At 31.9% G+C, this 72,089-nt stretch overlaps 4 protein-coding genes and 4 long non-coding RNA genes across 17 annotated transcripts in view; 5 read left to right on the top strand and 3 right to left on the bottom strand.

The window, feature by feature from the left end:
* Positions 1 to 1,715, bottom strand: part of LOC107953510 (protein EARLY FLOWERING 5) — a 4,673-nt gene extending 2,958 nt beyond the window's left edge. The window contains exons 1-4 of the mRNA XM_016888835.2: positions 1,493 to 1,715; positions 981 to 1,074; positions 123 to 208; positions 1 to 38 (exon numbers count right to left, since the gene is read on the bottom strand). The exon at positions 1 to 38 is cut by the window's left edge and continues 12 nt beyond it. Coding sequence (XP_016744324.1) covers positions 1 to 38; positions 123 to 208; positions 981 to 1,074; positions 1,493 to 1,573 — 299 coding nt within the window. The 5' untranslated portion in view covers positions 1,574 to 1,715. The remainder of the gene's footprint in view (positions 39 to 122; positions 209 to 980; positions 1,075 to 1,492) is intronic.
* A 1,403-nt stretch (positions 1,716 to 3,118) lies between these two features.
* Positions 3,119 to 5,688, top strand: LOC107953511 (uncharacterized). 4 transcript variants are annotated; one of them, XR_001699240.2, is made up of 5 exons: positions 3,127 to 3,622; positions 3,796 to 3,890; positions 3,989 to 4,061; positions 4,317 to 4,642; positions 4,747 to 5,688. It is a non-coding gene; the product is annotated as an uncharacterized lncRNA (long non-coding RNA). The 4 variants fall into 4 exon arrangements; XR_005916048.1 differs by having other exon boundaries at positions 3,119 to 3,622; positions 3,740 to 3,890; positions 3,989 to 4,642; XR_001699239.2 differs by having other exon boundaries at positions 3,124 to 3,622; positions 3,989 to 4,642.
* A 12,554-nt stretch (positions 5,689 to 18,242) lies between these two features.
* On the top strand, positions 18,243 to 22,093 carry LOC107953512 (LRR receptor-like serine/threonine-protein kinase FEI 1). 5 transcript variants are annotated; one of them, XM_016888837.2, is made up of 13 exons: positions 18,243 to 18,530; positions 18,719 to 18,854; positions 18,937 to 19,008; positions 19,111 to 19,182; positions 19,270 to 19,341; positions 19,440 to 19,511; positions 19,637 to 19,708; positions 20,017 to 20,123; positions 20,218 to 20,391; positions 20,464 to 20,796; positions 20,888 to 21,142; positions 21,378 to 21,511; positions 21,616 to 22,093. In XM_016888837.2, exons 1-13 carry the CDS (start codon positions 18,446 to 18,448, stop codon positions 21,835 to 21,837), a joined length of 1,806 nt encoding a protein of 601 aa, XP_016744326.1. In that variant the 5' UTR covers positions 18,243 to 18,445; the 3' UTR covers positions 21,838 to 22,093. The 5 variants fall into 5 exon arrangements, with proteins under 5 accessions (XP_016744326.1, XP_040953260.1, XP_016744327.1 ...); XM_016888838.2 differs by having other exon boundaries at positions 18,255 to 18,530; positions 20,017 to 20,108; XM_016888836.2 differs by having other exon boundaries at positions 18,315 to 18,530; positions 20,017 to 20,135.
* Positions 22,094 to 33,079: 10,986 nt separating this feature from the next.
* On the top strand, positions 33,080 to 34,135 carry LOC107953514 ((-)-isopiperitenol/(-)-carveol dehydrogenase, mitochondrial). The gene has a single exon (XM_016888839.2). It carries the CDS (start codon positions 33,227 to 33,229, stop codon positions 34,004 to 34,006), a length of 780 nt encoding a protein of 259 aa, XP_016744328.1. The 5' UTR covers positions 33,080 to 33,226; the 3' UTR covers positions 34,007 to 34,135.
* Positions 34,136 to 44,501: 10,366 nt separating this feature from the next.
* Positions 44,502 to 47,594, top strand: LOC107953515 (uncharacterized). 2 transcript variants are annotated; one of them, XM_016888841.2, is made up of 5 exons: positions 44,502 to 45,014; positions 45,097 to 45,230; positions 46,295 to 46,418; positions 46,496 to 46,602; positions 47,295 to 47,594. In XM_016888841.2, the coding sequence occupies exons 1-5, from the start codon at positions 44,717 to 44,719 to the stop codon at positions 47,334 to 47,336; spliced, it is 705 nt and encodes a 234-aa protein (XP_016744330.1). In that variant the 5' UTR covers positions 44,502 to 44,716; the 3' UTR covers positions 47,337 to 47,594. The 2 variants fall into 2 exon arrangements, with proteins under 2 accessions (XP_016744330.1, XP_016744329.1); XM_016888840.2 differs by having other exon boundaries at positions 44,550 to 45,014; positions 46,271 to 46,418.
* A 3,070-nt stretch (positions 47,595 to 50,664) lies between these two features.
* On the bottom strand, positions 50,665 to 56,638 carry LOC107953516 (uncharacterized). 2 transcript variants are annotated; one of them, XR_005916045.1, is made up of 3 exons: positions 56,378 to 56,638; positions 55,825 to 55,910; positions 50,665 to 50,901 (listed from the first exon to the last, which is right to left on the bottom strand). It is a non-coding gene; the product is annotated as an uncharacterized lncRNA (long non-coding RNA). The 2 variants fall into 2 exon arrangements; XR_005916046.1 differs by lacking the exon at positions 50,665 to 50,901 and adding an exon at positions 52,020 to 52,493.
* Positions 56,639 to 57,824: 1,186 nt separating this feature from the next.
* LOC121219350 (uncharacterized) lies at positions 57,825 to 59,100 on the bottom strand. Its single transcript, XR_005916044.1, has 2 exons — positions 58,090 to 59,100; positions 57,825 to 58,007 (listed from the first exon to the last, which is right to left on the bottom strand). It is a non-coding gene; the product is annotated as an uncharacterized lncRNA (long non-coding RNA).
* A 5,191-nt stretch (positions 59,101 to 64,291) lies between these two features.
* LOC107956555 (uncharacterized) lies at positions 64,292 to 66,087 on the top strand. Its single transcript, XR_001700154.2, has 4 exons — positions 64,292 to 64,588; positions 65,498 to 65,592; positions 65,683 to 65,750; positions 65,838 to 66,087. It is a non-coding gene; the product is annotated as an uncharacterized lncRNA (long non-coding RNA).
* Positions 66,088 to 72,089: the final 6,002 nt, after the last annotated feature.

Here is a 72,089-nt window from a genome sequence, read left to right as displayed (position 1 = left end):
GGGGTCTCACCCTTCTCCTTCATTTTGTCTTCGAATTCCTGACCAAGGGAGTAATGAAAACTGTAGTTATCTCATACAGACATGTAATTCTAATAAATGTCAGAAAAACCATAAATTATTACCTTCCTCTTCTTTAAGACAAGATTAAGTGTGTCTTCGAGTTGTCTCTTCTTGTGTTTTCTTGCTTTGTCTAATGCACCTTCAGCCTCTGCAGTAACTCAACAAAGTTATTGATCAGATTCTAAAATTAAAATCAGCAAAGAAATAATCAAATGTATTAGTAGAGAGAATAAGGTGAACAGAGGACACAACAAAATGAAGCAATAAACATTCAATAGGAATCACTGCTACATTGTACAAACCTACTTATAATACCTCTATGATACCCCCTGTCAACCTTTCTTCACATAAGAAAGAAAGAAGGAATTGGGAAAAGATAACTTATCTAGGTAGTTAATATCTATTTTTTCGTTAAGATCGCCATCTTACACTAGGAAAAAGTCAATTCATTTCCATCTTTATGCCGTATTTGATCAAACAAATACTTCACAGAAGGAAGACATATAGCCAAACATCCTAGTATTGACTTAAAAAAAATCAAATCATTGCTTAAAGGAAATACTGATTTTCTTCCATTTGTTTAGAAATTATTATGTTTCTCCCGCTAGTAAAAACTCAGCTAATGCCATGTTCAAGGAAATGTCCAAACACCACAAAAGATAATAACCAAAACCTACTCCAGATGAAGTAAAAATAAAGCAAAAAAAAACCAATCAGTAACGAAGGCTTGTTCAGTCCCTTCATTAAAAGTACAGTCCTAAATTTTTTACCACTATAGGTAAAAAAGGATAAAATCCAATGCTTTAAAATTTTGCAATTAAAGCATAACCACCACCATAAGCTCTACTCTTATTCGAGTTCAGTAAACAGAGATATTTACTCATTAATCAATCATGAAACATCTAAAAAGAACGACTTACTCATCACTTCTAACTTCTCAATCTGCTCCATGATTGCCTGAGGATCCTTCTTCAAAATCCCCACCTCCCTCACCTTCTTTCTTTCCTTCTTGTTCTGTTATAACATATAAAACACCAACCACGATTTAAACATTCAAATGTACGTGAATGCTAAAACCGAGACAAGACTTATATTTATAAATTATGCAATCCTCTACTATGTTTTTTTTTTCCAATTTTGAATAAATAAAATTCAACAGCTTATTTAAGGCGAATATTAAATTTAAAGAAAATAATTTCCCCAGGGTTCTTCGGAAATTCACCTTTTTTAAGTAAATATTAAAACAACCGAAAAAAAAATCAATTTAGATGACATCTTTTTTCCTTACCCTTTCAAACCGAAACAAAGAAAAAAAAGCCAACAGGAAGATCGAATTGAATCCGAAACAATTAAAACCAAGAATTGAGTATCATTGAAGTAAAAAAAAAAAGCAGAAAACCATGAAAAGAAACGGAAAGAAGTAGGATTGTACCCGTTTAAGTTCTTTCTTACGAAGCTCCTTACGGTAGGCATCCGTAGGGTTCATAACTTTGCCCCCTTTCGTCGTCTTCATCTTCTATTTCTCTTTGAAGCTCTGTCTTCTTCACAAATTTTCTTAAATCTTTTAGGGCTTCTTTCTCCTCCTGCTCGTTATTATTCCGATTTCAAATTAGGGGAAAGAAAATCGATCGGCCTACGATGTTTCGGATATACACATTATTTTTACTGTCAAAATTACGGTTTTCTCCTTATCTTACTGAAGCTTGGGTTGGGCTTAAACTTTTTCAATGGCCGGGCATTTTCATATTTACGCCTATCCTTCCTTCAGGCCCAAATAATTATTTTTTGGATTAAATATTAATTTGGCCCCTGAGCTATACCTCATCCAACAATATGATATCTCAAGATTTTTTTATCAATTTGGCACCTATACTATTTCGCCATCTCCCAAAGTTGTCCATTTCGTTACAGAATTATGACATGGCCAGACTGTGTTAGTGACACGTGTCTAAGTCTTAGAAATAGAAAAAGCATAAATGACATGAATTTTATACGTCAAATAAATGGAGGAATTTAAAAGAAATAATTGTGGCTTTTATTTTTTCAATTTCCTGTTAGAATATTCATTCAAAAACATAAATTCCTTTGACGTTCAACAACGTTAACTTGAATGGTTAATTACTAATTTGGTATCTAAACTATAGTTAAAATATAATTTAATTTTTTTAAATTTTTCTTAATAATATTCTAAACAAATTTAAAAAACTTAAAATTAAATATAAAATATTAAAAGTATATTAAAAAAAGCTTATATATAAAAAAAACCCTTAATAAAATATAAAAAAATCAATTAAACCCCTGTATACCACACGATCCTATGCCACACATGGTTGCATGACATGGCAATGTGGCCTATTGGTTTTTTGTGCAAGTTTGTCCACACAGTCATAGTGAGTTACACGGCCTGGCGTCACGGTCGTGTGTCCCTGAATTACACGGGCATAGTTTGATACACGATTTGACCGCACGGTCATGTCCTTGAGCCACACGAGCTGAGCTCTATCGCACAGCCTGGTCACACAGCCGTGTGACCCATATTTTCACTTTTTATCTGAATTTTTGTAAAAACTTCAGTTTAGTCCAGAACTATTCCTGATTTGTTTTAAATGCTTCGCATGCTCGATTCAAGTCTGAATATAATTGAATAACATGGAAATGGTTGTAATTCAATTATGAAATGAATTATTTGGTTATCTATGACTAGGTAGTGAACAATGTTAATGTTTTACCATTATAATACCTTATAGCTAAGGTCGGCCGACCGGATCGAGTATAAGGTGTTAAATTCGCACTCAATTAAGCTCCTGCTGTTAATTAAAATAATCAATTAAGCTTATCCGTTAACAGTTTTCATTATTGACCATGTTGACCGTTAAAATAAATTGGTAGACCAATAAAATAGTGACACGTGACAGCTTCAGGATTAATATAATACTTTTACATTAAAATGATTAAAAAATTATAAAGAAAAACATAAATATTATTTTTTTAAGGGAAAGTGGGTTATTTTTTATTAATAAAACAATAAAACACAAAACAGCCTACTAACTAAAGCAACAAAGGAAACAAAACAAATAAAACAAAGTAACTCATCAATGAGTTGGCCGCCATTCAATGAACTGAGACCTTTTCAAATTCCCAAAGCCATCTTATCTTCCCAATTCCATGACCATCTTAGCAGAACATGGAACACTATCCTCTTCAGCAAAACCTTACGTCGTTCCCCTCCCATTATCCCAAGTCCAGCAACCCAAAAACATCTGAATCTCCAAACCAATAGCACGACCTTCCCCCAAGAAACCTACCCTTTCACCAATCCCACTCAACCTCATTCCCCATCCCTGCTCCTCCACCACGACGACACCATCATTCAACCGACGCCTAAATACGATCCCTATCCCTTCCGACCCTCCAAATTCTTCAAGATCCCACTCAAGGGACTTAGCTTAACACCTTCGATCAGAACTTTTAGGTGCTACATTCACCATTTCTCCTCCCAACTCCCCCGTGCCGACCATGTCTCCACCACGGCCCTAACAAAATCAGGCACATTCCCCACCAAGTAAGCACTCCCACTCCTCATCAACCCCTCTTTTTGCTAATATACGAGCAACTGTATTTGCATATCTGGAAACATGTCTATATGAACACCTGCTAAACATCTCTACTTTAATCTTAGGCCCCTATAACCGAAGCATCATTTATGCATGATCTCATTTTTTTAATCATCGACAGCGCATTACCTTCCAGAATCACCTCTCGAAATCCTAAATCAACCCCCAAGCTCATCGCTTGAAGACAAACGAGGGCATCCGTTGCAAACCCCGTAGGTATGTGGCAATTAACAATTTCTCTCGAACCCACCACTTGACCCCCTCCATTTCTGACAACAATCCCTGTACATGACCTCATTTCTTTTCCATTGAAGGCAACATCATAATTTATTTTAAGAAAAGGAGAATCCGGGGGCCTCCACCTCTCATACTCTATCCTTCCGACAGGTAACTTATTCTGCATTGCGTCATTTTCATTATATCATTCTCAACCTTTTTTAAATACATCCTGTGGTAGAAGAATCACCTTGTCATGGATCAGCCTATTCCTCGCAGACCAAATAAACCAGAGGGTACAAACCACAATTCTGCATGTAGTACTTGGGACCATGGAAAAAATATAAGTAAATCATTCTTGTAAAGATGCATTAGCTATGTTTTCAGGCCATCTCAAATCTAAAATTCTCCATATTTCCTCTACAGAAGAACAATCTCTAAATATATGTTCAACAGTCTCTGCGCCACCTGTACATTTTGGAGACATAGTTGAATTCCTCAGCCTCTTATTGTACAAACTATGATATCTAGAAATGTAATTTTTAAAGATGCACCAACTGTAATCTTTATTTTCTCTGGTAAATTAAGTACCAAGCACCTCAGGTGAAATATCCTCGTGAAGGAGGATCTTGTAAGCACTCTGCACTGCAAATTCACCCGATGGTTCATCACCCCCAAACCACCATATCGTCCAGTAGATTCCTAGCAAGAGGAATATATCTCTCTTCGCAACCTCATCAGTCAAATGCGAGGTGAGTTTCTGTTCAATCCACTGCCTCGTTTGAGGATTAATCAAATTCGATACTAGCCTTACTAACGTATTACTTTCTGGAACTGGTATTCCCTTTTCTGGCAGGCTAGGGACCCACATATCTTCCCAAATCCTTATATTTGTGCCCGACCCCACACGCCAGCACAAACCTAAATTGAGCAATCCTCGCGCAGCCCAAATGCTTTTGCAGGTATATGAAGGGTAAGCACCAAATTAGCATTCAAAAATTCATTGACGGATATTATTTTGCTTTGAGTGACCTCGTTAAAAGGGAATTCGAAATCTTAATCAAACGCCATCCATGTTTTGCAAGTAAGGCAATATTAAATTTTGCCAAATTACGAAAGCCTAACCCACGTCCTCTTTTAGTTGACACATTTTTAACCACTCGCACCAATGGATACCTCTTTTTCCCCATGTTTTTGCCACCAAAATTGACTAATAATCTGTTCTAACTCCAAACAAAATGGTGTCAATAATAAGAAACATGACATAGCAAAGGTAGGAATAGCTTGCAACAAACTAACAATACGACTTCTTAAACGGTCCTTTAATACCTGAAAAGCCCATTTTTTATTTCTACCACCATGTTGGGTAAACCCAAATAATGCTCTGGATCAGTAAAAGAACAGACCCTTAAACACACAACTATAGCCTCACTGTTCTGGTCATCCACATTAGTGTTAAAGTAACAACATATTTGTTGAAATTAACACATTGACCCAATGAATTCTCATACTCAACCAAAATTTAATTCAGATATTGTAACATTTTTAATCTGTATTCGTCACTGGAATAGGGTTACAAAGCATTATTGGGGTTTACGGATCAATCAGACAAAAATTTTAAATGTTTCATTACATATTAATACTCATAATAAAATCAATCAAAATCATATATACCATCCCTTAAACGAGCCCTTAAGACTTGAAATACATATTAGAAATAAGTCGAGACTAAATCAGAAACTCAGAGAATTTTAGAAATATTTAAAATTTTCAATACTGCAGGGGTCACACGGTCGTGTGGCCAGGCCGTGTGACTCATACGGTTAGGAGACATGCCCATGTCTCAGGTTGTGTGGGCATTCGAAATATGGACACACGGTCGTGTCTAGCTCGTGTTCGTACCCATGTAACTCTCTGACTTAGGTCACACGGCTAAGTCACGCGCCCTTGTGCTAAGCCGTGTTAGCATACTAGCTTGCATTTCTTAAGAAGATACAGGGGACACACGGTCGTATCACTTAGTCGTGTGTCATATACGGCTAAGACACACGCTTGTGTCTCTACCCGTGTGGACAAAAATAGATCATTTTCTAAGTTACATTTCTCACCCAAATTAACATCAATCTAGCCATAACAAGGCATTCAATACAAGCTAAAATCAAGTCTTAAACATTTATTATGACTACATACAACCAATATACCCTTAGGTACCTCAAATGATAACTTAAAAATTTGTCCACCAAATATCTAAACTTACCTAAGTAATTTACCTAACCAAGTTACTAAAGTTCAATTTAACTCAATTATATACATACATATACTATACTAATATTACAATCATACCTTAATTTCATACCAATAATATGTATGTTGGTTATATAAACAAAATATTATTCTTAATATTTACATAAGCTAAACTTTGATTAAGACCATACAAAAAGCCTATACATGCCATATAAATTGTATTTAACGTTTCAAAAACTATCGAGATAAGCTGGATAGTGTGACTTGAGTGTTGATTCGATCGTCCAACCTTCCGAAAATCTACAAAGACATTAAACTATATAAATAAGCTTAATGAAGCTTAGTAAATTCGATGGGTTAAAAAATATCTTACCAAACCTACTATAACAAGTCAAATAGATAAAATCATTCATGTCAATTCCTTGTCATTCACAACTTCAATTGAAAAATACATTCGTATTCAAATCAATACAAAAATAAATAACATGTCTTTCAAATTCATTAAATAAATTACTTTACCGAAATCTTTTCATTTGAAGAATGGCTTACAGATAATAATACATCGTCAACAGAAGCTCATAAGATCTAGTCCTCCTGAATACGCCAACAAAAGCTCGAAAGCTAAATAGAAACTCGTAAGAGCTGAACAGGAAGTAAAACAGAATAGTTCGCAACAAATGCTGAACCTCGACTTACTTGTGAAAAATGTCGTTGTCTCCTTCCAATACCATCATACACCAAAATACGAATGTACTAAAATCTCACGTTTCATTCAAACCGAATATCCAATTTAATATTATAATTTCAACAATAATTCATTTTTTTAACAATAGAATAAATGCATAACACCATTCATTAAATTTATAGAAATATTAAATTTTAACCATACGAACTTACCTAGATTGAATTGTAGTAATTGTAGAAGTTCAGTGACTATTCCACTATTTTTTCTTTTTCACAAGTATCTACGGGATCTTGATTTAAAATATAAAATTATTTATTTATTAGCATATATTTCATTTACAATTCATTTTACAATTAATACTCTTTTATTTTTTAAATTTACATAATTACCTCAAACTTTTACAATTTTTGCAATTTAATCCATTAATTAGTTAATCTATCAAATTAACTAATTTTATTAATCAATAATCTATCCAAATATTTAGGTTTCATAAAGCCCCTAATAAATCTAAAATTTACTATCAAACCCTAATATTTTAACCTTTTCAAAATTTAATCCTAAAATTAATATTTAACAAAATCACTTTATAAAATCATCATACAACATGATCAAAGCTCTAAATTCATGTTATTCATCAAAAACATCTAATATTTATCAATGGAAACTTCTAAAATTTTTAATAAAATAAAAAAAGGTATGATTTAGTTGGACCTAATTGTAACAATCTCAAAAATATAAAAATTACAAGAAACAGGTAAGAATTAAACTCACATGAAGTAAAAATATAAAAAACCAGCTTAAGCTCTCTCTCATATGGCTGTTTTGGCTGAAAATTGAAGAAGAAATGTTTAGGAAACCTTTAAATTCAATTTGTTTTATTTTTAATTTCATCAAAATTACCATTTTGCCATTGAATCATTTTATTTTATTATTTTCTCATCATATGCCGCATCATCTATTAATTTAGGTTTATTTATTACTTAAGTCATTCCTCTTTTATTAATCAAGCCATTTGATTACTTAATTATTATAATTAGTAAGTTTTGTAAAATTTTCAATTTAGTCTTTTTTAATTAATTAACTATCGAAACGTTAAAATTTTTCAACGAAACTTTAATACTACATTAGTAACACTCCATAAATATTTATAAAAATATTTACGGCTCGATTTATAAAAATAAGGTCCCGATATCTCACTTTTTAAAACCACTTGACATAATAAATCATTATAAAACACAAATTACCAATTCAAAAACTTTTTTAAAACCATATTTGATTCGTAAACATTTACAAGCTTACTCGCTGAATTTGCTGGCCTCGAACTACTATTTTCAATATCACTGAAAAACCGGGCTATTACAGACACATTGCACCAGTCACAGTTGCTTCCCCAAACGGGACATAATCATCAATAAACAATAAATGGGATACTTTTGGAGCCTCCAACAAATCTTAGCCCCTTTCACCATATTCTCTCTAAGTGTCATACGTATAAAGGAAGACAATCCCTTATTACAAATTAGAAACAAATAAGGACTAAGCTGATTTCCCTACCTAAGACCATTTTCAAGAGAAATCAACATTCTCATTTAACCATTCAAGGTTGTACAGCCCAAGTTTAGCCCGGGCCTCACAAAATCAAACCAGACCCAACAAAACCTTAACCCAAACAAACCCCAAAGCCCATTACAAAACAACCCAAATACCAACCCACCTAGACCTAACCCAGTAACCTTCAACCCAATATTCTGCCTAACCAAACCCAATACAACACCTAACCCAAACCCGGGGCCCATTAGCCCAGGCCCAATTTCTCTAAAAAATATCTGCCTAGGGTTTTCAGTCTGAAACCCTAGGCGCCGCCTCTAGCGCCGCATGCTTTGACTCTTGGTAATCTGGTGCCGCACCCTACCCCTAGCCACTGCCACCGCCGCACATTAGTCACCGTCACCGCTCTTATGCCACTTGCGCCGTCACCTACAAAGAAGGAACAAAGAAAAAACAAGCACAAGCAGTAGCAGAAATCGGCTATAAAAGCCATCAAAAAATGTAATTGTTTCTTCTTCTTTGGTTAGCAATCTGATGTATCAAAAAAGAGATTAGCAAAGAAATAAAAATTAAGTTTTAAAGGTGATTTCTAGTGTTTTTGTATTCGGTTTTCTCTTGATAGTTTAACCCTTTTCCTATTTTATTTTATCATTTTTTTGTTTATTTATTTGCGTATATACAATATAATAAATAAAAAAAGGAGAGGTGCTCACCGGGACGGGGTTTGCCGCGCCGATTTGGCGCTTCGTCGGCCGTCGGAGCAGTGGCGGTGCGGTGAGCCGAGCGGCGGCGCATCAGGAACCCCACATGGCCGGACTTCTTTGAGAGAAAAGGGGTTTCCCTTTTAGTTTTTTTTAAAAAAACGGCTGAAGTGTTTTTGTGAAGCAAAAAAATGGGATTAAATACCCTGTAAAACGACGTCGTTTTGAATTTAGGGTTCAGAGACCAAAATGGCGTCGTTTTGGTCTCTGACCCGCGCGGTGACTCGACCCAGGGGGAGGATCCGCGCGTTTTCTTCAGTTGGAATATTTGCGCAAATAGTCCCTTTGATTTTGTAGCGCTTTCATGGAAGTTTTTCGCATATTTTCAATTTGGCCATAAAGTTTTATTTTTGATTCATTTTAGTCCTCATCTAAGCGCAGCGTTTTGGTTCTTTGGGGTATTTACCATTTTGGTTCCCCTTCTTTCAGCGCGCTACGCGATTTAGTCCCTTTTGCCTTTTCTTATTTCGATTTAGCCCAATACTTTCGTTTTTATTTCGATTCAGACCATATTTTAGCAATTTTTTTTATTATTATTTAGTTATTATTATTATTATCATTATTATCTTTACTATTATTATTATATTTATTAATACTATTGTTAGTATTATGTTTTCTTATATTCACTTATGAAATTTTTAAATATATTTGTTTTAATATATTATTATACAATTGTTTTTATATACATATACGTGTATATATATTAACTTATTTAATATACCTACTCAATTTTATATGCATATATATATGTTTTTATATATATTAAAATACGTATGTTGTTTATATATATATTATGTCATTTCATTTTATTTTATTTTCCACATATGTATATATATTTTCATCTATATGCATATATTCCTATATTTTTCAATATTTATGTATACCTTTCTTATAATATATATGTACATATTTTAACCTTTGTAAATACACATACATATACAAATATACATTTTTTTCATATTTTTATAAATTTATGTACATACACATGTTTTTATAACGTACATACCTAAATTTTATATTTTTATATTTTATAATCCTTATATGTATATCTTTTATTTATTTTCTTCATTTATTTATTTATTTACATATCCGTTATTATTATTTGTTATGCTTTAGAATTTTTATTTGTTTATTTCTTGTTATGGTGCATACGTGATTGATTTTATTTATATATATATATATGTGATTTTGTTTATTTATCTTTTGTTTTTTATTGTATTAGTTTACTTACATCATTATCATTGTTATTCTATTACACCCATTTTTATTTAGATTTCAAAAAGAAATTTTAAAAATATGAGTAATACTCGGTATTTGAGATCTTCGAAAGAACCGAGCCCTAACGTATTGGGTTCTGATTTTCTTCGTTGGACCTAAATAATCGAGATTACTCTTTTAAAAATGATAAAAAGCTCGTTATCGAGAATTCAATATGTTGTGTCCTAATGCATTGGATATGACACGTTGTTTTCTCGAAACGAGGATTTTTCGAAATAAATGCAATATTCAATGTTTAATATTTTGAGAAATTGTACCCTAACGTATTGGGTTGCGATTTCTTCATTTGATTTAAACAATTGAATATTCTTTCAAACTTTATTACACGAGACTTTTCAAACTCAAGTTTTAAACGATATCGGGAATTAAAAAAGATCGCGTCCTAACTTACTGGTCGTGATCCTTTTTTTAAATCCGAGATAGCTAAATACTTTTTAAACAAGCAAATTTTCAATATTCATTCACGTTTCGAGAATTCGAGACATTGTATCTTAACTTACTGGATATGTTTCTCTTTCTCGATTAACGTGAAATATACTTCTTTTCCCAAATTTTTATTTAATACAAGGATCGTATTTTTAATTTTTTCAAGTTCTCGATTCTCGACATCAAGACATTAAGTAATCAACTAGGTACCAATTTTGGGCGTATCGAGGGTGCTAATCCTTCCTTGTGCGTAACCGACTTCCGAACCCGTTTTTCTGAATTTCGTGGACCAAACTTGTTGTTTTAATAAAATCAAACCGTTTATTAAAAACAACCAATTTTTAAGGTGACCCAATCACACATCATAAAAAGGATTGGTGGCGACTCCCGTTTCATTTTTCAAAACCCAAGTCGACCCCGTTTTCCATCCAAAAAATGGTGTCAACAAAGGTCATAGAATAAGAAATAATACTAATACAATGAACTATAAAGTCAACCCAACTTCTCAAGAAACCCATTTACAACATCATTTTCGCTAAAAATTCCCACTCCACCTTGTTATACGTTTAGCCCATATCCAGTTTAAGAGCAAAATGACCTTTCTTATCGAACCCCTTACGTTTATATACATTAAAAATTTCGTAAGAAAGTTTAATATTATCCATTACTAACCTATAAAAGCACTCTGCGCCTCATCTACACAGAAATGCAACACATTCTAGAACCTATTCACCACTATTTTCAAAATAATCTTATACAAAACAAAACATAAATTGATAAGCGAAACTGTTGTATACACATAGGGTCGCTGGTTTTCAGAATAAGAATAATAGTTGTTTTATTTATGTTGGCAATGGACTTACCATCATTTAGCACATCAAGACAATAATCACCAACCTCTTGCCCCATTATATGCCAATAATTTTAATAAAACAAAGCAGGAAGACCATCCAACCTGGCTACTTTCGTTGGTCCCATAGATTTTAACGCAGTAAGAATTTCCTCCCTCTCATATCTAGCATTCAAACACACATTCATCTCCTCAGTAATTCAAGGATCCACCCATTATAAAATATTATCTGTAACACTTCTTACCCGGTACCGTTTTCGGAGTTAAGCATGAGGCGTTACTTGACTTAACTTAAAAGTTCGGGGCATAAAAATTTACTTTTAAAAGTTATTTCACTGTTCATAATAAGGCTATCCACCTGCGCAGCAGTTACTAAATTAATTATAACTCTAGCTACGAAACTCAAAATTTAGATCTGTAACTCTTCCCTGAAACTAGACTCATATATCTTTTACCATAAATTTTTCAGAATTTTTGGTTCAGCTAATTAGTACAGTTTATTAGTTAAAGTCTCCCCTATTTCACTGATCGACTGTCCTGACCTCTCGTCACTAAAATTCAATTATCTCATTGTACAGACTTTATATAGTGTTCTCACTTGTTTCTACAGAAAATAGACTTAATAAGGAATCTATACATATAAATTACAACTCATAACTATTTTTGTACAAGTTTTAATGATTTTCCAAAGTCAGAACAGGGGATTCCGAAAACCACTTTGATCTTTTCTAACTAAAATGCAAATATCTCAGAATACATAATTCCTTTGTCTACACCGTTATTTTTCTATGAAAATAGACTCAATAAGCTTTAATTCTATATCTCATCCACCCTCTAATTCATTTTCTACTATCCTTGGTGATTTTTCAAAATCACATCAATACTGCTGTCTCAAAACTGATTTACTACCAATTTTTACTTTTCCATGATTTCTATGCATAATTTAGCACCAAGACTTTTATAACAACAAACACCTTCATACTTAGTCATTTTAATAACTATTCATCATCAAATATTTACACGTCATCTTTTGGTCATATCTTAAAAACATACAATCGAAATGACCAAGTCCTTATACATGCCATAACTCAAAACATTTATTGTCTTAAAATACCGAGTTGTGGTGGTTGATAGTGTGAACGCTATCCGACGTCTTCAAGATCCCGACTATTCTTGATAATAATATATAAAAGAAAAAGAAATAAAAGAAGTAAGCATAAAGCTTAGTAAGTTTACAAGTAAATAAATAACAACATTTATCATAAACAATTATATTCATAAATTTTCATTAAGCATTAAGATCTTTACTTTCTTCTTTACTTACTCTCTTACTCGTTTACTTACTTGCTTGCTTAACTTACACCTTCATTGCTGAAATTTCTTTTCTCAACTGATAACTGAGATACTCTTAATCTTATTAACTCACCTGAACTTGTCTATTAGACTTTTACCTGAACTTTCATGTAACATCGTCTATTTACTAGCCCGTTGAATCACTTGGAATACTAAGGATACTCGGGTCTCCTGTCTGAATATAACATGCCAAAGCTATGTCCCAGACATTGTCTTACATGGGATGTTTCTTGTACTGCCAATGCCATATCCCAGATATGGTCTTACATGGGAGTTCTCATATAGGTGCCCATGCCATGTCCCAGAAATGGTCTTACGGGGGACCTCTCATCTCGATGCCAACGCCATATCCCAGACATGGTCTTATATGGGACCTCTCATCTCGGTGCCAATGCCATGTCTCAGACCTGGTCTTACATGGGACCTCTCATAATCTCAATGATGCCAATGCCATGTCCCAGACATGATCTTACATGGGATCTCATCCTCTTAATGTCATGACATTTGTATCCGATACATTCCTCATATTTCAACGGGGCCTTTTAACACTGATTCTCTGTCATTTCATACTTGAGTTAACATTAGATATTTTCATGAAATAAATACATAATTGTTGAAAAATAACAGCATTAATAATAATTATCAAAATATTGCATTTATTTACGGTAAACTTACCTCAGTACAAAAATGTGATCAAATCTAACACTTTAGTCTTCAATCTTTTTCTTTCCCCGGTCTAGCTCTAGATTTCGTTCTTCGTGATAATCGAGCTTAGAAGCTTAAAAAACCCTAGCCATGGTTTACCCTTGTGAAATTCGGCCATGGGGTTCAAGATGGACAAAAATTGGCTTTTAATTTTGTTTTTAATTCATTTTAATAACTAAATGACCAAAATGCCCTTAATGAAAAACTTTGGAAACATGCCTAACCATGTCCATTTTTGTCTACTAAATTAACCAATGGTCTAATTACCATATAAGGACCTCCAATTTAAAATTTCATAACAATTAGACACCTCTAACATGTAGAACTCAACTTTTGCACTTTTTACAATTTAGTCCTTTTGACTAAATTGAGTGCCCAAACGTCAAAATTTTTGAACGAAAATTTCACGAAATCATTTTGTGAAATCGTAAACCATAAAAATATAATAAAATATTTTTTTCTCATCGGATTTGTGGTCCCAAAACCACTATTTCGACTAGACCCAAAATCAAGATGTTACATTATCAGAATTCTTCTCTTCTCGTAATGTAAATAAATGCATGAAATAATCATTTGCAATGTTGAAAAAACCACCTCCTTTGTAACAAGTTGACCATCTCCTCCCATTAACCCCTTAACCTTGTTAAGTTTCCATCTTTGCAACACAAAGTGATGGAAAACCCTGTATTACGATCTCCCAACTTTAACCAATTTGCATGAGCTCGTTGTTCATAGTATAGCTTGTCCTTATCAATTTCAAGGTTCATTTCTAGCTTTGTTCCTAATAGATTAGAAAGATTCTCTTCATCCCTATCCCCTTCATTAAGAGCACTCAGTCGATTACATAACTTCCTAAAGCGCTCCCTTTTTCAATTTCAAACGATTTTCCCAATGATTGAGTCCCGAACACATCATCAATAACCGTCAAGGAATACTTCCTACACTATTTATCCACAAACACTGAATCTCAACTTCACACAACTCCTCCAACGTCCAACAAGCTTCAAAATAGAATCCCCCAACTCTTTGACGTGCAACCTCCTGCAGAGTATCTACCAACAGCGGACAATGATTAGAGAATGAATTAGATAGATGCCTCAATGAAAAAGTAGAGAACCTCTCCTAGCACACAACATTAGTAACCCCCGGTCCAATCTCTTTTGGCAAAATTTCCCCTCTCCCAAGTGAACCAATGCCCCACATAACCCAAATCCTCCAATTGGCAACCACCAACACATTATGAAATTCTTCCATACTTCACTTATCCCTCGAAATACCCCCATTTCTTCTCAAAATAGTAGAGTATCTCATTAAAGTCCTATACTAACCAAGGCAAATGTTGATCCTGTTTTAAGAAACGTAAAAGATCCAATGTCACAGACCAATAATGCATATCAGGCGAGCCATAAAACCCCGTCAATCTCTATTTTTCACTATCCATATCCCCCCGATCTCAACATCAATATGATTTCTCGAAGAACTCCTTAACTTTACCGATACCTCTATTTTCTAGCCCAAACTAAGCCCTCCCCTGGTTTCATCTGCCCTCACCTCAATACCATGAACAAAAGCACCCTTCCTACGTACCCTTTTCATTTTATTTGAATCAAGCTTTGTCTCTATAAAGAAGATGATTTGAGGATTATAAAGTTTCAGCATGTGCTAAAGCCTCCTCATAGCTCGTGAGCTCCCCAACCCACAAACATTCCAACTCATGATCTTCATTGTTGCCGACCGACTAGCCTCTTGGCGGACACCGATGAATTATTTTGACAAGCCAAAAGAAGCTCATCCATTTTCTCCCTAGAATTCGTAAACTTATAAACTATACCAAAGAAATCTATAGTTCTTTGTCTTTTCTTCCCCTCAGAACCTTCAATCAGGGATCCTCTAAATCATGAATCATAGGATCCTGCCCCGTACTAGTAACAAAGCCCTTCTGTCTCTCTTTATCACCCGAAGAGGCACCCTTTAGATTTATTCCCAGAATCGAATTAATCCTCTACCAACTACTTGATCCTGAGAAATTAATAGCATTTCTCCCTATTGACCAATTAATCAAATTCTCTCTCGAAAAACCCCTTACCCCCTTTTCGTAGCCAAATGTTATCTATTGTAATAACTCTTCGTATCGGCGCTCGTAACGAAATGTCCCAGCCCATATCCGATTCATCAACATATTTTCTAAGTCTGGCTGGGCAGAAACTATCACTATGACCCAAACATCCACATAGAAAACAAAAAAGTGTGAGTTTTTCATATTTAAACTTCACATATATGTGATTTTGGGAGGAAACTTGGATCTTCTTTCTACGTTTCAATAGAGATTTAATATCCAATTGCAACCTCACCCACATAAATTAAGTAAAACCCTCACTGGAATGCTTTGAGTCATACTCCTAAAAAAACCCAATAAAATTCCCCAATTGTCTAGCAACAAAAACCCGAAGGCAAACCATGGATTTGAACCCAAAAGTACGTATAAATCAGTGCCATATTCATTGAGTCTTCATTCTCTTTCAAATGATGAAACACTAGTAAATGATTATTGAAAATCCAAGAAGCACCCTTCAAAACTTTCTCAATGTCAACCTTGTGGAAAAAATGAAATAGAAACCTTTTCTCCCCCAAATTTAATATCTGAATACCCCAATGGATGCCAGAGATTCACTAAAGTGTTACGCAGGGTCGGAAAATGCACAACACTCGCCGTAATATAACAACCTACCAAACAAAGATAAGACAAACTCTCTTGATTCTCCAAAACCCCCTCAACCCGCAAGACCTCATCATCATCTTTCCCAATACGCAGATCCGCCATTTCATTTTCCATGAGAACCAGTCAACACATCCAACTGAAAATCAAAGCAAGGAAAAGACGAACAAAACACCAAGCAAAACGTGAAAACCTAGGCAAAAATAATCCTAAAGAGTCCTAAAACAAAACGAGCTATTTAGCAGACAAAACGTGCCATTTGGCAGACTAAGATTAACAATGTTTGTGAAATTTAAATGCAAAAAACAAAAATATTGTTAAATATTAAAAAATATATAAAAATGATAAATATTGTAAAAATATAAAAAATCTAATTATTTCTAATAATTTATAAAGAATAATAAAAATATTTAAAATTTATAAAAAAAAAGGCTTAAAAAAACAATTCCAAGAAAATGATGGATTGAAGGTCAGATTCTAGTGACGGTTGCAATGAAACTTGCCATATCGATGATGGAAAATCGACAAAAAATAAGAGAAACTCAATCTTAAGACAATACAGTTAAAAGAAATTAAAACATTATCCAAATTAAAAAAAAACCCGAACCATGAAATAAGACAAATAATCTTTAATTTCTCTTATTACCAGCTCTGGAACCTTGCTTAGGTTTAAGTGTGAAACACCTAAGCATCGAAGGCAAGGGGAGAGCACTCATATATTTTGATGGGGAGGGATCCACTTAATAATTTTACACTTTTTAACCATTAAATCTAAATAAAATGAGTTAGAAAGAGAGAACTGAGATGATAAAAAGGGAAAGACATATATTTATTTTAATCATTACTAGTTAAACATAGTAATAGTAGCATCTAAGCACATTGATTTAAACTGAAAATTTCGATTTAAAAAATATTGATTATACTACAACAAAATAATTAAGTAGTATTAAACATGTTACTCAATTGAAGAAATAGCTATGGGCAACATACAATTTTAAAATTACAGCCTTGGCATATGCAAAGTTAATAAATTGGTGAATATCAACATACTAAAAATACCCCATCAACGAAACCTAAAAAGAAATCTTTGATAAACGATGAACATCTAGAAAAGATGTTTTCTTTACTCGAACATCTGAAAAACACCCTACCAATGAAAACAAAAAATCTGATAAACCTTAAATCTCCCAAAATTCTAGTAAAAGATGATTTCTTTGAATGAAGAAAATGTAAAAAATATCCCATAAGGACATTTTAACCATTTTTATAACTGAGTTTGTGCTTGATTGATAGTAACACTCATTCAATCAAAAATTTAAATAATATTATTTTACATTAATTAGATAAAGTAAAATTATATTATAAATAAAATATAGTAAAAACATTTTAATTATAATTTAAAAAAATTTATTATAATATTTGATTTATTAATTAAATTTGTTCCTTAAATAAAAAGGTGTTTAAAGTAAATGACAGTAGGTACAGCCTTAACCAAAATTAAGCAAGTTGAACTCAACTCTATTATATTACTATCAAACGTGCTGTATTTCCATAAACAAAGACAAAATTCTCAATCCATAATTAAGAGATAAAAGGTAAATAAGCAGCTCATATTACGTTGCACCTATGGAAACAGACTTACAGAGCCTTGCTACAGACAAACAGCTCCAGCTCCGTGCATTGTTGGAATTTTATGAGTGAGTCAGACAGGTTTCAGTGAGTGTCAGGCTTTTTCAAACAATACTTACTTTTAATATGAAATCTGTTTGAATTTTGTTTTTGGGGCACAACAACGGCTACTTCTGCCTGCACCATGTTCTATGCAATCTTTTCTTTTTTAAAAGAAAAAGGTTGCCTTTAGTTTTTTGTTCCATAAAATATTGGTCTTGCCTGGTAAAAACACACAACATCTCTCTTCTCTTTCATTGGTTTAATCAAATTTCAAACCTTCCTTCTCTGATAACACTTCCCAGAAGCTTGAGCTTGAAAATGAGGGTGTTGTTGAGTTGCCTTTTCTCTTTCATTTTTGCTTCAACCCTTTGGAGCATTGGCTCTTCTGCTCTCACTCTGGATGGTAATAACTAAAATACCCATCACTATTTTAGTGTTTTTTTTACTTAAAGTTTGAATTTTTTTTATGGGAAAGTAGAGGGAAAGTTCTAAACTTTCAGCTTAGTGTTTGATATGATGTGAAGTTGAACTTTTTTTTTGTTTTTGTTTTCTATGATCTGATATTTCTGTTTTTATATTGGATTTTACAAGGTTTAACATTGTTGGAGATCAAAAGCACATTGAATGACAGTAAAAATTTTCTTGGGAACTGGCAAGCAACTGATGAAAATCCTTGTAATTGGACTGGCATTTCTTGTTATCCTAATGACCATAGAGTCCGTTCAATGTAAGCCTCCCGTTTACTTCTACTTAGTTTTATTTTCTATTACTTATATATATATATTCATTCTTATGGGTTGGTTCTACAGCAATCTACCATACATGCAACTAGGAGGCATAATATCTCCCAGCATTGGCAAGCTCAAAGGATTACAAAGATTGTGAGTTCAATTCCCATTTTTGAACACTAAATAATGTTAACAAACATTAGGCTGATTTTGATTCTTGTTCTTGTTATGCCCCACCTTTTTTTTTTTTTGCAGGGCGTTGCACCAGAACAATCTACATGGACAAATTCCTAATGAACTTACCAATTGTACTGAACTGAGAGCCCTGTAAGCAGAATAAATTCATTTTAGGCATTAGTTCATATTTCACTTGTCTTGTTCTTGTCTCATTTTTGGAATTGATTGTCTGCACAGTTACTTAAGAAATAATTATCTGCAAGGAGGCATACCGTCAAATTTTGGAAACCTTACTTTTCTCACCATACTGTAAGATTCTTGGATATGCTACTGTTTCTTTAGTTGCATGGCATAAATGTTAATTGTGCTTAGCAATGGAATAAATGTGTTGGAAAATTGGTTTTTAGGGATTTATCGAGCAATTTGCTAAAGGGTGCTATACCTTCATCCATAGGTCATCTTACAAGATTGCATTACCTGTAAGTTCATGAAGAATTGTAGCTTGCCAATGTTCATTTGGGTTGTTTTAGGATTGAATTAATAATACAATTGTAAATAAGAAAATGAGGTTCCTTAAACTTTCGATGATTGCTATTTGTGGCAGCAATTTGTCGACCAACTTTTTCTCTGGTGAAATCCCGGATATTGGAGTCCTCAGCACTTTTAGGAACAACTCGTGAGTACCCTTCTCATTACCATGACCATCGGTTTATGTCTATGCTTGCTATAATATGTAGATAAATACTATGTTGTTTGGGCTTAGGAGTGTTGGATACATATATGTGCCCGACACAGGTATCTGGAGGGCCATATTCCCATAACCAAGTTCGGATGTGAGTTGGAAACTAGAATTTCAAGAAAAATGAAGAGTTGCACCAACTCTTAAGTTTAGCATAAGATTGTAGCTTTTTGCATCAATGTATGTGGAAGCAGTAAATAACCTAACCAATGTAACTTGATCAGGATTTTTTTGCTTATGTTCAGGTTTATCGGCAATTTGGATCTATGTGGCCGACAGGTCAACAAGCCTTGTCGAACTTCACTGGGATTTCCAGCAGTCTTACCTCATGCTGAAAGTGATGGAGTAGCAGGCATTCTTTGTTGTTACGTGCCGCTTTAGTTGTTACATTCTTATAAAGCTTTATGCATGTAATAAGATGCAGCTATCCTTTTTGGCTTTTGCAGTTCCTACGAAACGATCATCTCATTACATAAAAGGTGTGATGATTGGTGCAATTTTGACAATGGCCCTTGTGCTTGTCATGCTCCTTGCATTCCTCTGGATATATCTACTATCAAAGAAGGAAAGGGCTCTTAAAAGATACACAGAAGTTAAAAAGCAAGTCAACCACGATACGAGTAAGTTGGTTTATTTATCAAAATTTGGCTTTCGTATAAATACATGGTTGTTAATTATGTTCATTTTTGTAGGTACTAAACTTATAACTTTTCATGGGGATCTACTGTATCCTTCATGTGAGATTGTAGAAAAGCTGGAGTCCCTTGATGAAGAAGATGTCATGGGGTCTGGGGGATTTGGTACCGTATATCGAATGGTCATGAATGATTGTCAAACATTTGCTGTTAAAAGAATAGATCGAAGTCGCGAAGGATCTGATCAAGTGTTTGAGAGAGAGCTAGAGATCTTGGGCAGCATCAAACACATTAATTTAGTTAATATGCGAGGCTATTGCAGGTTCCCGGCATCGAAGCTTCTTATCTATGATTATCTTGCTATGGGCAGCTTGGATGACTTCCTACATGGTAAGCTTCTTAATAGATAAAATGCATTCATTAACATGATATCGTTCTTTATTTTAATTGTGTGGTCTTGTATATCGATTTGCTTTTTTAGAATGCAAAGAAGAAGGCAGGCTATTGAACTGGAGTGCTCGTTTAAAAATAGCCCTTGGTTCCGCTAGAGGACTAGCATACTTGCATCATGACTGTTGTCCGAAGATAGTTCATCGAGACATAAAGTCCAGCAATATCCTTCTCGATGAAAACTTGGGGCCCCATGTATCCGACTTTGGTCTTGCCCAGCTTTTGGTGGATGAGGATGCCCATGTCACAACTGTCGTTGCCGGCACTTTTGGCTATTTGGCTCCAGGTTTTTCTTTCTCTATTATAGCCCATCATCTAGAAAGTTTTGGTTGTCCGTAGTTTTTGTCACTTCACCTTTATTTTACGCACTTTCCTCCTGAAGTTTCACGACAGATCCATAGAGAGTCAACTAGTGGTGCCTCTTGGCATTTGTAAAATCTTGTGATATGCATGTGTACACCAACATTGTTGTTCCGAGAACATAGAAATTATCCACTTACTGTTATGTTTCTACGGAACAGAATATCTGCAAAGTGGGATAGCGACAGAAAAGACGGATGTCTACAGCTTCGGAGTTCTCTTACTGGAGCTGGTAACTGGGAAAAGGCCAACTGATCCAACTTTTGCAAAGAGGGGCTTGAATGTTGTCGGCTGGGTAAGGACTTGAAATCGTTCGAGTTCGATGAAAAACTAATAATTTTTCATTTGTCCGAGAAATGTACACATAACCTTTTTTCTGTTTTGCTTGAACATTTGCAGACGAACACTTTATTGAGAGAGAACCGTCTGGAAGACATAGTCGATAAAGGGTGTACTGATGCTATCATGGAAACTGTCGAAGCAATTCTCGAAATAGCAGCGAAGTGTACTGATGCAAATCCAGATGAACGGCCAACAATGTGCCAGGTACTTCAGTTACTGGAACAAGAGGTCATGTCGCCTTACCCAAGTGATTACGAGTCTCATTCAGATTATTGTTGAATGAACATACAAATATTGATTTAATGGTGGTTGTTGCACATAAAATCTGCTGTCATCTCCTCGACTTTTGTAGGATGTTTTGCGATTTTGTCCCACTCTGGGGGGCTTTTGTATATTATCTCGAAATTGATCTATGTGTGCATGGTTTTGAATCCTTGTCACTTGTGCTGTGACAGTGACTTGAAACTGCAGTGCTGAAAACAAATATTGCTTGAGACATTTATTCACTTTTATTACCAGATGGATCTTCAGTCCATTGCATCTTTTTCTTTATGTTCATGCTATTTTGTTGATTCTTTTTTTATGTATTATGAAATTTATAATCTGGATTTTGATGAGCTGGCCGGGCCATGGTGCCTATTGAAATAAAGGAAGGCTACCACCTTTTAATTTTTTTTGGTAATAAAAAGAAGATGCTAAACAGCATCCTAGTTACAGACGATTGAACTTGTGGCCAACACGATCAACTTCCAGTAAAGATTCAATTCCCTTGGAGCTGAATTCTCTCAAATGAGTCCCGTGTTCGTCTGCAATGTAAAATTAGCCATGTAGTCTGCAGATTGATTGGCCTCTCTAAAAACGTGTATTCTCTCTTGCAAAGTGCAGATATATGGCACATTACTATTCTCAACATCAACCCATTAATTAAATCAATGGTTTCCACCATAAGACGTTGAACACCAATCTCCCAAGCAGGCAGTGACCCGTCCTGATGATGATACTCCCTGTGGCAACTTTGAACTCTCTTGAAGTGCAATTCTTCCCGTTTCACAGCTTTGTTAAAGACTTCCTCCACGGTGTGCGCAAAAACAATCCTTCTCAAGCAAATAGCTTCTGAGTTTGAAATTTTCTCCTCTGAATATTGCTAAGTTTCAGTGTTGCCAAAGCAACCAACCCCCACACCACACACTTGCATCCTGCATTTTAGAACTAAAATGTGTTTCTAATGTAGATGATAGGATTATATCTGAAATTAAGAGTAGAATAAGCATTTTAGATAATGTGTTCATTTAACTAAACATGGGTGGAGTTTGGTGAAAGATAAACTTTTGTGTTTTGTGTTTGGACAATCATTTTGAAGTGGGGAAAAGGTGATGAAAAAAGTTATGGGTAAAATGACGGTGATCTATTTGGATCTTTGCTTTGAATTATTGATTAAAATTCAGACCCCATGACTCTTTTTTGTCTCTAATCCCTTTCATTGAAGGACAGCGAAACATGGCATCCTAAGTTGATAGCAGCAGCTAGCTGTTATTAACCTAGTATGCCAAAAGCAGCAATTATAGTAATATTTACCCTTCCAAGTCATGTTTTCTGTTGTAATTACAGATTAAGACCATTAAAGTCAGTAATGTCTGTTTAGAAGCAACCGAGACTTGTTTTCCTTTTCTGGTGATATTGAATATGTTTGAAATGCAGAGGTTGGTCTTTGCTCTTTTAGTTCTTTTTCATAAATTACTTTTCTTTGGGTACAAAGCTTATTATCAACTTATGCAAGGTTAATGAGAGGTCTCAAATAGCATATATTACTATCAGTGTAACCATTTCATATGGTTGTTTAAACTCACTATATCTGTATTGTTAGCTTAATTTTAGGTAGTTTAAACTTTGATCTCATCTCCTAAAGAATAGGGATTAGCTCATGTATAACTTGTATATATTCCTCTGTAACTTTGATCATTGAATATAGAAAATTTATTCCACAATTCTCTGCTTCTTTATGGTATCAGAGCCAACCAACCATGTGTTTTGATTCTAAGAGTGTGCCATTGCAAAATTTGCCTTAGCCTCATAATGGTTGTGCGAGGCGGAGCGACAAACATCCGCTTCATGTCCTGTTTTTTTACATAATTGGCAGCGAACATCCGAATTAGAATTGTTTCTACGTCCATTTGATGAGCGATTGTTGTCTTGCCAGTAGGAGGATTGATTGTTGGATCGTTCATTGTTACGCCATGGCTGGGAATTTCTTCGGTTGTTCCGAGGGATAGTGTTGTTCGAAGACCTTGCGCGTTGTGCTACCGCAGCTGTTATAGGAGCCATCGGCTTCTTGGATTCTTCATGGGCTAAGAACACCTCATGATCCATTAACTTGTCGCACAAATCTTCATAAGAAATGGTCACATCTCTGGCTGTAATGGCAGCCGAGATTTCACGATACTCGGAGTCGAGGCCACGAAGAATGTAAACGACCAAGTCTCCATCAGCAAGTGGGGCACCAGCCGCAGCCAGTTCATTAGCAATTGCTTGTGTTATCCATGGCTCAAACCCTACGCTAATCATAAACTTGATCCCAAGTCCAAGCCATGTGTCTACCTAGGCATGTCAACCACTCATCATTCCCACATTTGTTATGATCCTGTGAATTCCAAGGTCTATCTATCTCGTGATGTCTCCTTTGTTGAAACCGAGTTCCCGTATCCAACACGATTCCGTAACTTGTTACCCACCTCCAAAATCATTGAGTGGGATATGTTTCCCACCAACAATCGAGAACATCACTCCCCAGTGCACCCAAACGAACCTGCCTTACCTCCCTCAATTCTCGAACCATGTCTGCCCCCATCCATGGTCTGCTCTCAACCAACCCCATCAACCAGGACTATCGACTTGTGTCCGGCACCACTGGCGTCCTCGATCACCCCAGGTATGTCTTCTCATCCTTGTAACACCCTTAACCCGTATCCGTCATCGAATTAGGGTTAAGAGGCATTACTAATCAAAACAGAACTTAGAACAGACATTCAGTATAGTTCAATAATTTTAACGGTTACATATAAATTGCTAGGTCTAATATTAAACATGTAAAATTTTAAACTTCTCTTTAAAATTACAATCCAGTTAAAGCATAAGAATATAAGTAATTTTCGTATGACTATTAATTTCATATACAATATATCAAAGTACGACTTTCCAAAACATTTATCTAGCCTGTACATGCCATAATTAAAATTTAAACAGTTTAATACCGAGACAGTAGATAGAGTGATGATCTTGTTGACGATCCCCGAGCTTGAAGCTTGATCTTTAAGTATATAAAACAGAAAGACATAAACAAACAAAGTAAGCTTTTATAGCTTAGTAAGTCTATTGCATAATGAAATATATATATATATATAGAAATAATATAACTTTTTAATTTTTAATTTACTGAGATTGCAATTAACACATACAATTAATATTTATACATTTACTGTACTCAGACCATTTTATTTATAGTCAAATATATGTACCTGTCGAAATGCGTTCAATTGAATATATATTTATACCAAACAACATTACAACCAAATGAATATAACCGAGCATATATGTACGTTATATACATATCATATCCAGCTGTGTATGTATACTCATAATAAACTTATAACCAAATACAAATCTAATACATGTGACCAAATGCATTCATCTTCATCAAATAATTATAAATAGAGGTGAATACATTTCAAATGCATATGTAGATACTTATCAAATACATATACCGAATATTTATACGTATACATTTATCGACTGCATAAATCGAAAGCATGTATGTATATTTTTACAAATGCATAGACCGAATATGTACATATTCATTAAACACACTTAGCCGAAGGTATATATGCTCATCAATTAAAGATAACCAAAATCATATAACTGTACACTTAATCACATTCTTTAAACAGATTTATTGGCACTTAGCCTGCTAGACTTAAAGCCTGATTCAGTACACCGACACTTAGCCTGTTAGACATATAGTCTGAAATGTTTCACCGGCATTAAGCCTGCTAGACGTAAAGTCTGATATTGTTTCACCGGCATTAAGCCTGATAGGCACTGAGCCTAAAATCTCAATTCACAGAAGTTATATCTCATATTTGTATATATTATCCACATAAAAATTCAACTCAATAATTTATAAAATATATCTTTAATCCACTTAGGTATATAAAGTTCAGACATCAAATTCAGCTCAATAACTTAATTATACATCCGAACATATATATATAAATATATATAACTTAATACATTAAAGCCTACTACCTAATATCATGCATTCGAACACCTTATGATATTCCAAACTAATAATTTCATATCTTCAATTCCATTCAAGAATTTTTACATGAATATACATACATAATCGAAGCTCCCTTATACATATATAAATTCCATACTTAAACTCATTATAGAATATATATATGCATATTTGCATAATTGAACCTCATATAAACTTGTATAAATGGCATACCTGAATTCAATACAAGGACATATACATGTATATTTGCATATTATAGATCTAATACAAAGTTTTATACCAATATAAACCTATGTTTAGTTCCAAATCTTAAGTACACACACACACACACATATATATATACTTTTTATTAAACCAATACTTTATACTTGTATATACATGTATAAATTCAAAACTTGTACATATAAAAATATAAAACTTTTATACTCCAACTAAATTTGATAACATTTATAATTGTATATCCTTATATACCTTCATACTTTAACTAAATTCAAATGACCATATAAGTATATACCTATGATTCGAACATGTAACAATAATGCATATAATTCACTCATGCTTTTAATTATTTAAACCAACATATTTTAAATTATAATTCATCAAAATACATCACATATACATACCTATATACTGATTTTTATGACATTAAATAGCTAATAGACTTACCTCGGACAGTGTAAAATCGAAATCGGACGATTTCGTCCAATTTAGTCCAAAATGTATTCAAAATGAGATAAATTAAATATTATTACATTCAATTTAGTCCAAAAATACATAAATGGGAAAATTACCATTTTACCCCTAATATTTACATTTTTTTGCAATTTAGTCCCTATTACATAAAACACAAAATACACAAAATTTGCCCATATTATACAAGGGTCGAATGTCCCTAGTGCTCATACAAGTCCACAAATTTTATTTATTTCACATTTTAGTCCCTCAAAATTTTAATTTCATAATTTAGCCCTAATTACTCAATTTCACCAAAAATTCAAAGACAAAACACGTTAATCTTTCACATATCTTTCATATTTCATCATCAACTATCACAAAGCTCAAGCATTCATCAATGGCATATCACAAATCAACACCAAATTCTAAAATTAAAGCATGGGTCTTGTAGTACACAAAGCAACGATCTCAAAAATGTAAAAATTTTCAAAAACCGAACAAAAACGAACCTTTAATTAAGCAAGGATATGGCCGAACTTTAGAAAGTCATAGTTAAGCTTCTTTTTGCTTAACATTCGGCTTGGAGAAGATGATAAAATCATCTTTTCTTAAGTTATTTTAACTAATATATATTTTAATTACTTAATGACTACTTTAACCTTAGTTTAATTAATTATAAAACATATAACTTAAGGGTAATTTAGACCATTGCAGCCCACTAACTATTAAATGGCCTAATTTCCATTTATAACCCTTATTTTTAAAAGACAACAACAATTGGGTGCTTTTAAATTTAACCCTTAAATTTTTATTTTACGCGATTAAGTCCTTTTTATCAAATTGTGCACTCAAACGATCAAATTTTTATACAAAATTTTTACACATAGTAATTCACATACTGCAAATATCAAAAATAATTTTAAAATATTTTTTGACTTGGATTTGTGGTCCTGAAACCACTTTGTCTGATTAGGGTCAAGATCGGGTTGTTACAACTCTTCCCCCCTTAGGGATTTTTGTCCCCGAAAATGTTACCGGTGAATAGGTTTGGATAACGTTCTTTCATTGCATCCTCTAGTTCCGACTTTTTTTTTTCAACTTCGTGTTTTTTTTCCATAGTACTTTAACTAACGAAATTCTCTTGTTTCGTAACTCTTTAACTTCACGAGCCAAAATACTAATCGGTTCTTCTTCGTATGACATATCAGATTTAATCTCAACCTCTGCCGGATTAATCACATGTGAAAGATCAGATCGGTATCTACGAAGTATTAAAACATGGAATACATTGTGAATCTTTTCTAGCTCAGGTGACAATAACAATCTATAAGCAACTGGCCCGATACGCTCAATAATCTCATAAGGTCCAATGAATCTCGGACTCAATTTACCTTTACGATCGAATCTGAGTATTTTCTTCCACGGCGAGACTTTCAAAAACACTTTGTCCCCAATTTGAAACTCTATATCCTTTCTTCTCAAATCTGCATATGATTTCTGATGATCTGATACTGCCTTCAAACTATCCCGAATCACTCTCACTTTATGCTCAGTTTCTTTAATCAAATCAACCTCGTGTATCTTATTCTCACTAAGCTCAGTCCAATACAATGGTGTATGACATTTACAACTGTATAAAGCCTCGTAGGGTGTCATTTTGATGCTAGACTGAAAACTATTATTATATGCAAATTCAATCAAAGACAAATATCGTTCCCATGTACCTTCAAACTCAAGAATGCAACATCTTAACATATCTTTGAGTATCTGAATGATTCATTCGAACTGACCATCTATTTGGGGGTGAAAAACTATGCTAAACTGTAGTTTTGTTCTCAAAGCATCTTGTAGTTTCTTCCAAAACCGTGATGTAAATCTCGGGTCTCTATCCAAAACTATAGAAATAGGTACATCATACAACCTCACAATCTGTGAAACATATATCTCAGCTAACTTATTCAAATAAATAATCTGTGTAAACCAGAAGAAAATGTGCCGATTTAGTCAATCTATCCACTACAACCCAAATAGCATCTTTCTTGCCCGGTGTCAATGGTAAACCAGATACAAAATCTATCATGACTCTGTTCCATTTCCATTCAGGTATCATGATCGGCTGAAGCAACCCTGAAGGTACCTGATGTTTAGCTTTTACTTGCTGACATATTAAACACTTCGAAACAAAGTCAGAAATGTCTCGTTTCATACTGTGCCACCAATAGTGTTGTTTTAGATCATTTTACATTTTTCGTGCTACATGGATGAATAAATAATCGACTACTGTGAGCTTCATTCAAAATCATCAGAATTAACTCTGAATTTTTTTTGAAACACATAATCGGTTTTTGAACCTCAAGCAATCCTCAGCATCAACTAAAAACTCAGAATTAACATCCAAATCACACTGAGCCTGTTTTACAATTAAACCTTCATTGGCTTTCTGAGCCTCACAAATCTGTTGCACAAATAACGATTTTACTTTCAACTCAGCTATTATCATACCATCATCAGACATAGCTATATGTACATTCATTGCACGCAAAGCAAATAGTGATTTCTGACTTAAAGCATCAACGACAACATATAGCTATCCCTTGCCATTTCGAATAATTGGGTGTTTCGACAGCTAGATGTCAACAATGCGTTTCTGCAAGGCGATCTTACTGAAGAGGTTTATATGTCTCAACCTCCTGGTTTTGCATCCTTGCTGCTCCGACTCATGTATGTCGTCTTAACAACGTAATTTACGGCCTCAAGCAAGCTCCGCTAGCATGGTATACTGCCTTCACGACCTACCTGCATGAGCTTGGTTTTGCCAAGTCTAAATCTGATCCTTCTCTCTTTATAATGTGCAATGGTGCAGTCCAAATAATTGCTCTGGTTTATGTCGATGATATCATTATTACTGGGACTCATACTTCCACAATTGACTGAGTTATAAACTCTCTTGCCAATCGATTTTCAATAAAAGATCTTGGGGATCTACACTATTTTTTGGGAGTTGAGGTAACCCGAACCGTTGATAGCCTATATCTCACTCAAACAAACTACATTGCCGAACTACTCAGTGCTAAGAATATGCAGGATTGTAATCCTGCTCCTACACCGATGAGCAGCACTGATTCGTTATCTTTACGTGATGGCGCACCCTCATTTGATGCTACACGCTATCGTACAGTGCTTGGTAAATTGCAGTATTTATCCTTTACAAGGCCTGACATTAATTACTCTGTCAACAAGCTCTCTCAATTCATGCATCAACCATCCGAGCTGCATTGGAAATCTTTGAAGCGTATACTACGATATCTGCGTGGCACCACTACACTTGGTTTGAGACTTCAATCTGCGCAACAATTTGATCTGTCCATGTATGTTGACGCCGACTGGGCCGGGGATCTTGATAGTCAAAATTCAACATCGGGCAACATTCTGTTTCTTGGACCAAACCCGATCAGCTGGGTCTCCAAGAAACAACAAACCATTGCTCGGTCATCAACTGAAGCGGAGTTCAAGGCTGTTGTAAACTCTGTATCCGAGGTATGTTGGGTCACCAATCTTCTTCTAGAATTGCGAGTTCATCAAACAGTTCTGCCAACTGTATATTGTGACAATGTCGGCGTGATTTATCTCAGTAAAAATCTCACAATCCACACTCGTATGAAGCATGTTGCTGTCGATTTTCATTATGTTCGAGATAAAGTACACCGAAACCAGCTCCGTATTGTTTATGTTCATGCCAAGGATCAACTTGCAGACAAATTTACCAAACCCTTGGCAAATAATCTTTTCCAACTTCATCTGTCCAAGCTTGGAGTTACTTCGAACTCTCAGCTTAGGGGGGCGTATCAGTGTAACCATTTCATATGGTTGTTTAAACTCACTATATCTATATTGTTAGCTTAATTTTGGTAGTTTAAACTTTGATCTCATCTCCTAAAGAATAGGGATTAGCTCGTGTATAGCTTGTATATATTCCTCTGTAACTTTGATCATTGAATATAGAAAATTTATTCCATAATTCTCTGCTTCTTTAATTACCTTTAAGGATTTAGGGCTAGAATATTCAAACTCGAGTTCATTCTATATTTTAAATGAGTTCTAATATTTTTACTCAAATATTTTCAAACTTAAGTCTAGACAAATAACTCAACTCTTCTATTTTATGGTTTTATAATCTGGTGTTTGAATTTTAGTATTTGATCTTAACTTCTCCTATAGTCTACTGTGTATATTTATATTATGATTTTGCTGCTTTATATACATTATAATATCACAAAAGTAATGCTTTTTTGTGATGTTTTTATTCAAAATATGAGTGTTGTGGAAGGCAATCTTTTTGTAATTATATAGATCTAAAAAGTTCTTCCTACAATATTTTTTCAAATTTTTCGTGGTACAAAATTGATTAATCAATGTATCCTTTATAAAAATAAAGGAATATAACATTTTTATAATTTTTTTATTGTTCATGACAACTAACATTACTTTCTTTATTGTGTTTCTAAAAGGTATTATTCGAACTGTTCCTACATTAGGATTTAAATTAGGTAAATTATTCTCATATTAGGGCATTAATTCCAAACTTGGCAATTATTCTTGTATTGAGGCATGAACTGGACAATTATTTCCACATTGAGCCTAAACTTCAAGGTTTTTAAAGAAATATCTGAGACTAATTTGGACCAAAAAAATTCAAACCCCAATATGAGAATAATTAATAAGTTCAAGGTCTAAATTGGATAAAAAAAAGTTCAGACCCCAATGTGAAAACAATTGCCAATTTCAAGACCTAACTTGGTTAAAAAAAAATTCAAACTCTGATGTGAAAATAGTTGCTAAATTCAGGTCCTAAAAAGTGATTTAACCCAACGCATTTTCATGCTTTTTACATTACTAAAACTAAAAGGAATAAATATCAAATTTATACATGAACTTTGGTCCAATGAGTAATGTTATACATGAATTTTGATTTTGTAGGATTATACACATGAAACTTGAATCGCGGTTAATATGTATAAATGAAACTTTGATTTTAGTTCAATTGTATACATTTGAAGAAATGAATACACACATTTATTTTCATTTTGGATTAACATAATTGTTTGTGTATGCAATAGATCAATGTAAAATGGTGTTAATTCGATAATATTTTTTGTAATTTATGATGATTGAATCAAATCAAATTTTATGTATAAAATCATACAAAATCAAAATTCATTTATAAAACAATAATTTTACTTTTATGTTTATTCCTTTGTTTCTTTTTTCTTTTTTAGTAGGAATCTTATTTCCGATTTAATACTTCTATTTTAAAAAGAAAAAAAATTGTAGGATCCACTTCCATTTTCACTATTTATTTTTAAAAGAGAAACGAAAAATATGAAAATATAAAAAAAAATCCTATAAATATTACAAAGGCATCATATAGGTCCCACATAAATTTAATCATGGGTCGGGTTGGGTTTGAGTCAGTCTAATGCAAAATTTTAGGTTCATTTCCTAAGTTCAGGCTTGGCTCGACCCGAAAAATGGACCTGAAATTCTAACCAAACCCGACCCATATTAAAAATACTAAACCCAAACCCAACCCAGCCTGTACTAATTTTTTAGATTATTTTTTTATATAAAAATAAATTAAAAAATATATAAGGCATCAAATACACTAAAAACATTAAAATAAATATTTTTTAACAAATTTAAAATACATTAAAGAACCATTATAATTAAATAATACTAAGATAATTACACAAATTAGCAAGTTAATACCTCTAAAATAGTAGCAAAATTAACAATTAAATAAGAGTTATATAATATTTAAATAATAACAATAACATAATAACAATATAATAATGAAATAACAGTAAAATAACAATAAATTCAATTTTCGAGTTCTTACTTTTACTTAAACCGGAAACCTTAGACACAATCTCCCACGTCATTTTCATACATCCGTCTTTGAGTAAAAGGTTAACTTAAAAAATATTGAGGTAAAAGTTAAAAGCAAATGTGATAATTGTGAGCAAAAATGGTTGGTATGAAATTCGACACGCAACTACATGAGGAAACACAACATAAAACATAAAAATAAAAGAAATATATAAAAATTATCTGTATTTTTTAAATTTCAAAATTCAATTATAATAAAAAAGGTAATTATTAAATTTATTTGACTAAATTTAATTATGTATAAAGTTAATAGATTTAATTAATATTTTTAAGTGAGTTATTTTTAGTCACTATATTTTTTAGATTTTAAATTTTCAATCTTATTGTAAATAATAATCATTAAATATCTTAACCAATTTTTGGTGTGTGAATAATATATAAAAACAACAAACTATCATGACATTATACATGTGATATCGTGTTTATGATATTAAATTTTAAAAATAACAAAGCTTAATGCATTTAATATCTAATATTTAATTAAGACTAAAATTTAAAAATTATTATATGGAAACAAGCCATTCCTCAAAAATAAAAAGCCTTTTTTTCAATAATTAACTTGATACAATATTTGAATAAATTAAGATAAGAATCTTCCAACTTCGAACCTTATGTGTATATCAAGCCAAGCATTAGAGTCTTGAGAAAAAAAGGTGAAAGCGACCCATGCTTGTCCTCACATATTGCTAATCCAATAACCAGTTGGATTGTAATTCAACTTTAGAATTACCAATTCATTTCATTGTGTTATCTAAGATGACAGACTTAACCAAGAAGAAATTAACCGGAAAAGTAGCCATAGTCACCGGCGGAGCAAGCGGTATCGGCGAAGCCACAGCGCGTTTGTTCGCCGAGCACGGCGCCCGTATGATCATCATCGCCGATATCCAAGACCAACTCGGCCAACAAGTAGCTACTTCAATCGGTTCCCACAATTGTACTTACATTCGCTGCGACGTTACCGATGAAAACCAAGTGAAAGCATTGGTCGAATCAAGTATTCAAAAGTATGGTCAACTTGATATAATGTTTAGCAATGCTGGGATTATAAGTAAGTCCGATCAGAGCATTCTTGATCTTGATTTCCAACAGTTTGATCGGTTGATGGCGGTCAACCTCCGTGGCATGTCTGCATGCGTTAAGCACGCGGCGCGTGCGATGGTGGAGAACAAGGTGAGAGGAAGTATTGTATGCACGGCGAGTGTCGCGGCTAGCCGTGGAACGAAACGGCGGACGGACTATTGCATGTCGAAGCATGGGGTGTTGGGATTAGTTCGATTGGCAAGTAAACAGCTAGGGATGTATGGTATAAGGGTAAACTGTGTGTCGCCGAATGGGGTGGCGACGCCGATGACATGCGAGGTGCATGAGAAGAGTGTGGAGGCGGTTGAGAAAATCTACGAGGCTGGAAGGGCTCTGAAAGGAGCGGTGTTGAGAGCCGAACATGTGGCGGATGCAGTGCTGTTTCTTGCAAGTGATGAGTCGGAGTTGATTACTGGCCATGACCTCGCCGTCGACGGTGGCTTCCAAGCTTAGTAACTTTTGCTTTTGCTTTCAGTAATTCTTCTTCTTAATTCTATGGTTTTTACAGAATATTTTGACTTGATTGTATTACTTTGTAATTGATATGCTTTCGTATTTTTAGAACTTAATTATTTTCTTTTACTCGAAGTAGTCTTAATTCAATTGTGATCTTATTACTCCAGCAATTAGAAATATGACAGTTTGGAAGGATTATGAATAGAAGTAGAATCTGTATTATATGCAAAAATAATGACAACCCCTCGGTAGGTTTCTTTAACTGCTATACGATGATTGCTCTGAAATAGTTTAGCCTCGTCTCGCTTAACTATGCTTTTATCATACTCCTTGTACCATAAAAAAGGTAATTATAATTGTTAGCATTTTGAATTGATGAAATCTAAAATGCTAGCATTTTAAAAAGAAAATTTATTTGTGACACTGCCAATGAAGTTGGATAAGTAAATTATAAAGCGTGGTAAACAAAATTTTCAACTCACTTATGAAATCTAAAAAATTCTACAAACAATGTATCTAATAATTATCCTTTTAAAAATCTCCAAATTTGTAAAATTCTTCAACTAAATACACTTTTTGAAAGTTTATAAAAAAAAATATTGCAAATTTCTTTTTCACTTCTCTCTCTCTTTTCTTCACAATTTTTTTTTCGTTGTTCTCTTATATCTTTTTTTCTTAAAGCTTGTGGAAGCTCATGTGTATCATCTAAGGTAACACATTGAAACATATATGATAATATTTAATTCTGCTAGAGTTAAATGTTTGCTAATTGTCACATGTTGACGAGATCAAAAAATGAAATTTGACTTATTAAACTAAATATATTTGAATAAAATGATTAAAATTACAATTAATATATTCAACATTTAATTACTTCCACGTCCATGAATAATATAAATAAAAACAAAAACTAATAGCTTCTATGCATAATCGGGCCCGACCGTGAGAGTTGATTGAGAGTGCAACCGTCCAGGGTCCAAAGTTGAATGGGTCCAATTTCTTTTTTCAATTTTTAATGTGGAAAAAAAATTCAGACTAAAATAAATTAATTAAATACCTAGAATTTTCAATTTTTTTTACTATAAATGATTCATCTCCTAGGCCTCAAAAACTTTTTAGCTTTATTATATTATATTTTATAATTTTTTTAAAAAAAAGATCCAATTTATTATTTCGACTAGGACCTCAAAAATATCAAAAACAATATGTGCATAATATTAACAATCCATAAATTAGGCAAAACTCATGCATAATGTACGTGGGTTACTTATATATCCAATATATATTAATAAGAAATGAATTAAACCTATTATTTTTTAAAACTATTATATATAAAAATTTATTCAGAAATATTAATTTTAAATATATATTTTAACATATTTATATTATTTATTAAGTGTTTTATTGAGTTAGTGTCACTCTTAACGGAGCCACCAACTCGATTAGAAAAATTATAAAAATGCCCTTTTATAATTAAAATAAATTATATTATTTGAGTGTATTTTAGTCTTTTACTTTCATAGAAAAATAGTAAAAATAGAAATATGATGGGATTTGAACCCACACCAATTGGATTAATAAAAACTTAAATTTATCACTAAACCAAAACACCATTTTGAATTAATTATACACTTTTATTTTTATATGCATAAGTTATCATCTCTATCAGTTGTCTATCTATACTATTATTTGAGCTCTTTATAGAGTTGATGTCACCTAGACCTGTCCATGGGCCGGGCAGCCCGGCCCGGCCCGACGGCCTGCCCGAAATATGGGAGGGTTCGGGTAAAATTATAGGCCCGAAATATAGGCTTAGGCAAAAAAACGAGGCCCGTTTAAAAAAATGGGCCGGGCCTCGGGCACCACTTTTTTGGCCCGACCCGACCCGGCCCGAATATAATAAATATATATTTTTATTTTTATTTTTAAAATACTTTTTTATTTTTTATTTTTAATATAATTTTTTAATGTTTATTAAAAAATGGGCCTGGCCGGGCTCGGGCTTATGATATTTTTCCCGGGCCAGGCCTGGGCAAAATTTTAGGCCCATATTCCGGGCTGGGCCTAGGAGGCAGGCCAAAAAATTTTTCCGGGCCCGACCCAAACCCGGCCCGGCCCATGGATAGGTCTAATGTCACCCTTAATCAGGTTACCAACTCGGTTAGAAAGTTATGAGAATGCCCTTCTGTAATTAAAATAAGTTATATTATTTGAAGGTATTTTAGTCTTTTCACTTAAAAAATAAAAATATGCATATTATGATATTTAAACTCACATCAATTGCATGAGTAAATCCTTTAATTTACCATTCAGCTAAAGTTTTATTTTAATATTTCAATATATTTTAATTTTATTATGAACACTTTATTACCTTCATTAATTGTACATATCCATATTATTATTTAAGCTCCTAATTGAGTTCATGTCACCCTAAATCAGGTCACCAATTCAGTTAGGAAGTTACAGAAATGTTCTTCTGTAATTAAAATAAGTAATATTATTTGAGGGTGTTTTAGTCTTTTCACTAGAAAAACCAATAAAAATATGCATATGATTAGATCCAAATCCACGTCAATTACATTAGTAAAACCTTTAATTTATCTTTCAACTAAAACTTTATTTTTTTACTATTAATAAAACCCCTAATTGAGTTGGTGTTACGAGTTAACCGGACACTAACTCAGTTAGGAAATAACTAACATACCCTTTTATTAGATGAAAGCTATTATTATTTTGATGGTATTTTTTTGTCTTTCCATACTTTTCTATATATATATTTTAAAAACTAAAATTAACATGATTGAACTTATGTTTAACAGATCTATAAACAAATTATTTACTACTATATCAATCATAATCTTGAGTAAACTTTAAAAAAAATTAACTTTTAACATAAAATATTTTCTCTAACTAAATTTTTGTATCTATACGATTAATAAAATTAAAATTATTTTTATTTATTTATTTTATAAAATATTTTTTGTGTATCTATACTATTAATAAAACTAAAATTAAAATTATTTATTTATTTTATAAAATATTTTTTTCATACATCCTAAAAGGTATTAATAGAATTAAAACATTGATACATATTCAATTTTTCAAAAACAAAAATAGTTTTTAATATTTTAAAACTTTATATAAATTAGAAAAATTATCTTCGATGAAATTGGACATATGGACAACCAATATGTCAATATCTATTATGGACTTAACTTTTAAATGGTTCTTTTTTTCTTTCTATTTTTTAATTTTTGAAATTTATTTAATATTTTTATAAATTTTAATAATGTTTTACAAATTTTTAATTTTTTAAAAAAATTTAAACTTTGAAACGAATGAACCTGGATACTATTCTAATAAAAAATTTAAATATTTCTTTTTATTTAAAAAAACTTTGAATTTTTATTTTTTGATGATGTGGCATTGTCACCTTAGCAACTTTTGCTAGCATGGGGTATTACATTAATGTCGTTAACGACCACGTCAGTGTTATGACAATTAATATTAGTCAAAGGGCTTATTTGACCAATTTTGTTAGTTTAGAGGTTCAACTGGGTACAAAAAATTCCCAAGAACTTAATTGATTTTTTTTAAAAAGTTTTAGGGCCTTTTAAATCTTTAAGTATTTCAATCAAAATAACGGCATTAAGTTTTCACAAGAAAACTATTCCAACAAAAAAAAGATTTCATCTTGACGATTTTCAAATGAGTATTTTTAAGGGAAAATCTTAATCAATATTTTCAACATTATTTTTATTGTTATATGACTATTAATTAATTTTTTAAAAATTTCAAAATGTCATACGAGAGAATACAATAAAATAATTTTAATGGTGGTAACAATTGGACCAAAATTTTTATATCCAAAAAATAGGACTATATTCCTAAAAAATAAAAATAGAAAGACTAAATTTCAAATGTAGAAAATGTATAGGGACTTAGAGCATATTTTAACATTTGACTTTTTTACTCTATAATTTAACACAAATAGATAATAAATCCAACGCGAAGTGTGGGCTGGAAACCATACTAGTTAATAGATCATAATAACTATAATCATAACCCATCGACGCTATATATAAAATGAATAAATCTCAAATTTATACATAAACTTTGATTAAATGTGCAGTTTGATATATGAACTTAGATTAGGTGCAATTATACACACAAAATTTTAATTGGGTTCAAATGTATATATGAAATTTTAATTTTGATTCAATTATACACATTTAAGGAAATAAATACATTAATTTATTTTTATATTGGATAAATATAATAATACATGTATACAATATATAAACATAAAATGATGTTATATCAATAATTGTGTCAATAATTTGTGAGAACTGAATCAAATCAAAATTTCATGTGTAAAATTGCACAAAATCAAAGCTTATATATAAAATTACACATTAAGCCAAAATTCATGTATAATTTTGAGATTTATCCCCATATAAAAGTAATGTCCAAGCCCTACCTCCTACTAGCACTCGTCAAAATTACAAACAAAGGTTTTTTTTTTTTTAGATTTTAGATGAATGGCCTAATTTCAGTTCTGATCATGCTCAAATTTTAAATTTAATTTTTATACTTTATTTTTTTCTTCCTCCTATTGACACCTATCCAAATTACAAACAAAGCTTTCTTTTTAGATTTTAAATGAATGGTCCAATTTTAATTTTGGTCCTATAATATACTCAAATTGTTATTCTAAAAAATATGTTTATAAGTTGAGAATAAATTCTCTCTATTTTTTGACAGAATAACAATATTTCAAAAGTTATTTTTAATAGCTCCATCGGTGCCATCTATTTATAAGAAGAGAAGTAGAACCTTTGTAGAATTGTAGAGGTTTATTTTAAATAGAAAAGCAACATCCTACTTAGAGTAAGAGAGAAGTGAACGACTCACCCTTGTATTTCTACTAGGGTTGTTTCCCCCTTCATGTTATATGAGAGGTTTAGGGCTTCTCTCACATCGGGTCCAATTACGAGTATTTTCTGGACTTTTTTAACCCAGTACTCTGTAATGTGATCCAACCCGATTCAATTTTTCTATTTCACAAAATAAAATTTAATATTTACATATTAAATAATTTTCTCATCCCAATTTTACTCCAGTAAAATTTTTAAGATTTTACCCCCAATAAAATTTTAAGAAATTTCATTCAATATGTCACAACTCAACATGTTCATTATGATCAAATGATTTATTTTCATTTTCGGGCTTCAAAACAATCCAAAAACATAAAACTCATTCTTCCATAATTTTCTAAGTAATCCTATATAGGATTTTAAATTTCCATTTTTATTTCCATTTTTCGAAACCTACATTCATTTTCAAATTATTCCATTTCTCTATTTCAGAGAAAACCATAATCATTCCTGAATGTTTCCCATTTCTCCTTTTCTATTCATTTCATTCATTTTTATTCAAACACGCAATTCATTTATGGCTTCAACGAGCTAGCAGAGGGACTGATTGGACATATGTAGTTGAGGCTCAAATGATTTATAATTAAGTTCCAGCTTTTTCCCTATTAATTATAAACTCATTTAGTCACGAAGTCATTCCACTATAGTATTGTAACTGAGCTCTCCTTAACGACATACCATTACGAAAGCAACTACTTAGTGCTCATCCAATGACCTTATCATAATTGTGTTAACCTCATAAGATATCATTGATCTCTTTGGGATAATCCGTTCTCCAAATATGATCCTATTTTGTCTCATGATAACCATTACATCTTCCTTCATGAAAAGTCAATCACTATCAAATAGTGATAAAGTTATCCATCATAAAGATGGACGACTCATGGTTACGTTTACTTTTCATCAACCATGTAATGCCAATGAGAGGATATCATTTACCCATACTTTGGGCTATGAATTCCATTGTTGTGAATGGCGTTATATACTACAGAAGTCGTATACCTAATGCTCTAGCTTTCGGTTCCTTATCTATTTGAACTCAAACTTTTACTTATATTAAAGTGTACAAGTCACGCATACATAATCCGTCATCCACTCGGAATTTAGGTATGTCACACTATGAACGTCACAAGTAAATAAATCCATAAACACATCTAGGATCTATTCTGCTTGGGTCCTTTCCGATATACTATCAGTCTGGTCAGTCACATCCATGTCTCTATCTTCTAAGACTCATCCGTTCTGATGTCCAATGTAACATCCATAACCCATATCTATTGCTGAAACAGGGTTACGGAGCATTACCGGAGTTTACAGATCAAATAAATAGACATTTCAAACATTTCATATAATATAATATTCATGTTAGAAACCAGTCGAAATCAAACATATTGTCCCTTATACGAGCCCTCGAGGCCTAAAATACTCGTTAGAAACAAGTCGAGACTAAACCGGATACTCAAAGAATTTTTAAAATATTGAAAATTTTCAAAGCTGCAGAGGTCACACGCCCGTGTCTTAGGCCGTGTGGACATTCGAAGTAAGAATACACAACCGTGTCTCAGCCCGTGTAACTCATTGACTTGGGTCACACGGTCATGTCACTTGGCTATGTGTCATACACGACTGAGACACACGCTCGTGTCTTTGCCCGTGTAGACAAAAATAGACCATTTTACAAGCCACATTTCTCACCCAATTTGACATCCATTTACACGCAACATTTTGCATATATACAAATCATAATTAGACATCCAAAACAAGCCAAAATTTAGCCTTAAACAAGTAAAATTATCACATACAACCAATATACCTTTAGGCACTTCAAATGACAATATACAAATATGTCAACCATGTATCCAAATTTACCTAAGTGACCAAATACATATATGCATAATTGTACCAAAACCTATCATGTAGGTCATTTATAAAGCTTACCCATTTGGTACCAAATATATTATTCTAAACCAATCATCAATATACCTATAAGTTCTCCATAACAAAGCACTAAATCACACCAAGGTATATAACATATCTTATATGCATATTCAAACCACATTTTAATTTCCATCATTCAACCATATCAAACACACATTAAATATGATAAGGCCACATATATATATATATATATATACATCAAAATATACAAAACACAAGCCAAATAAGTGACTAATCTCAACAAAACACTTATATGCCAGCATTGGCCAAATTAACCTATACATGCCATTATAACCAGAATTAATTAACCGAAAGTACCAAAAGAGCCGATGGATAGTGTGATACGACTCTAATAAGCTTCCAACCCGAACGAGCTTTTGAATCACTATAAAACACGAAAAATAACACAGAGTAAGCATTTAAGCTTAGTAAGTTCGTATAACAAAGAAATTAACTTACCATTTAATCACATTTAAGGTAAGCATACAAAACATATCCAACTCAATTTGGCCAAAAGCCTAAACACATATCCTCAACAACTATGTTAGTCATGTAATTCATATAATATCAAGAAACATGTATGAATTCAACCACTATTCAAATTCCATATACATGTAACATCTATACCATGTATCCATATATCATATATAAATCATTTCCATGTAATTCATGTAAATACTTGTACTAGTTCGTATCGAACTCATATAAACTAATAACAGAACAGTGTTTTTGAACCATTTAGAATATCATTGGATACGCGGGTTGTACACACGAGGTGTACTGAATTGTAATCCGTCAATTCATGTACATGTATGCTCATACGAGTGGTAAACGGTAAGTTCCTCTGAGCTGAATAACGGTAAGCTCATAAGAGCTGAAATCGGTAACCCTAATGACATGTCATTTGTATCCTACGGATTCCTAAGGTTCAAACGAGGCTCAATAATTTTCGAATATACAATCAGTATTCATTCATGGCAATTATACAATTCACAAATAATTAATTCAATTTAAAACACATAAATATACAATTTAATTACACGAACTTACCTCGACGAGTGTACGTAGATACGGAGGTGACTAATCCGATATTTTCTCTTTACCTCGATCTAACTTTTTACGATGTCTAACAGGATCTGTACGAATGAATTTAACTCATTTCAATATAATTCTCATTCAATTTAATCCAACATGGAATTTTGACAAAATTAACATTTTGCCCTATACTTTTAATTCTTTTGTAATTTAGTCCCTAAGCTCGAAAAATGAAATTCATGCAATTTAATCCTTACCTAAGCCTAGTCGATTTTTATACATATTAAAAGCAGCCCATTTATTTCACAAAATTCACAAAATTTACCATAAATTTATCACCTTTTTCAATTTAGTCTCTAATTGATAATTTTACCAAAAATCTCTTTACAAAAATTATTTATTTAACAACAACCATTCATTTTCTATCATCAAACTTTAAAATTCAAGCATATTCATCAATGTTAAAATCCTAATAATTTAACAATTTTGTAAATTAATCCCCGGGCTAGCTAGATTAAGCTACAACGATCCCGGAAACATAGAAATCATAAAAAACGAGACAAAAATTCATACCTAATTGAGCAAAATAAGCCTGTTGAAATTTCAAGCTTCCATGGCTAGGTTTTCTTTTAAATTTTTGGTGGAAGATGATAACAATGGATGATAATAGTTTGTTTTATTTAATTTATCATTTATTACCTATTTACTAATTTAACCTTAAAAACTAATCAAAATTTCAATAATAACAAACCATACTTATCCACTAACAACCTTAATGGCTAATTACTATATAAGGACCTCCACTTTAAAATTCTATAGCTATTTAATACATTTAGCTATTAAAACACAACTTTTGCACTTTATGCTATTTAATCCTTTTTATCAAATTAAGCATGTAAACAGTAAAATTTCTTATCTAAAATTTTATATGGTATTTCAATCATACTGGAGGCCATAAAATAATAGTAAAATAAATTTTTTGACTTCGAATTTGTGGTCCTGGAACCACTATTACGGTTTCATTGAAAATGGGTTGTTACACCCAAGACAAGACATCTCCCCAATTGGACTTGATAGACGACATATTAGTCTTTCAATCGATTTGCTCATTTCTGATTAAACTAAAGACATGTTTAGGTTCGTCTACTAATACAAATTATCTTTTCGTATTACGATCCGACCACGTAATACAACTTAGTATTAGTTAATAATTAGACAACCAATGAGCAACATTTGCTTCCATTTTGCTTTGCATGCAAAAACCATTTAAGGACAATAATACAAAGTATATTAATTGTAATCAATGATTTGTTTTATTAACCAATTTGTTCAAAAAATTACAAGTGTATATTGATTAAGATACTACACTTAGGGCACCGCCTCCAACAATTGAGTCCTATGTCAGGGATTCCTCATTTTGCAGTGGCTCGGGATGGTAAGTGTTTGATTCAAAATCAATGGGAAGTGAAAATACAACATGTCTACGGGGAAAGAAATAAAGCAGCAGATGCATTAGCTAGACATGCCCTTGGCAGGGAGATAGGATTCTACAGTTTCTTGCAACTGCCTGATTATGTTTTAAATCTTACTCAAGATGATTTAGAGAGTTTGACTAGGCCAGAATGATTTGGATGTAAAAGTTCCTTTTGTATTTTTTTACCAAAAAAAAAAAAGGGTTTTAATGATGTTAACAATTAGACTTAATGTTTTTGAATAAATTTCTTTAAAAAAATTAAATTTAAATTTAAATTTCACAAAGAGCATAGACTTTAAACATATTTTAATTTTCAAAATTTTATTTTATAATAATCTAAAAAATTAATTGATTCAACACGAAGCGTAATAGAATTCATACTTGCAACTATATTAGAAAGAGTGTCCACGGGTGGTCGCTTGATGACACCTGCACAAAGGGAAAATGTTGTGGGATTTGGGGAAATGGATAATGGGTTAATTCCAAATTCGATCCTTCACATTTTGTTGCTTATGCAATTAGGTCACTATTTGAAGCATTAGAATGTTCAATTAAGTCCATACCTTTAATTAATTAATTAATTTTGTTACTAAACTTAGACCAAAATAAGTTATATTTTCTCAGAATAATAAAATATTATGTTTGAATAAAATTATTAATTAATTATAAGAATTATATTTGGTGTAGAGTTTTTAGACTTTATAAGAAAAAGAGATACATGACAATTCTTTAAAGCCGTTTGTAAAATAAAATAACACACTATTAGTGTACCAAATACTAACCTTTATTTATAATGATAATAACTAAAAAATAATTAAAAATTATATTATAATAACTTGAAAATATTTTTTAAGGAAACTCAATATTTTTATTTTTGCATTATTTTTTAACATTATTATGATTTATAGAAGTAAAAAATAAATTTTGTAATAAATTTCCGAGCGGGGCAAATTATACTAGTTAAGTTGACTATTAAATTAACATTGTCAACACTCTCACTAAAAAGACAAAATAATTTAAAATATGGTCCATTTTATTGGCTGGAAAAGAAGGCAACCGAAGGTTTCCTTTTCTTAAGCCATGGATTGCCTTTTCGAAGGAATGACCTTTGGAACCCTCTAAAAGTCCATGTCTGACCGCCCTTTCTCAATGGTCAGCTGTCTTTTATATCTCTCTCTTACATTATAAGACATCACATATATTCTTTTATTTTTCCCTTTTTAAAATCAACCACATAACATATATATGATATGATATCTCCAATTGCAGTTGCTGTCTCATTCAGGAGACGGTGGTGGTGGGTTTTAAGACATTAAGGAATTAATGGCTGCCCAACTCATGAGTACGAGTTTTAGCTACTATTATAATCATCAAACCAATCCCATCATAGCAGCAGCAAGAACATTGAAACCATCACCTTCCTCGACATGTTTGAATTCACTGTTGTCTTTGCAGAGATTTGGTGTTTTTCAAAGGACAAGACAAGAGAAAAGAAGGGGATATGGTGTTGTGGTAGCATCAAGCAGTAGCAATGCGGCGGCACCGCTTTGGGATTCTTGGAAACCAGAGAAAAGCTCTGCTGCTTCTCCTTCTCTCAGTGACATCATTTGGCCTTCTGCAGGTTAGTAATATTATACAAAAATGTGCAGATGTTTTTTAAGTACATTTAATTTCCAGCTTCTTAATTTTGAAGTTTTGAGCAGGAGCATTTGCTGCAATGGCGATATTGGGAAAGATGGATCAAATATTAGCACCAAAAGGGGTTTCAATGACAATTGCACCTTTAGGAGCTGTTTGTGCGGTCCTGTTTGCAACTCCATCCTCTCCTGCTGCTCGGGTATTTCACTTGTGCTCCCCATTTTAGACCTTTTCTTAGCATCAGAGTTCATGACTAATTATTGTACCTACAATTGGGTTCAATTGGCTGTTAGACTGAGTTGGGATTTCTAAAGAAATTTCTCATTTATAGTTTTGTAAGTTTCTATGGTTATTGTTGATACCAAATAAAAGAGGAAGAAACGGTGGACGTAGGAGGTCAGTTCATCCAATAAGGGCGGTGAGTCGTCGAGAGGAAGAGAAGAGGAGTTTAGGGTTTTTATACAGAGAGTTTGAGAGGTCACGTGATGGACTTCCATAGGTGGACAGGTCTCCTTATTGTACTGCAATGAGGGTAGTAGGCTAGAAAAATTTGGAAGGGTTGGAAATAAGTTATAAATTTTTATAAGAGGTATAATACAATTTTACAATTTTACAATTGTAATATTTAATATTTTTATAATTTTTTAAAGGATTAAACTAAAATTTAATTATTTTTGAGGGATTTATAAATTTATACATTTTAAAGGGTAAAAAAAATTAGTTTTCTAATTTCTTTTAGGGGTAGGCAAGGCCGCTCCTAAGGGTGGTTATGTTATATTGTCAGGTGATGATGTGAAGTTATAGGGTTTACGGAAAATGAATGATTGTTGTCATGCCAATATGATAGTCGTTCTAATAGTGGCAGCTTGGATGTTCCCTAAGTTCAGAGCGAACAGTACTGATGATAGAGATCTGTTGGCGAGTTTGATCATGACCAATGGAAGTAGTCGGCCGTTGAGAGTACTGTGTCGATAAAGGTATCTATGGAGGTACCCTGTACGACAACTACTTGGTAGTGATGTTGCCTCAACTTTTTATTCTTCTTAAAATATCCATGTTGATCCCAAATTCGGATAGCATAGATTACTTGAGGAATTAAGGATCTTTCTTAGGTTAACTTTCACAGGACAGAGACAGAGCATATGCATATTTTCTATATATGTTGGCCTGTTAACTACAAGTTATATATATAGAGATGAAAAGTATAGGCAAGTGATGAAAAGCTGAATGATGTTTCAGAAGTACAATATTTTCATGGCTCAGATAGGTTGTGCAGCAATCGGTGTTGCGGCATTCTCAGTATTTGGGCCTGGCTGGCTTGCTAGAAGCGCCGCCCTTGCCGCTTCCATAGCTTTCATGATCCTTACACGTTCCAATCATCCACCAGGTATACTTCTTCTACCCATTGCTTTCATTATATATATATATCCATTCCCACATCTGATGGTCTAATTTTGAGAACAGCTGCCAGTTTGCCAATTCTATTCATTGATGGAGTTAAGTTACACCACTTAAATTTTTGGTTTGCTTTATTTCCTGGCGCTGCTGCATGTATCATCCTCTGTTTGATGGTAAGTTCCTCTTCCTTTCGTTCCCTTGGACTCCATTACATCATAATATAAGCTCTTGAATTTTTTACTTTCAAACAACGGTAAAAAGTATAATAAAGGCTTTTGTACTAAGAGTCAGGTTGCGTTTGCCCCCTTTAATTAAAAATAGGGTAGATTAATTCTTGTACGTTAAATAAAAAAACAAATTGGTCATTCTGTTAAACATTTCATCAATTTTTACGGTTAAAAACTGGTCTCTATATGTCAGCATCGTGCACTTACATGCAACTGTTTAGTTATTTCATCATCTATACCAGTTTTTAATAGTAGAAATTGATAAAAATTTTAATAAAACGGATCAATTTACTCTTTTATCTAACATAAAGAAACTAAGAGCAAAATACAATTTAACTCTTAATATAATGTTCTCCATTCAAACATCTAACATGATAACAAGTGCAAATTTGTTATTTAGTAGCAAAGGTGATAGCATCTTATAAAAACTTCTAAACTACCCCATCTTCCATGTGAGTGTCAGATAAAAACAGAGTGTTATTATAGATGTATTTAATTTCTGTTTTTTCATATGGATGATCATACCCTGTACTCGCATATAAATATTCACAAATATTTTAAAAAATTAAAAGTTCAAATAACATAGAAATGTGTTGAGAGAGCCTGTAGTGATGTTGTGTTTGTTTGACCTGTTGCAGCAAGAAGTGGTTTGTTTCTTGAAGAACAATTTCAAATTTTGACGAGCTAATTGCCTGCGCCACCAGCACATAAAACCCTTCGTTACATAAAGGACATTTGCGCAGCCATTGGAACCTACTGTCATATATGATATACATTTCCATATTTTTTTATATTTTATATTTATTTAGTTTAACTTCTATATTTTGTATCCTGTTTACATGCATTGTTGACAAATTTCAAATGTCTAGTAATGCATTTGATGTAAAAAATAATTATAAAATGGAAAAAAAAAGGCATGTTCATGATTGATGTGATAACAATGTGAGATTCATTTTATATTTTATATGCACAATGATACAATTGTATTGTTAAAATTAAGGCCTTCGTAGGGTAGAAGAAATTTGAAGGATGGAAAATTAAATTTTTTTTATCGTGAGAAAAAATAATTTTGTTTAAATCTAATACTTGGTAGAGTTCGAAAAATGGAACGAAAGAAAATAAAACGTTTGAAAATGTATAATTTTAAATTCTCTTATTTTTTCTCGGTCTGAAAGATAATCCTTCTTTTTTCTTTTCCTCTCATTTTTATTTCCAATCAAGCATACTCAAAATTCATTCCCTCCCCACATCCTTTCACTTTTCTACCCACCCAACCAAACACACTTTAAGAGTCAATTTATTATCTAATACCAGTGATATGTGTGACGTGTGATTTTACGTGTTTATTTTTTAATCCATTAAATAATCTATTTTTATAATTTAAAAAATATATATGTATTAATTAAATGAGAATTGGTCTAATTGGTTAAGAGTGTTCAACACCCCAAGTGTGGCATGAGTTCTAATTGTGTTTGTTTCTCGGGCTTTGACGATCTTCTCCTTGGTGAGATTCGGCAGAAAGTGAAATTTTACATCTCTCATGCAATGCTAGATTCTTCGAAAGTTTAATTGCTGAATTGTTATCACAGTAAATTGTAGTTGGTTTTTGCTGGTGAAAATGAATCTCTGGAAGTATGCTCTTCAACCAAATGGCTTGAGTAGCACAAATAGTTGCATCCACAAATTTTGCTTCTGTGGTAGACAACGTAACAACTTGTTGTGTCTTCACCATGAAACAACTCATGAACCCAGCATAAACACATAAGCCAAAGTACTTTTTCTATCATCTTTATCACTGGCAAAATCACTATTGGTAAACCCAATTAGATCTTACTTTTCTCCTTTCTTGTACAAAATACCATATTCACTTGCAAATACCTAAGAACCCTTTTAGTTGTCAGCAAATGAGTTTCTTTTGGATTCTCCATGTACCTGCTAGTAAGACTTACAAAAGTACATTATTTCAAGTCTAGTGGTTGTTTAATACATCAGACTTCCTACGATTTGTTTGTAAAGAGTACGTACTGTCAATCTTTTTCTCTGAATAATTCTTCTCTAACTTCAGCCTTATATCTATAGATGAGGTGACAGAATTGCAATTTTGCATCCCAAACCTTTCTAAAATAGACCTAACATATTTCTTTTGTGAAATAAAAGTTCCAGCAATAAATTGCTTCACTTCAATTCCCGCCAAAAAAACAATGCATCAAACCAAGATCAGACATATCAAACTCGGTCATCATTGAATGCTTAAAATTTTTAAGTCATGCAATATCATTCCCGATATAAATCAAGTCATCAACATATAAGCATATAATACCAAGCTTCCCATCTTCAAATCTTGTATAAAGTGGATGCTTATATGGGCATTTTTGAAAACCTTTCATATTGAAATAGGCATCCATGCGACTGTACCTAGCTCTTGGAACTTGTTTTAACCCATATAACTCCTTTTTCAATCTATAAACTTTATGTTCACTTCCATGCTTCACATAACCAGGGGTTGATCAATAAATACCTGCTCTTGCAACTCTCCATGTAAAAAGGTTGATTTCACATTTAACTGATAAATTAACCAATTGTTTTTAGCTGCCAGTGTCACTACTAATCTGATGGTATCAAGTCTAACTACCGGACCAAACACTTCTTTATAATGAACACCAAACCCTTGCTCACCGACACCCAGTGCTCTAGAGAATTATCGAATACATTGGTATATGCTTGCAAACACCCAATGCTCTAGAGCTAGTAATGTGTTCTCATGGACACCCGGTGCTTTGGAGAACTTATTAATGCTCATGAGCACCTAGTGCTCTGGGGAACTCTCGATATGTTCTCACAGACACCGAGTGCTCTAAAAAACTATCAAGTAACATTTAGATGGTACATTCATCCTTTTCAACCATACTAATACAAATAAGTTTTAGTTATCACCTTATCATTCATATTCCATTTCTCATAGTATCATAAGAATATTCATACATATTCATTTATCTATTTGATACTTACCATTTAAATACGCATTTAATAAGCATATAATATAATCATTCGATTGACTCAACAAAATTTAGTCTTTCAAAACAGAATTCTTTACTTGAGTAGCAATGACTAAATTATTTATTTCTCAATTCAAAAATTTAGAAATTAAGATCTGCTTGATATTTTAGTATTTTAGAAACGAAACTCATGAAACTTTCAACCACAATTTTTCCAAAATTTATTCTTTCTTACACTCATGCTAGGAAAATTTCAAAGTTGGGACAAAGCTGTTGCCAAATATCTTTGATCTCCCTTCAATTGATTATATTTTTATCCCAAAATATAAATTGGATAAATTTACTGTTTATTTCGTTAGAAACTAGACTTAATAAGGTTTTTAGAACTATTAGACTCATCCTCTAATTCATTTTATATAATTTTAACTATTTTTCAAAGTAGGAATAGGAGATGTTGTCTATAGTTTTAACCTTTCCTAATATAAACAAACTTATGTCCTATTGTATAATTCAAATGGGACTTTAATACAAATTGTTCAAGTGATATTTTAAATACATTCACTCCAATAATAATACATTTCATATTTATTGACATAATGATTCTCATGTTTATTACACTAATTTCACATTAATAGCACAAATTCATTATTTCTCCTAAACATTTTAACTTCAATATACATTTCAACTCATATCATGGCATTATAACATCTACATTATAACAACTCACCTTTCATTACCCAATACACATGGCATAACTCATGTATACTTACTAACTTACCATTTATGTACACATCCAACAACTGTATAGCATGACCAAAGTAACATTTAATGTAACACTCCCTATCCTGAATCTATCGCTGGATTAGGGTTACGAGGCATTATCGATCCAAAACACTGTTCAGAACAGTCAATTCATTTTCATTTTTTTCTTTTTTCTTTTTACCAATTAGAACCGTACCTAAATAATCGACCAATCATTCATAAAACATATTCATTCTTTGCCATCATTTAATCATCAAAACGTCCAATATCATAATAAGCATGCTAAACACAATTCCATCATATACACCATTTCCAAGCCAAATCACATGGCATGAATTACATTTAAAAAATATACTAATAGTTCACTAGCCTATACATGCCATATACCATATATACAAAGCTTCAAAAGTACCAACAAAATCATCGATAGTGCGATGACATTTCCCGACGATCCCCGAGTCCGAGCTAACTTCGATGATCTATAAAACTGTGGAAGAATGCACAAAGTAAGCTTTGGAAGCTTAGTAAGCCATAAGCAAATAAATCATTTCAATGAAAATTATAAATTCAATTCAACTAAATTGAATTCAAACATATCACAAACACATATAAGTTTAACTAACTCATATGTATTCATATTATTACATTAAATGCTAAACTTACCTTTATGTTTCATAAACATATAATTTCACACATACCTGAACCATTTAGTTTAAATTCACATTCGGATTTGTTAAGAACACACAGAAATCTTATAAAACTTGTACAATGTCATATCCCAGATATGGTCTTACATGTTAACACATATCGATGCCACTGTCCCAGACAGGGTCTTATACGAATCATATACGATGCCAATGTCCCAGACATGGTCTTACCCGTTTTCTTACTTCGATGCCAATGTCCCAGATATGGTCTTACATGAAATCACACCTTGAAGTCCTATTATCATGTTATCAATATCAAATACATTTTCTAAGGTTCATTCAAAGCTATCGGCTTCATAATTAAATCATTTCATACACAAAACCAAACATCCAATGCTCAAATCAATTCAATGATATATATATTCATATACAAAGGCAATTCAGCAATGAATATCGATATACCCATCAATTCGGCTGTAACGCCCCTTACCCGAGACCGTTGCCGGAGTCAAGCACGAGGCATTACTTAGCTTATCTTACTAATTCGGAGTATAAAAACTTGTTTTGAAAATTTATTTCACTATTTACAACAAATCTATCCAATCGTGCATCAATTACTAAATTAATTATAACTCGAGCTACGGGACTCAGAATTTAATTCCGTAAATTTTTCCTGAAACTAGACTCATATATCTTCCCACCATAAAATTTTTAGAATTTTATATTCAGCCAATTAGTACAGTTTATTAGTTAAATTCTCCCTTGTTTCACCACTTGACTGTCCTGACCTCTTGCCACTAAAAATAAATTTTCTCATTATAGGATTTTCATATGATATTCTCACTTGTTTCTACAGAAAATAGACTCATTAAGGAATCTAAGCATGTAAAATACAGCTCGAAAATATTTTTTTACAATTTTTAATGATTTTCTAAACTTAGAATAGGGGACTCCAAAAACAGATCTGACCCTGTCTCATTAAAATTCACATATCTCAAAATATAAAATTCGTTTTGTTAAACCGTTATTTTTCCATGAAAATAGACTCAATAAGCTTTCAATCTACATATCATTCACCTTATAACTAATTATATACTATCCTAGGTGATTTTTCAAAGTCACATCACTGTAGCTGCTTGAAATCGGTTTCTTTGCAAATTTTTACTCTTTCATGATTTCTATGCATGATTTACCTAAACATACATAGTACGAAACATATTCATACTTAACCATTTTAAAAGCCAAACATTATCACATACTCACACATCTTCCTTTAGATACAAACATTCAAAATGACTAATCCCTATACATCACTTAGGTATATACATTACTTAGGTACATGTCACGTTATCAAAAGAAAAGTACATCACTAAAATTTTTCTGAGGTCGGGATTACTCTAAATGCTGGACCGAACACTGGTTTTCTACTAACCTGCACACGGAAACAACCGTACGCTGAGCATGAGAATACTCAGTGGTATTACCATAATGCAAATTTATAACATTAATCGATAAATTATATACATTTAATTTATGTCTACAATTATTCATTAATTGTCTCATACTTTAAAACAACTTGATCACTAATAAAATAAGCAATATTTCAATTTTATATCTAATTGTATTCATACCTTATTTCACTATCTAAATTTTATTGGATTTTCAACATCTCATTTTAATAACTCATTCCAAATTCATACAAATTCAATCAATTTATCAACTCATTCATTATCATTTCTATTTATATCCAATTTATACTTTAAATCTTTTAATAATCAAATTAAAACATTTAGACCAATATGTTTCAATAATAATAATATCTAATTTTATAAAATTGTATTCAAATCAACTCATACACTATTTCTTAATTCAATTTATACCATTAATCTTTCAATAAACATTTAATACATTAAATCAACTTGTTTCAACAACAATAATAATAACTATCTTTTAATTCGATTCGTTCATTTATAATCAATTTACACTTATAATCTTTTAACACTCAATTTATTCATTAGATCCATAAATAAATTTCAATAACTTGTATTCAATTAAATTCACATATTATTTCACTATTTCAAATCATTTTATTTTCACTTCTCATTTCTCAACAATAGCTATTTCAATTTGCTTTTCTTTACTTATATTTTTACATCATCTCATACTACCAAAACCATTTCATGAACTATATCGTTATCTATTTCTTGAACCCATGGTTCATACATTTCATTTCCATATCTCGATTTAATATCTTATTTCAATTCATATTCAAGATCATTCAATAAAATTTATATTATCAATATTATTCATTTACCCCTATTAACTTGACTCAGACTTTGGCGGATACACGGATCCAACCAAACACACCAGAATGGCACCCAGTGCCTCATCGGATAGTTCGAAGCAATAAAGTGACACCCAGTGTCTCATCGGCCAAGCCAAAGTAAGTTGGTACCCAGTACCTCATCGAATCTATCCGAAGTAACAGTATGACACCCAATGTCTCATCGACTCGAGGTCGAAGTATACCTGAACTCTTCAAATCTTATAGCATGCCAACTATATCCGACTCAGCCTGACTAGTTAATAGGGTTTCCGAATCACATTTCAATTCAATCACTTTCTCATACTTTCAATTCAAATCATTTCAATTTAATCACCATTTGATTCAATAATTTTTCTATTTCAAATTCACTTTTGATTCAATCACCATTCAATTCAGATTCACTTCCCACTTTCTAATCAATATACAATTCAATACCAATACGTATATATATATTTCATTCAATTTAATCGTGATACTCACCTCAATTTGCTTATCATGTATATTAATTTAAATTTCAACAATGAATAAATAAATTCAAATTATGGTAATACTAACCGAAATTTCTCTCGAATCACTTCTTGTCCACCTTTTTTCTTTTTCTTTCTCGGACAATGACTCTTGCACGACATTAGCAATTGAGCTTGGAACCTCAAAACCTCAATTTTCTCTTTTCTTTCTTTCTTTTCCTTCTTTCCTTCTCTGTTTCGTTTGCATATTCTATTTCTATCCTCTTTTTCTATCTTTTATTTTTATTTAATTAGTTTAATATAATAATAATATAATAATATAAAATTATTTACTTAAATAATAAGTAAGTATGTAATAATTACTAATATATGTATTTCATTTTTCCACATGTCATCATATGCACCAAATATTTGTCAACAATTTTTTTTGTTTATTTAAAATATAATAATATAATATAATTAATATAATTTACAATATAATAAAATAGTAACATACTTTAAAAAAAATCTAAGATTTTTATCATGCAATGCCGACTCAACTTTAGAAAAATGCATAATTTCTTATTTGATCCTTTTAACTTTTCTTTAATTTATAGTTAAACTTTTATCTCTATTGCAATTTAATCCTTTTTCATAATTAACCTCAATTTAGACAAATTCACTTAATTAAAACCTAATTAACCACACAACTAACTTCGTAAATATTTGTAATAAATATTTACGAATCCGATTTACCGAAACAGAGTCTCGGGAATACATTTTTTCATTTTTTGTCCCTTTTTAATCAATTAACTATCGAAACATTAAAATTTCTTAACGAAACTTTAATACTACCCTAATGACACTCCGTAAATATTTATAAAAATATTTACGACTTAGTTTATAATATTGAGGTCTCGATACCTCGTTTTCGACCCAATTTACCTAATAATTTCTTTTAAATCACAAAATTCACTAATTCAAAAATATTTCTAAAATCACACTTAACTTATAATTATTAATTAATAAATTTTCTAACTTTTTCATCGGATTTAATGATCTCAAATCACTGTTCTAACACTACTGAAAATTGGCATGTTACATCGGCAATGTATAATCATACACAAATTAAATTCGGCATTCTATATTCATAATCAATTCAATGTCGACAATATATAACCATGTACGAATTAATTTCAGCAATGTACAACCATATAAGAATCAATTCAGCAACTTATATCCATATACCAAACAATTTGGCAATGTATAACCATACACGAATCAAGCTCGACAATATATAATCATATACAAATCCAATTCGGCATCCTATATTCATAAACAATTCAATATCGACAATATATAACCATGTACAAATTAATTTCAGCAAGGTACAACATATACGAATCAATTCGACAACTTACATCCATATACCAAACAATTCGGCAAGGTATAACCATTCACGAATCAAGTTCGGCAATATATAATCATATACAAATCCAATTCGGCATCCTATATTCATAAACAATTCAATATCGACAATATATAACCATGTACAAATTAATTTCAGCAAGGTACAACATATACGAATCAATTCGACAACTTATATCCATATACCAAACAATTCGGCAAGGTATAACAATTCACGAATCAAGTTCGGCAATATATAATCATATACAAATCCAATTCGACATCCTATATTCATAAACAATTCAATATCGACAATATATAACCATGTACAAATTAATTTCAGCAAGGTACAACATATACGAATCAATTCGACAACTTATATCCATATACCAAACAATTCAGCAAGGTATAACCATTCATGAATCATGTTCGGCAATATATAATCATATACAAATCCAATTCGGCATCCTATATGCATAAACAATTCAATATCGACAATATATAACCATGTACGAATTAATTTCAACAATGTATATAACATTTATATTTAAATTTTAAAAATATTTATTTACTTACGAACTTACCTCGTATTCGGAATTGGCGAATCAGATCAATTACTCGATAACTTTCGACTTTCCCCAATCTAACTCTGATTTCTGCTTTTCTTGCTCTATATAATATCAAATTCAGATTATTCAATCACAACTTTATTCAATTTAATCCAAAACACACATTTGGGCACGTTTACACTTTTGCCCCCAAAATTTTACATTTTTATAATTTAGTCCCTATTTCAAAATAACAAAATATTTCAATATACTCATGCTTGTCCAAATATTCCTTATGTCCATCGCAATCCATAAATTCTATTGATATCACATTTTAGCCCCTCAATTTACGAATTTCATAATTTAATCCTTAATAAGCATTTTTATCAAAAATCACTTAATAAAACATGATAATCTAACATCAAATATTTATTTTCCATCATCAAACAACAAAAATCTTGAATATTCATCAATGGCATTTCACAAAATCATCAAAAATTTTGAAAATTAAGACACGGGTTAGCTAGTATACGAAGCAATTATCTTAAAAACGTAAAAATCATCAAAAATCGAGTAAAAACGAACTTACTAATGAATCATGCAATGGTTGAATGTTCAAGGTATTTTAATGGCTTCTCCTTCTTCAAATTTGGTCAACTAAGATGAACAAAATGAATTTCATTTGTTTTGTTTTAATTTTATTAACTTAAATACCAAATTACTTAATTACCCTTAATGATATAACATGCAAATCATATAATGGTTGTCCATAAATGTCCACTTAGACAACCAATGGTCTAATATCATCATAAGGACCTTTGGTTTAATAAATCATAGCAATTAAACACTTTTAACATAAAGAATGCCACTTTTGCATTTTACACGATTAAGTCCTTTTTCTCAAATTGAGATATTAAATGATAAAATTAAATCACGAAACTATAAAATTAAATCACGAAACTTTCACACATATATAATCACATGCTGTAAACATCAAAAATATTATTAAACTAATTTTTTAACCTCGGATTAGTGGTTCCAAAACCACTGTTCCGGTTTAACTAAAACCAAGCTGTTACATTTAATATCAATGTATTCACAATCTAAAATACTAATCATTTAATGACATAAAGGAAAATTATGTTAGCACAAAACGAATTATTTGCTCATCGTTTGTTCTCATCTTTATCTTGTTCTTTGACATTTTGACCTCGTTTTCAACCTTGTTCAATGACACGAGTGTGGAAACGATATTAACTTCTCATCATTAAATATATTATTCAAACTTTTCACTTTAGTCCCTTTGAATCATATTATCTAAAATTCTCATATTTTACTATTTACCGGTCCGAATCTAAATTCGAATTTATAACTATTCTCTAAAGACCTCAAACTATCATTATTTACTAATAAATCTCATAAATCTCATTTATTATAAATAAGTCCTTAGTTATTTAAAAATGGCCTCAAAGTTTAAATTGTATTCCAACATCACCCACTTTAATTCTAACATGTATAACATAAAACCTAAATTCAACAACTAATATTTCATGGTTTTTTAACTTAATATTCAACATGTTTCTACACTAAAATTTTATCAATTCATCAATCTAACAAGTGGGTTTTTTCATATTTGTCATTGCTTATTAAAAAAATCCAACAAAAATCACAAAGAAAACCTTCCCAATTTTTCTTGTGTGAGCCACGGCAATGAAGGAAAACCAAAGCCAAATCTCCTTTCTTCGTTCTAGTATACTTAAGAGTTTTATTTAGATTTATTTAACTAACCTAGACCTTTGCATTGTATACAATACAATCAAATCATTATTATTCAACTTCTCTTATGAGTTAATAAATTCTTTTTTCTTAGAGTTTATTTTAGAACAGTTTTAACAATCTTTTCAGATTGTGAGGATCATCTTCAAATTTTTTCTTATCAAGTTTTCTTTCTTGTTTTACTCGTAAATTTATTATTTTATTTTAATTATTTTAGTTATTTATTTTAATTGTTTTATTTGACTTTGCGTTTCAAATTATGTCAAAATCCAAATTTTTTTTCCAAACGTCTAGAGCTAAGTCAAATCCGTGACTTGAATCAACTTTACAATCCGCGTCCGGGTTCTTCCACACTCATTCTGCGTTCTAATGTGGATCAAGTACAGTATGCCTAATGTGTGGTTTGGGAGTGGAAACCTCTGTGCATGTATTTCGAAAATGTCCTGTTTCAACAGAAGTGTGAACATATTTAAACCTGGCATGGGTGATATATAACCCCAATATAGGTAACTAGGAGTGGCTCACCTGGGTGTTTGAAGATGGTTCGAACAGATAATGTCGATTATTCTGCTACGCACTTTGGGTTATCCGGAGTGAGAGAAATAAAAAAATTCATGAGGGACAGAACAGTTTTGGAAAGGAAATTGCAGACAAAATAATGAGTTTTGTGCAGGAGAATGAAGCCCTCAGTAACAGAAGCCTTACAAAACACCTTTCCTCTTCGGAATGGAGAACCCTAGAGAATCATGTAGTTCGCATTAATTTTGATGCGGCTTTTAGCCAACAACTTTTTAGATCTGCTTCGGGGCTGGTGGCTAGGAATGAAAGGGGGGAGGTGATTGTCTCCAAATCGGTTCTGGCAAATCGGATAGCCTCTTCATTTGCTGTGGAAGCTTTTGCATGCTCTCAAGCAGTGAGGTTGGGGATGGGTGTGGATGCAGTCGAAATAGAAGGGGATACATTGATAGTTATCAAAAAGTGTCAGTCCAATGTTGAAGATAAGTCAAAAATAGGAGCTTATATTAGAGATATTCACCAAAGCAAGAATCATTCCCACAAGATCTATTTTAGACGCATATCAAGATACGCAAACCAAACGGCACATATAAGCGCCACATAAATCCTTAACAGAGGTGAGGAGGTTTACCTGGAACGGGCAGTGCCGCCTTATGCGATGCATTCGTTGGGATCGGGACAGGAACCAGATTGAAGAGACGGTGTGATTTTTTCACAGACGGAAAAGATGCTCCATGGTGTTTTTTTTCTCTGAACAGCATCAGAAATCTCTAAAGGATTGCAACCGACAACAAAAAGAATATTTTGGGAAGTGGGGGTGGCAGTCTATTAATTCGACTGGACAGAGGCACGTTTTAGTTTCCTTTTTTTCTTTTATTTTCTGTTGTTTCATTTCTGCCTAATGGGCCTCGCTGCTGGATTTGTTTTTTTAAACTCGCTTTTGTTTTCGATGAGTTATCTTGTTTGAGCTCAGTTTATTCTTAATAAAGTCTAGTCTTATTATAAATAAAAATTCAATGTTCCAACCAATACCACTTATACATAAAAATAATGTTTTAAACATCAAATACTTCTCTTGCACTTTAATTATAATTTTAAAAAATTAAAAAATAACATATAAAAATATTTTAACAATTTTTTGCACTTTTCTATATTTTTTAATATTTTAAATAATTTTCTATATTTTAATCATTTTTCATAATTTTTATATTTTTATAATATATATTTATTTTTTTCATAACATATATATATTAAAAAATTTGGTGCAAATTTTTGAAAATTTATATGATTTTTTGTCATTTAAAATAATTTATGATTTTCTATATTCTATAATTTTTTTCGCACTTTAATAATTTTATAGTTTTTTCAAATTTATATATTTTTATGATTTTATATGTAAAATACCAATTTTCACCCCTTGGCACAACACATGGTAAAAATAACCAGAAAAATAAAGGGTAACAGTTGTCAGATAGCTTAATTGTGTATTAATTGAGTCAATGGTTTAAATTTTTTTTTTAAAGATTTAGGGGTTTTAAAGATTTTTTAACTTTAGTTTAATTATATATTAGTTATGGTTCCGAAGAGTCAGGGCCTCGGCTTTGACAAATTAAACTTTTAATTTACTTGAAATCCCTGTCATTTGTTGCACCAAAGTATCATGACTCTAAATTCAGAAAAACATTTAATATCAATAAAGATGTGTTATTTAGATTAATATATAATTTTCTTAATGGAGTTCATGTTACTTTGATTCGTGATACTGAATTTAATAAATTATTTAATTTTAACAAAAATATATATAATTGGTACAATAATATTTTAACATGGGTTGAAAGTTGAAACCCAAACTCAAGCAAAGTAAACGGTAAACGGTCCTACAACAGCCGTCCTCCATAAGTTATAGTGGGACCCATTAATGTTTTGACCCCTCATCATTGGCAATAAAAATCAGGGATCAGGTGCCACGTATGAGGACCAACCTCCACATCCGGGTGGGCCCCGGAAACAGTGGAGATTCTTCACTGTCTATGATGTGATTGGCGATGCTATTTGCTTTGTTCTGTTTCAAGGTAAACCTTTAATCGAACCCTCCACGTGGATGGCATCCGTTGAAGCCCTACCGATGTGGGTTTTTGATGGTCAGCAGGAAATCCTGTGCCACTCGGAGCTCAATTATTGGTTCTTTATGGTATATCTAGCGGAAACTACTTCCCTCATCAAGCCAATCTCGTATTTTAGTCATTTCATTATTAAAATATGTTTGGTGAGAATATAATAATTAATTTGACCTTAAATATTTACTCATTTTGTTCTTTTAGTCCTGATTTTAAAATTTTTAATAAATTTAACCTTTAATATTTATATATTTTGTCAATTTGATTTTAATTCTAAAAATTAAAAATGTAAACAATAAATTTAGAATCAAGACCAAAGTAATATAGTGTGTAAATATTGATGGTTAAATTTGTTGAATTTTTTAAAATCAAGACTAAATCAACAAAATAGATAAACATTAAGGGCTAAATTTATTATCATACCGAGCCAAGTCAGCATTCCATTAGTGACCAAACACATTTTAATGGTGGAGTGACTAAAATACGAAATTAACTTAAGGGGGTAACTAAATTAATAAAAACATTTCGATGACCAAAATAAAAAAATGCTAAAACTTAGGTGACTATATGAGGAATTTACCCAAGACATTATAGTAATTATAGATTCGTCTTAGTTATGATATAACTATTCATGATAATTTAAAACAAGAGAAGTGCATGATAAGTTATAAATAAAATGCTGACTCCATAGCTTTGAAGCCTTATCCACTTGTCATTATTATGAGCCACGTCATGAGTATATGTTTGCACACAAACTAATGCTTTAAGAACAAGTCATTCAAACACACATAGATTTTCTTTTGAATAAATATAAATATATAGCAATTTTATTAAATTATAATTATTTATTAGATATTTATTGAAATTGTAGTATATATTTATTAAAGTAATTATGATCGGAATTATTTTTTATTAATTAAAAATATTATTTTAAAAAGAAATAAATATCAAATTTATATATGAACTCTAGTATAATATGTAATCTGATATATGAACTTTGATTTGGTGCAATTATACTCATGAAACTTAAATTGTAGTTCATATGTATACATGAAACCTTGATTTTAATTTAATTGTACATATTTAAAGAATGAATTCATACATTTATTTTCCTATCAGATTAATATAATTGTTTGCGTTTGCAACATTTCAACATAAAATTGTGCTAATTCAATAATGTTATTAGTGATTTGTGAAAGTTGAATCAAATTAAAATTCATGTATGGTTTGAGATTTATCCCTTCTAAAAACTCATTTTTTTTATTAAATCAAATGACAAATGATTGTCTTAGATATATATATTTATGTTAAATTAAGACTATAATCACTACACCAAAACAGGCTTTTAGCGGCACATTTTGCTGCGTTTAGATAGAAAACGCCGCTAAAAAATGAGAAATAACGGCGCTTCATATAAAACGCCACAAAAATATAATTAGTGGCGTTTTTTTTAAAAACGCCGCAAAAATCGAAACCCAACAACGCCGTTTTCTGACTTTTCGGGGGCTTTAGCGGCGTTTTGTTTTAAGCGCCGCTAATGTTCTGGGATTTAGCGGCGTTTTTATTTAAGCGCCGCTAATGTTCTGGGATTTAGTGGCGTTTTTAATTAAGCGCCGCTAATGTTCTGGGCTTTAGCGGCTTTTTTATTGATGCGTCACTAATGCTCTTCATTTAGTGGCATTTTTGGAAAGCGCCGCAAAAAAATTATTTACCTATTTATTATTTAATTGATTTATTTATATTAATTAAAATTAGATGTTTTCATTTAAGTTACCATTAAGCTGTTAAAATCGACGCCGGCCATATGGCTTTCTCAAAACCCTTTAACCCTAAATTCATAATTCTTAAAACCCTAAACCCCTAAAAATTTCAAAAAAATATATTAATGTAAAAGCTTATATATGTTTATAAAACATGATGTACATGTATATACATAGATATATATATTAATGTAAAAGCTTGTATATGTTTATAAAAAATTGTGGAAGCAGTACTTAATATTGATTATAAATTTTGGGGTTTAGGGTTTAATTGATGGTTTAAGGGCTATAGTATGTAGTTTAAGGGTTTTATAGTTTAAGGTTTAATGTTTACTATAGTATGTAGTTTAAGGGTTTTATAGTTTATGGTTTAGGGTTTGTTATATTGGGTTTGTGATTTAGTGTTTTAAAGTTTGGAGTTTAGTTTTTATAGTCAGAGTCTTAGTGTTTAATTATGGTTTTAAGGGCCGGTTAGGGTATTAGGGTTTAAGGGTTAGGGATTTTGGTAAAAAATATAAAGTTATTTTAGGGTTCAAACAAGCAATGAGATTCTTTTAATTACTTTTAATTGTAACTTATAATATATATTTATGGTTTAAAGTTTATGGTGTTAGGGTACATTTTGTGTTTAGTATTTTAGGTTCAGTGGTTAATGTTGTTATTTGGATTTAGGGTTTATGATTTAGGGTATGGTTTATGGTATAGTTTTTAATTGTTAGTGTCTTATTGTTTATGGCTGTAACGGTTTAAGGTTTATAAAAAATGACAAAAATTAATTTAATTTTAGTGTTTATGCATTATTAGCGTTTTAGTAAAAAATGCCACAAATATGTCACAGTATGCAAAACGATGACGTATTATTTTGTGTTTCTAGTGGTGTTTATAGAAAACGCCGCAAATTTGTTTCAGAAATGGCAAAACGTTGCGTTTTGATCTGTGTTCTTAGTGGGGTTTTCTAGAAAACGCCGCAAAATGATAGAAATTAGTGGCGTTTTTTTAAGCCGCGCCATAAAATTTGTGCCTGATACTGCAAAACGGTACGTTTTGATGCAAAATTTTAGTGGCGTTTTTTTGTAAAACGCCGTTAAAGGACTATGCTTTAGTGGCGCTTTAGCAGAAAACGCCACAAAATAGGTTTTAATAGTTTCTCAAACGGTGCCGTTTGTTCCTATGATTTTAGTGGCGCTTATTAAGAAACGCCACAAAATTTAATTAAAACTAACATAAACGGCATCGTTTTATTAACCCTGAATTTCCTTTAATTTCCCCCATGTCAGATTTCCCCGATTTTGAATGTTCACTGCTTGTTTGAATATATGGAGAGTAATTTTAAAAGTTGTTTTGTATTTATATATATGTATACTTTATAATATAAAAATGAAATGAATAATAATAATTTAATAGGGATGAATCTAGTTTAAGTTTAAAATGGCATTAATAAGGTAAATTATACAATCGGTAATCCAATTTTTATAAGTTTTCATTTTAATATCTTATTTTATCTTTTTTCAATTTTAGTTTTTATGTTTTGGCTTTAATTTCAATTTTATTTTTTTATGATTCAGAATCAAAAATAAAATCGTTCAGGATCGAATTCAAGTCCTCGTGTCTAAAAATGAACCAAAGTCAAGGGAAACCTTGGATTTTACAGGTACAAACTTGGATTTTACAAGGAATTATTTGAATTTCTACAGAAAAACCAATTTATATACATATTTTTATAATTTCCCTTTTTTTAGAAATAATTTTATTTTAGTGTTTATTAAAAAAGACATGTGGAATTGATTTTATTTTAGTGTTGATGCATTAGTGGCGTTTTAGTAAAAAACGCCACAAATATGTCACAGTATGCAAAACGATGACGTTTTAAATTTTGTTACTAGTGGCGTTTATAGAAAACGCCGCAACTTTGTTTCAGAAATGGCTAAACAGTGCGTTTTGATCTGTGTTCTTAGTGGCATTTTTACCAAACGCCGCAAAAGGATAGAAATTACTGGCGTTTTTTTAAATTGCGCCGCAAATTTAGGCCTTGATACTGCGGAACGGTACGTTTTGATGAAAAATTTTAGTGGCGTTTTTTGTAAAACGCCGTAAAAGGACTATGCTTTAGTGGCGCTTTAGCAGAAAACGCCACAAATAGGTTTTAATAGTTTCCCAAACGGTGCCGTTTTTCTTATGCTTTAGTGGCGCTTTTTAAGAAACGCCACAAAATTTAATTATACTAACCTAAACGTCGTCGTTTTATTAACCCCGAATTCCTTTACTTTGTCCCCCAATTCAGATTTACCCGATCGACAAAATTTCCCCCATTTCCTTTCGTTGTTTCCCCTAAATTTCCCTAGGTTATTCTTCCCCAAAATTTTTCCCCAATCCCGAAACTTGCAATCCCATTGTGATCCAAACCCCCAATTCCCCAAATCCCATTATTTCTCATCCAGTTCGTCCATGCTACTTCCATTTTCTCCCAAACCGAAACTGTTTCCTTTCAAAATTTAAATCTTCCAATCCGCCGTAAAGCTCGAATCTTTAACCCGAAGGTGTTGGAACTGCATCGCATACAAGACAGGAACAACGCCGTTACTCTATTTTGGTTCCTGCATTCGACCCCTTGCTTATTCTCGATTTTGGGGTGTAAGTGTTCTTCCTTCTTTTTCCCGGTAGTATAGAATTTTAATTTAATTTTTTGTTGAATTAGTATTATCATTATAATAATCCCTTCTCTGTTATAAATATTGGTTGCAGTTAATTAGTTAAATGTTGTACTTAATTAAATTATTATCTACAACAATCCGTTTGTGTAAAAGTTTATTTTTATTGCAATGAAAAATATAGTTCATCTAATATTATAAATTTAGAGCAAGTTAAGCCGCATATCAATTTTGAGTAAATTTTATCAAAAACCTAATACTTTTACGATTTAAAAATTGAATTGTAATTTGATTTTTTTAAATTTTAAAAACACCTTAGAAACACTTCTAAGTATCTGTGGACAAAAGTCAAACCTCTTATATTTCATTTTCGGTAAAATGACAAGTAAGAAAGGTTCAAGTAAGTTGTAGCATGGTGCCTTGCTTTCTGCTTTAATGTAAATATTTTGCTCATGTTTAAGGAAATTGTTGGTTCTATTTATAAAAAAGAACAGTCAACAGTTACTGCAGGAGTGCGGCTTTGGGTTGCCATAATGATAAACTATGAATTTGGATTCCATCTTTTAAAAACTCCTGTTTATATATTCTAATTGTATTTTGTATTTTGGAAATTATAAAACTGTTTGTTTGTTATTGGTTATTGTTATTTACCATGTGTAGGTCTAAGTATATCATAAAACTAGAGGCATTCGTATGTCTATTTTATATGTTAATGGGAATTATTATTGAAGTTGTAGTTGTTTATGCACCGAAGAACCGAAAACAAATACTATTTTCGTTTGACTAAGTTTTATCTTAGTAGTTTTCTACCCTTAGATTTGACTAAGTTTTATCCTCTATAATATTTTTTGTATTCTTGTATATATTCTGACTTGTTAATACTTGTCGGCAGCCCTCTGCTGCATTTAATCAGTTACTGCTTCCTGCTCCTCCTGCAACTATATTGGTTCAACTGAAGCTGGCATTTAATCTTCGAATTGTGGAATGGTAGTGATATTAATAAAGTTTTTATATTTGGTTCAACTGACTTACATAATATTTTCATGTGCTAATCGTATAATCTTACATCTGTTCTAGGTACTATCGAGCACCTGAATTAATATTTGGTGCAACCGAATACACCTGAATTAATATTGCTTGGGCAGGTACACGATTCGTTGCAAAATTTATTTGCTTATTTATATGCATTTTCCCTTTAAATTACTCAACAAATACCATTTTTCTGACTGCAGCCTCTGTTTGCCAGTGAGAGTGGAGTAGTCCAGGGTGTTGAAATTATTAAGGTACCTTTTAGTTCAAAATTCTAATCAATAATAGTTTTATCATGATGATTTCTGAAAATTTAATCTTTTGGGGCTCCGATTATGTATAGATTTAATTGTTGGATTTCCTTTCAATTATTTGGACTAATTGATATGGTGGTATTATGGTGGTGCATGCTGCTACTGCCGCTTCTTTTTTAATATATAATCATTCATCTATTACAAGTCTCTATTTAATTTATTTAAGGAAAGAATGCACATTTATTTAATTCACCCAAATACCATAAATATTTTGGGAAAAAATGTCTCAGATAATGGAGCAAATTTAGACAGTAGTATAATGTGGAATATTTGATTTGATTTTGTATAGATTTTGTATATTAATGTATAGGGACTAATTGATGATACTTTTACTAAAGGAATCTAAATATAATGTTTTCATGTGCCCTGCCATCAGCATTGCCATTAATTACAGCATCGATTACTGCATTGGATTCGTATGACCCAAATTAAATAAATAATTAAATTACATAATTGTATAAAATTGGGAGTATCCTTTTCTAATCTAATTTCTTTTCACATTTAACTTTCATTCATATCGATTATGATACCCTGTTTAAATCTTCTTCCATTTGTCAACTATTTCATTTCCAAAATCCATTTGTCAACTATTTCATTTCCAAAAATATATTTTGGTTTGTTCTCTTTTATTTTTATTTACCTAATTAAATAAATTTTATTTAAAGTTATATTTTAAATATTTTAATTTATTTTAATCACGAATTTTTTAAAATATATTTTTTTTAAAGTTCAAATTTCATAACTTACGTATTTTACATAATTTACATAATTCATAATTTACAAAATTTTTACTCAAAAGTCAGACAAGTTTTTTACTCAAAAGATCCAACCGACGAGTGTTCGTACGTTGTACTTCGTAACATCCCTAGAGACTTGTTTGATATGGGCAGTGGAAGTAGAGATAATATCGATGATAGATCAGAAACTGTGCCCTTTCCGGAACAACACTTAAACGAAAATATCCCTAGTACTAGTACGCAATTTCAATGGGTTCGCCAGGATGCAGATGAAGATATTTACGAATAATGATGTAGTAAGAATATACGATTGTTTAATTATATGTATATCATAATTTAAATCTTGGTCTTATTATATATTTCGACTATTTGATATTCGCTGTTTCTGTTGTAATTAGTTACTAAGTTTTCAACTATTTTATATGTATTGCAGAAAAAATGCCTAGAAGAAAAATGCGAGAGGTAGGCATTGTTCAAAGTGCTCCAAACTCGGCAGAAATAAATAGTGAAGAACAGACATGAATTGGATCTTCGAATGTTTCGATTATACCTGAGGATCCTACAGAAGTTCAAAGTAATTTTACATTTAATTTACATACGTGTTGACTTGTAATTGGTTTATTTTTCAAAATCTTATATTATAATATACCATTTTTCAGCTGAAAATGGTAGGACGCGTAGAGGTCAAGGTCGTACGCTACTTAGTGAGTTGTACGAGTTAGATCCAGTCGAGCGTGTCAAAGTATGCAGAAACAGTTTTGGTCAGCCTGTTGGAACAGAAGCTCGACTATTAGCAGGATACATGGGCATTTTAGCACGAAATGCGAATATGTTGCCTATCAACTACGACTCATGGCATCAAATGCCTGATAGTAACAAAAATCAAGCCCTCGATAATATTAAGGTAACAAAACGTTAATGTCATCTGTAATACTTGGGAATTAGTTTCACTTATATTTACTTTCTTAACTTGTGTTCTTCGTAGGCGAGGTTTGCCTTAGAGGTCTCGGATGCCTATGTAAAGAAGGCATTGGGAAAAAGATGGAGAGACCATAAAAGTACTTTAAAGAGAGATTATTATAAGGTAAAAACAACCCTCGATGAGAAATTGCAAAATGTCCCGCCGGGTATGCTGAGGTACCAATGGGAAGATGCGGTTAGATTTTGGCATTCGAAGAAAGGCGAGGTATGATGTACTTCTAAACTCTTGTAATTATTTTGGTTTATTGTATTTACTATTTACGTACTAATAATTTCATAACGTAGGATCGTGAACGGGTTGGAAAAACAGCAGGGAGAAATAAAAATTCACGCACACAGCCGGGTCGAAAAGTTTTGCTTGTGTAGCTGAGGCTGAGGTATTTTTAATTTTTTAATACTGTCAAATATGTGTTACTTTCCATTAAATAATATTTTTACTACTATATTGTAGGAACGGTCGTCCGGTCAAAAAGTTGGACGCCTTCAACTTTTTGAGATTACACATAAGAAGAAAGATGGATCTCCTATGACTCCTGAAGCTGCAGAAATAATTGTACGTTTACTTAATACGATTTTCTAATAGTTTAATTCATTGCTTGTAATGCTACTATTGTTAACTTGTGTTGCATTTGTTTTTTTAATATATATTGTGTTCCTAAATATGTGATTTATTTATTAGGAGAAACTAAATAATAAAAAGGCAGAGTACGAAGCGATTGCTTCTAGTGATAGTTCTGTTCATCTTGAAGACATTGATAACCGGATTATTACTGAAGTTATGGGTCCTGAAAGGTATGGCCGGGTTCGATTTCAATGATCTTTTGTTAGCCCAACCCAATATTTTGGATCCAGCTCGTAGCAATACATGCGTTCGGGGAGTCAGGCTCAAGCTGAAGTTCAGAGGTTAAAAGACCAGATGGCTCAGATGCAAGCGACCACAGTTGAGGTTCAAAAGAAATATGAAGAACTCCAGCTACAACTTAGAGCAGATGCGGCAGCGAGAGAAGCAGAGGTTCAAAAGAAATATGAAGAACTCCAGCGACAACTTAAAGCTGATGCGGCATCCAGAGAAGCAGAGGCTGCAGCGAGAGAAGCAGAGCAGAACAGAAAGTACGACGAACTCCAACAACAGCTTCAGAGTATGATGAAGATGTTTCAGCACTCCCAACCTCCGTCGTCATAGTGTATTGTATAAATATTTTTATCATTTTAACATTTTTGTGAAAATAATAGAATATTGATATTAATATTATATTATTCGTTTAATTTGAAATATTATATAAATTTATTGCTATTGGCTGGTCTAGATTTAGTTGCTTTTGATTTGTTGCTACAGGAGGGTTGAAAAAAAAATTTGGTATTTTTAAAAAACCCCAAAATTAGTGGCGTTTTTTAAAAAAGCGCCGCTAAAGAACATTAGCTTTAGCGGCGTTTGTGTTAGAAGCGCCGCTAAAGAACATTAGCTTTAGCGGCGTTTGTGTTAGAAGCGCCGCTAAAGAACATGTTCTTTAGCGGCGTTTGTGTAAAAAGCGCCGCTAGAGAACATGTTCTTTAGCGGCGTTTGTATAAAAAGCGCCGCTAAAGAACATGTTCTTTAGCGGCGCTTTTAAAAATAAACGCCGCAAATATTTGTGGCGTTGTCATTGGCGGCAATTTTAGTGGCGCTTTAGGAAGCGCCGCAAATACTTTTAGTGGCGCTAAAAAGCGCCGCCAAAGGCTTAAAAAAACACCGCTAAAAACCTGTTTTGGTGTAGTGAATCTCTCTAATATATTTAAATTTAGAATTTAATATTTATACTTTAGTTTAACATAATTTATTTTTATTTTGTATTTTGTATTTTTTACTTTTAGGTACTCCAAATAGTTGACACTCCTAATTATTTTGGGTAAAAATACTATTTCAAACTTATGCATATCGAAATATTTTTTTGTGTGTGTTAGAAAAGTGTACTTATTATACTGAAATAGATTTGTTTTTGTGTGTTAAAAATAATATTTTTTTAAATCACGACATCATTTTAACCGTAATAATTAAGGATGTTAACTATTTGGACCAACTAATGTCATTAATAAAGTAGATAACCAAATTATGTTTAAAATATGAGGACTAAATGCTAAGCATTAACATAGCAGAGGGATCATTGATAAAGGATGCATTAGTTCTATCTTCTTAAGCACTCACAATAAATAATTACTATGTGTAGATTTAAATCTAAATCTATTTTTGATATATTTTATATTTATTTTATTCTAATTATAACTTATATGGTTGAATTGTACTACACTTATAAAAAAATATATTATTGTGTTAAACATGGTAATTGTTTTTAAATGTATTGTCCACGCTCTTTTCCCGTTTAAAGAAAGGTCCAACTATCTTTTCTTTTTTAATATATTATTAATATGTTTTTAATCATCTTTGTTAGTATTTTTTCACAATTTATCAATAGATTTTACACATATATAATAACAATATTTATATTTATATTTATATTTAATCAATAAAAAAAAGACAATTCTCGATTATGAATTATCAACTTATAATGATGCTTGATTGAGTGAAAAAGAAAAAAAATGATAGAAAGCAAGAAAAGTGGAAAAATGTAAAGGAAATAAACAATAAGTTTGTTTCATAGGAAAGACAAATAAGATGAATGAAAATTTAAAAAAATGATTATTTTTATTCTAATGTGATGAGACCTTACCTGTCTTGTTTCATAACTTCCATCTCATATTCAAACATTCCCTTGGACTACTTTATGGTCACTATGTTTTTGCCCGTGTTTGGGCAACCTATCTGGACAACCCTTTGAACAGTAGCCTAAACATGCTTTCAAGTAGCTCGAGATCAATTTAAATTTTGACTTTTTTTACTGAGGTCCTTTTGATGTATTACATTGTCAACAAATGATCCTAAGGTTGTGGTTTGGTTCTTTCCAAATTATGTTGATCGTATTTTGGTGTGAAAGAGGATGAAGGATCGACTTGCCTTATCTCCAGAGTTTATCTTTATCCTTTGAGCTTTTTCTTAGTGATTAAGTTGATCAATTTACTTAGCCTAGAAGTGATAAAGATTGGAGGAATTTATCTTGGATAATATTGTAACACAAATGATAATTTTTATCCTCAAAAAGTTGATTGGAGGAGCTGCCACATTTTGCCTTTAAATATGCGACACATATGCTTGGATCAATACACCTTTTAGGAGAATGTTTGTGCTACAGTTCTTTGAGTATTTGTTGTTATCTCGTGTTTGTATTTTGCACTCGATTTATAGGCATTATTGGAGAGTTAATATTTGTTGTATGTGAGGTTTTTTAGGTGAATGATTGTAACGAATTGATTTTATCTATTGGGGCTACAATTGTATAAGGGTAGATTGGGTTTTAGCCAATAGGTTACTAGATTGATTGTTGAATAAATCATTCATTAAGTAAAGCTCCGCAAAGTAGGACTATTTTCTGAACTGCATTAACAAAGCTTATGTGCCTATTTCTCTCATTCTCTCATTGCATTTGGTAAATTGCCTTGTTCAAACATTTGCTCAGACAATGTGTTTGGCCATAAGGCAAACAAGGTGCTTTTTCATAATGCATAAAAACAAGTCACACCAAATTGAAATGATAAGAGTAGAGAAAATGAGAAAGATGTAAGTTTTTTTTAGGCAATGTCATTCTTTCATTCAAAAGAAAAACAACATTATATGAATGCCTTATCATCTGCCACAAAAGGACAAAGACTATCCAAAATCTCCTTTATCCACACATTGTTTGTTTGAGTTTCTTTCCATGACCTTGCTAGCTCGTGAGCTACCTGATTAGCACTTTTATGCCTAAAATCACATCTACTAAAAGTTGTCAATAGTCTTTTATTGTCTTCCACTAAACATGAAATGGGAGAATTGTCAAGGGCCATTTGTTAAAGCTTCTTAATTAAAAATTTTTATTCAAATATGGTTTTTTTGGATACCCAACTCCTTGGCTAGTTGCACTACTCAAAATTCAATAGTTGCTTCAGTTGTGAATAAGTTAGCTACTGAATTAGCCTTTCCAATCAGTAATGTTAGTACTTCATTGCTTTCATTTTTGTTCACTATCCTAATTCCGGATTCATCGATTCTACTCTCGTAAGATATGTTAAAATTCTTTTTAACCTGTTTATTTTTCAATCCTTTCTATCTTTGCCTCTTCATATTCTTGTAGATTAGTTTCAATAAGCTTTCATTATTCCTCCAGTTGGTTTTTTTTCACCTTTATTATTTTCTCTGTTTTCTCATTCTAAATGTTCTAGATGGTGATAATAATTTATTCCATTGCAATTATACAAATTAAAAGCAACAATTTGTAGCATATTTAATAATAATTCATCTATTCTATGCTTTCCCAATCAAAACCCATTTCAACCCAAAGTTCTTTTGCAACTA

The sequence above is a fragment of the Gossypium hirsutum genome, chromosome D07 (assembly GCF_007990345.1).
Source record: "Gossypium hirsutum isolate 1008001.06 chromosome D07, Gossypium_hirsutum_v2.1, whole genome shotgun sequence".
NCBI classification, from domain to species: Eukaryota; Viridiplantae; Streptophyta; class Magnoliopsida; order Malvales; family Malvaceae; genus Gossypium; species Gossypium hirsutum.
The sequence above is the reverse complement of the archived record's forward strand: the minus strand, read 5'-3'. Positions and strand labels throughout refer to the sequence as shown.

What these genes read in the sequence shown, in the direction of transcription:
- LOC107953514 (XM_016888839.2), top strand. Translation starts at nt 33,227, where the DNA reads ATGACAGACTTAACCAAGAAGAAATTAACCGGAAAAGTAGCCATAGTC.
- LOC107953512 (XM_041097326.1), top strand. Translation starts at nt 18,446, where the DNA reads ATGAGGGTGTTGTTGAGTTGCCTTTTCTCTTTCATTTTTGCTTCAACC. An exon ending in CTCAAAGGATTACAAAGATT is followed by an intron (nt 19,009 to 19,110) that starts GTGAGTTCAATT and finishes TTTTTTTTGCAG; the next exon opens with GGCGTTGCACCAGAACAATC. An exon ending in AGCACTTTTAGGAACAACTC is followed by an intron (nt 19,709 to 20,016) that starts GTGAGTACCCTT and finishes GCTTATGTTCAG; the next exon opens with GTTTATCGGCAATTTGGATC.
- LOC107953515 (XM_016888840.2), top strand. Translation starts at nt 44,717, where the DNA reads ATGGCTGCCCAACTCATGAGTACGAGTTTTAGCTACTATTATAATCAT. An exon ending in CATCATTTGGCCTTCTGCAG is followed by an intron (nt 45,015 to 45,096) that starts GTTAGTAATATT and finishes AGTTTTGAGCAG; the next exon opens with GAGCATTTGCTGCAATGGCG. An exon ending in CATCCTCTCCTGCTGCTCGG is followed by an intron (nt 45,231 to 46,270) that starts GTATTTCACTTG and finishes ATGATGTTTCAG; the next exon opens with AAGTACAATATTTTCATGGC.